General features: G+C 41.5%; 2 protein-coding genes across 4 annotated transcripts; one reads left to right on the top strand and one right to left on the bottom strand.

Moving 5' to 3' along the window:
• Positions 1-10,368: 10,368 nt before the first annotated feature.
• Positions 10,369-32,964, top strand: IL7R (interleukin 7 receptor; the record flags this gene model as incomplete). Of its 2 annotated transcripts, none has more annotated exons than XM_084233335.1 (8): positions 10,369-10,450; positions 14,909-15,047; positions 24,488-24,645; positions 26,929-27,086; positions 30,033-30,198; positions 31,030-31,123; positions 31,995-32,070; positions 32,461-32,964. In XM_084233335.1, 8 exons carry the CDS (start codon positions 10,369-10,371, stop codon positions 32,962-32,964), a joined length of 1,377 nt encoding a protein of 458 aa, XP_084089461.1. The 2 variants fall into 2 exon arrangements, with proteins under 2 accessions (XP_084089461.1, XP_084089462.1); XM_084233336.1 differs by having other exon boundaries at positions 31,033-31,123.
• A 24,881-nt stretch (positions 32,965-57,845) lies between these two features.
• On the bottom strand, positions 57,846-65,290 carry CAPSL (calcyphosine like; the record flags this gene model as incomplete). Of its 2 annotated transcripts, XM_084233337.1 has the most annotated exons (4): positions 57,846-57,947; positions 62,812-63,021; positions 63,316-63,493; positions 65,131-65,290. In XM_084233337.1, the coding sequence occupies 4 exons, from the start codon at positions 65,265-65,267 to the stop codon at positions 57,846-57,848; spliced, it is 627 nt and encodes a 208-aa protein (XP_084089463.1). The 2 variants fall into 2 exon arrangements, with proteins under 2 accessions (XP_084089463.1, XP_084089464.1); XM_084233338.1 differs by lacking the exon at positions 62,812-63,021 and having other exon boundaries at positions 65,131-65,267.
• Between the last annotated feature and the right edge of the window lie 6,799 nt (positions 65,291-72,089).

A 72,089-nucleotide genomic window follows, 5' to 3' on the forward strand; every position in this document is an offset into this window, starting at 1 on the left:
TGGAGCTATCTGCAGCCACTGCAGCACAAGTTCAATCCCCGGCTGGGGAGCTACCCACATGGTGCAGCAGACCTCTCCTGTCTCACCCGCTGCTCCCCTCAGCAGTGTATTTCAGTAAATTTGCCTGTTCTGCTCCCCACTCTGTCTCTGGTGAATCCTCTCACTCTGCATACCTCTGGCCTGTACTTTAGTGCTTGCATGCATAAATAAATAAATCTTTAAAAAAAAAAGTTGGATAAATCAACTTTGTTTTTCAAATAATTCAAATATTTCTTCACAGAAATAATGATTTTTATATTATATTGAGGGTTCATCAATCCATTTAGTGCTTAACTATCCTCTGTAATTACAACAAGTATACCGGGCATAAATAAATTTACAGATAAATGCAATTTACTCCACTGGTCAGAGCAGTGTGCCTTGGGTGGTCAGTGTTCCTTAGCCACTTGGTCTATACTTACAGGGGAAACAGAGACCATTGGTTAATCTGAAGGGTTAGTTATGGTAAGATCAGATAAGAGAGTTTCTATTATATAAGGTTGTTATCATTGTCTGTTCTCTCTCTTATCATGCAGCCTAGGTTGGGATATGTTAAATGCCATGGTCAAAAGAAGAGACGACAGCTGAATTTTGACCTCTAATATCAATTAAATAAATAACTGATACTTCTGTACCTGCTGAGCTTCACTTGGAATTGTTGCTGACCTAACTGAGTTGTATTGCTCATACTCATAAGACCAGACTCTGAACCACAAGACTGTTTCCACAAAGGAAGTGTTTCATTAATGGGTACCACCACATCAGGAAGACAGAAGAGTTGGTTCTTAGAAAAGGTTCTTTTCAAGGGCCCAGTGCTAGAAGAATATTTTGGAGAGAAGGAAATCTGGAAACATGCAGGAAAAGGGCAGAGTTTCTTCATTCTCAGGTCGATGGGGCCACAGGCAGTCTATGAATAATTGATCACAAGAAAATTGGTAATAATTCTGGAGTAGTTTTTCCCTTCTGTGTTAAAAAAAAAAAACCCTCAGGTGTCATCAGGTGCTGATGTTATCAGCATCCTCAGAAGGAGCAGAAATATTTTAAGCTTAGGCAACCCATCATTGTGGACCTGAAGAATATAGTACAGCGACTTCTAAGGCAGGGATTGTATTTCCAGTTCAGGTCTGACCACAGTATGACAAGAGAAAATGGGAAGTAAGGCACTTAGACCATAAAGGCAGTGCCAAAAATCTGTTAAGCAGAGCAGAAAGTTTAAAGAATTAAACAAGCAAGATAAATTAGTTGCAGGAATAGACTGCGTCTCTTTAAATTGTCACTCTGGAGTTTTTACTGCCCCCATCTGTTTTTTCCCTTGCCTGTTGCTAATATCAAGATTGCTAGAAAATTCAAAAGATGAGAGATATCTTTTGGTTTCTTTCTTTACTCATTTATTCTGCAACTCCACATAGATGATGTTGGAGATCATCTGTTTCCACAGTTTTCATTCAAAAGCTCCTAAGAATGAAATTTTAATAAAAATTTTTAAATAAAATTTTATTGATTTACCATTAATTTACAATTCTGCATAAGTTTTGGAGTAGAGTTGCACACCTCAATGTGTGTCAACACCACACCACACCCACCACCACCATAGTTCTAGTGCCATTTTGACTATCTAAGTGGCCCCCTCTACCCATTTTCTCTCCCCTCCCCCTTTTATTCTGATATCCACTATATTTTTGTCTAAGAGTTATTGCTTTTGTGTTTTAAAAAGAGTAGCAATATATTTAAAAATTAACAAGAGACCTTGCTAATTATAGGGGTGACAGGTGGAGATATTGTCACCCTCACCCTGTATCCTTTGAGTATCTCTGCAGAAGCCTAAAGATCCATAAAAACCACCAAATACTTTTAACAACCTTGTGCCTGCCATATAGCCAGTGTAAAACTAGGCTCATTAGACTTGACTGAGTAAAGCACAGATAAATAGTAGAAATTTTGGTGTGTTTCTTGGGAATTTGGTATGGCGTCCCACAACACAGTCTAACACTCTCAATTTGTTCAAAGGCTAATTGTCATATGTCAATTGTCATATCATGTAGTATCTCTCTCCTTGGTCCTTCACTCTTTCTTTTCTTTGGCTTTCAGAGTCCTGCCTCCAAACCTATATGTGTGCCACATACATACATCGGTCATTTATTTTCTTACAGCAGAGTCAACTGTTCACTAACATTAAGAGCTGTTTTTTTTTTAACCAATTGTGACCACTCATGCTTCTCACCATGCTTTTGGAAAGACAGCCACCGTTCATTCAACCACATACTAATCTTATCCAATTTCTCAGACCCAAAAGAACACATCGGCGACCTATTAGTCACATATGCTTCCCACCACACTTGTAGCTATAGGGATAGAGAGTGTATATGCCCCTGTTCCTCTGAGCTCTTCTTGACTGGCCAAGCAATTACCTTAACATCAGACAGATCAGTAGGAGGGAAAAAAAACAAAGTTAACTATATATGAAGAATCTACGTGGATATAGATTCTAAAATAGATGGGGCAAAATGAGTGTATATATATTGAGCTAAGGAATAGAATAGGGGCATGAGGCTTCAAGAAAAGATGGAGGGAAATTCACATGACCAGAAGAGGGTGACTTGTATGGCAAGAACCAGATGGTCTAGAATTAGATACATACCCTGCCTTATAGATAGGTTCCCTCCATAGAAAGGTTATTTCTGGTAAAAAAAAAAATCTTAATTTTCAATATTGCCTCCAATTTTCATTCTTCTAGGTAATTAACCATGGCAAAGGAGTAGGGGTGCATTGGTTGAGGGAAAACTATGGAGACCACACTTGAGTGGAAAAATCCTATACTGTAAAAAAACCAAAGTTGTAAAATGATGATACATCATAATTTTTTTTTAAAAAGTTTCTCTTGAATCTGTAGGGCCTTGATTAACCCTAACTCAATCCAAATGACAAAGTGACACATCTTGGGGAGGCCTGTCGGAACATCTTGGGGAAGTCTATCCTTTAGAGCTATCATGAAATCAAAGACAGTTTCAGAGAAGAGAGATTGACATCCTTTGTGCATATTTACATGCTCGTCATTTAATGAAATGGGAGATTTTTGATCAGTCTCACTGGAGTCCCATGAACAACACAAAATTCTTTAAATCACATCATTTTAACTGATGACTCATCTCTTCCTGTAATTGTGCTGTGATTCTAGTTAAATCATACTTGAATACTAAAGTATGACTTTTTTTATTAGTAATACTTTCCCCAATCAGATATCAGAATGGGACTTTGCTTTAAGGGGTATTCTCAGCAGTACTCAACAATGTATTGCCCTCTGTTCTTCTCTTCATGGTTTGCCTAAAACTTCATACCTATGCTGAATTAGGAAGATATTTGAAAAATCAACAAAATTCACAAAAAACTTTAAGAAACTGATTAAGGGAAAGAGAAAATGCAAATTACTATAATCAGGAATGAAAGAGGCAATATCACTACTGATCTTATCATAATAAAAATGATGATAAGGGAATACTATAAATAACTGTACAAAGATAAATTAGCCTATATGATAGACAAATTCCCAGAAATACACAAACTACCAAAAACAACTGTAGAAGAAATTAAAAATTGAGATAATCTTAATAAGTAAGGAAGGAGATGAGACTATACCATTCCTTTTACTTCTGATGGTAACTTTTGAAATTCAAAAGCCAGGGTAAATTTTTCTCTTCAGTGTTTACAATGGGCACTTTTATTCCCTGAGTTAAGACTTCAGAAAACCTGGCTCTTGTGTGGAGTGTGGAATGGGAAGAGCAAAACAGAGAAGTAAAACTCTTGGGCAGTAGTAAGGAGGAGGCAATGATTAATATTTCCAAAACATCACCATGCCGTAGCTGAGCCTTCCTCCACTTCCCTTCTGCATCATCTGGTGGCCCCTGAGGCCTTTATGAAGGACCTTCTGCCCAACAGGATCTGAGATTTTACTTAAGGTAGGATTTTGTCTTTGTGGGAGACATTGTAAGATGACCAGAGCAGGCAAAATCTAGATTTGCATAGTGAACTGAAAACACTAAAATTCCTTTCAGAAAAATAAGTGCAGGATGTACACAGGTATAAAGTCTAGAGTTCTCTGCCCGCCTTTGCCACCTTAAAAAAGCATTTAGCAGAAGTAAATCTCCTCCTTTGCCTTTCCATAGAAAAGAGAATTTAGCTAAGAAAGCACACAATATAGGCAAAGTAAGGGAATAGGCTGTGCTGTTTGTAGAGAGGAAGAAAGTTGCTTTGGAAAAAGGCATTAGTAGTGCTTTAGAAAGAAGAAAATGATGAGAGACCTCCCCAGTGGAAGGCCTGGCTTCTCCAGTCACTGAGGACAAAATAAGAAAGGACCACCTTCTCCTGTCTGCTCCTCACTCTGGAGGATAGAAACCCACACAGTAGCCATAGCTTGAGGGCCTTACTCCCCTCAACTTCTATTATTGGGGTGAGAGAACTGGCCCAGATCCACAGTATCTCAAAACACAGAATTCAGATCAAGATAATAGATACAACCACTAGGGTGTCTCATGGTCCATGGTGCCCATGACGACAATTCATCTACATATTGTCACCACTGGGTTAATGTGTCGGGATTTAAAATTTTGAGAGTCTAGTTAAAGAAAAAGACTTTACCCCCATATATTTCTAAGAGTTTCAGAAAAATCATAGAGTACCTAGATTTAGAGCCTTGCTTTTAGAGTTTGAATGCTCTTCAAAGCCTTTTAGGATCAAAGGTCTGGGATCAGAGAATATGGTCCTAGCATAAATATTGTCTTATTTTCCCATCAGCCAAGTGCAAGTTTTGCCTGGTTCAGATCTTGGTTCACTCTTTCAGATCCTGATAAGTTATTTCACAGCCTTTAATCCCAAGATCAATGGCCACTCTCTCCTCCTACAGGTGAAAATAGCTACTACTCCTGATGGTCCTCGTGACACACATTTTTGCGTAACTATGAGTGTACAATAATTGCAGACGCTACTAGTTCTCCCCCACATTCCTTCTGCCCTTCTTCCTTTGACTAGTGGGGTTTCTTCCTTAACAGCTCCTCCTGTTCCGAATACATTTCCCTTTCTCCTTTGCAGTAATTGTGACAATAGAGAGTAATTTCTGATCACTAGGACATGAATAGAAGTGATATATACAACTTTTAGATCATGTCCTTAAAAAAAGGAAACGATTTTTTCCTCACTTTCTCCTTGTGTTTGATACACAAGGGCTGGAATGAGAGAAAGGCACTGTTATGCTAGCCTCTAACACACAGAAAAACAGAACATTCTAAGAAATGGGGCAGCCTGGGATCCTAATGGAGTGAACTCATGAAACTGCTTGCTGTCATGGCTCATCTAGTACGAGTGAGCAATCAATATGCATCTATTGTTATTATCGTTGTTCCATATGTGTCTTGGGCTCCTTGTTTGAGCAGCAGAGTCTATCTAATACAGGCAGCAACCATGAAAAAAAATTCTGTACTAAATTCCAAAGTCTTCTGAAATTAATGATAAAGGACAATCATAAAGGTTAACAGTGGGAGAGCAAAAGTAGGCACTATCCCTGTTTTCTTGAAAAGAATCCTGAAGTAATAGCTGCATCTTAAAAACCCAGCCCAGGGATTTATAGTCTGTTTCTTCAGTGTTAGGACCACTCACAGTTTCTCTGTGGAAATTTCATGAACAAAGGTACACCCAGGATCACTTTTAATGTTGTTTTTGCCTATTTAGCTTGGGAAATTACAAATGACTAAAGCTTTTCTTGGAGATTCAAGTCACACAAAGGTGCTGTGTTCTTAGGAGGCAAGGGAAATATTTGTAGTAGAATTGAAATTCATAACAATTTTCCCAATTGTCTGAGTATGAACACTGGTGTGAGTGTCAGCACTTTAGTCCCTTAGAAAGTGTTCTGTGGGGCCTCCCTGGTGGCGCAGGCAGTTGAGCGCAGCGCTGTGAAGCTGTCTGCAGTCTCCGCAGCATGGGTTCAATTCTGGGCAGGCCAGGGAGAAACCCACATGGCGTGGCAGACCTCTCCTGTCTCACCCGCTGCTCCCCTCAGCAGTGTCTTCGGTCCATCTGCCTGTTCTGTTCCTAGCTCTGTCTCTGGTGAATTCTCTCACCCTCCAGTGTATCTGGCCTGTACCCTGGTTCTTGTATAAATAAAATAAATATTTAAAAAAAAAATGTTCTGTGGGAGAATAGGAACTCACTCTAAGACAAAGGATTACACAAGAAGATAGAGCAGAGCCAGATAATCTAGATTTTTCTCAAAAGTTCCCATATCTGACACTAGAGTTGTGAGCAGGAGCCTGTCATGAATTACCTGCTGGAAGGGCCCAAAAGGAAAGCTTTGAGCTGTTGACAGACCCACCACCAGCACCAGCTGCCTGTGGAAATGCCATGATCTGCAGCCATTGCCAGTAGGTTTACCTCCTTCCCCAAGGAGCTGCATGCCCGTTAGATGTCTCTATCAAAATGTCCTGACACTGAGATACTCAATATCTGGCAGAAATATCTTTAGCAAAAAGAAATAAGCTGACACATGTAGAGACTAAAACCTTATGAAGGCAAACAGCTATGGCATTTCAAAATCTGCTCAGAAAGAACACAAACAACAGCAAGATATAGGGCTAAAAACGTGGGGGAGGGGGAGGAAAGGGAAATGAACAAGAGCCACAACAAGGAAAATATTATGCTCTTGGAAATGAAACTTATGAAGCTGGGACTCCCCCTCAGTATGCTAGGGTCTGACTCAGCACATGTTGATAAATGCTAAGCACAATTCACTCAGGCCTAGAGCAAGATGAAGTTTCTCTATAGTCATCTTACCTCACGTGACACCATTGGTGTTTTTATCTTTCTTTTCTTTTAGATCTTGGGAATTCCCAAGAGCTAAGCTGGCCTGGATTTGTTTTTCCCCACCAAAGGACAAGTGTCCAAAATTATTTTCATCTGATTATTTTCATCTGAAAATTTATCCATTTTCATGGATAATTTCTGTAATTTAAGGAAGGTAAGTAAAGTGGGGAAGGGAGCAGTTAATACAGATTTTATAGAATGTATTTGGAACTTGTTGAGTATTTTTCCAACATGAGATTTTGTCCAGGATATCACCATAGCAACAATACCGCCTATAGTTATTGTTGTTATTGTTGTTCCATTGTTATTACTCTGCAGTATTCAATCACAGGTGAGTAACTTTTAAATCTTCTCATTTAGGATAAATTACTAAATGGTTAAGGACTATTTTATCAACTGCATCTGAAAACTGAGTCACAGAAATACTTTTTGCTCTTAAAACAGTTTTTCTCCCAAGGGTGCTGCAGGAGATGGTGCACTCGTATTTACCCACGAAATTTATACTTTCTGTAAAAATGGAAATGAGCTTTTGGTTCATAAGAGATAAATCCAGTGGAGATCAATATTAAGTTTACCCCGAATTTGCCTAGAAAATATTCATTCTTACTGGTTGAGAAACTAGAGAAAACATGGAGGTTCCCAGGTGAACTCTGACCAAGTAAACAAACAACAAACATCAACCAAGAGTGGAACCCTCTCCCACCTCTATCACTGCAGAATTTCAAATATAGCTAAAAGCTCAGTTTTCTTAATCTGTGGGGCTCTACCAGTTCTATGGAAAGGGCACATAATGTATTGCAGTGTAAAATAAAAGAAAACCTTTTTTCTGTGCTTTGTCTACTTGACAAATGGTCTGAACAATCACAACAAAAAGAAGGAGCAACATGACCACTGGTACTGGAGTCTTCCTAGGTCACTGTTCTACTTATCTATGAGGCAGAAAAAAAAATGCCTCTCCTCTTATGACTCACCACATCATAGGAACTCATGAGCGACAGCAAGATGACATATAAAGAGGAAAGACAGTGCTGAAAGGAGTTGATGAGAAACAAAAAGGAGAAGATGTCGCCCAGTCAAGTTGTCTTGTCAAAGAACTTGCTTCGCCCACAGTCCGATGCTTAGATTCTGACTTCACAGAGGGCACACAGCTGCCCCAGTGTCTTTCCTCATGCATTTTTCTTATTTCTCTACTTCTGCAGTGGATAGTAACAACAAGGCACAGTGTAAATGCCTCTCAGTGGAGACCAGGTGGGCAAGTGGTTCTTCCTCAGCTTTCCTAAGTTCCCAAAGGACCAGCAAGACCTGGGTGAAGAAGGTAGAGAAGGTATCATCTTCCACCATAATCTCTAGAAGGACTAGTGAGGCTTCTTATTTCTTTAAACTCCCCGCATTTTATCTAGGTTTCTCTCAAGTCCTTTGGCATCTCTCCTACCCCACCCAAAGAGAGTAAATACACCAGTGGAAATCCCCTGAGCAAACTAGCACATGCTGTACCAAAATATTGTGTCTTGGCTTTGTTCTTCTTACATCTTCACAACTAAAGGAAAGAGATACAATCAAAATGATAGTCCACTTAAATGATAAACAAGAGAATTTAAAGAGACATGACCCAATTATTCCCCGATGGAGCGAAGCCTGGGCGATGTATGACATCTGTGTTGATAGATGAATTTGTGGTTTCTCCTTGAACATTAGTTTATGGAAATCTGTAGTTATAGCTTTCTTGAAAGTCCATTTAAATCAATAGACAAAACATGCCAATTTTGTGAATCAGAATTAGGATTTTCTAACTAAGCTTTCAAAGCAAGGTTAGAAATAAGAACACAAATGATTATCACAAAATAGTCACCCTTGGATATGCTAGGTGAAGGAGCTAAAATTTGCCCCCAATCAGTTGGCTTCTGGCTCTGAAATATCCCTCCCTTTTGTTTGGCTCCCAGAACGTGGCATTATAAGAGGGCACCCAACTCTGTGACCGGATTTGCCTTCCCACTGAAGGGGGCCTCCAGAGACTCGTACACCTCCTCTTTTCTCATTCTGTAAGCTTGGCACAGTGACTATTAGCAGGAGACAAGCAAACCCATACAACTTTGAAAGATTGTGTTTTACACAATAGGAAATGTTCATCGCTGTGAATATAGCCAATTGTACAGCAGACCCAGAGAACCGATTCTACCCAATAATAGTGAATCAAATAGAAGTTCATAACTCACTGCCCACTCAGTATCCCATCACATAGCAATTGCAGTCTTGTGGCTTTTTTCCCAAAGAGAGCCACCATGAATCAGAGAGTGGTGTTTTATGGCCTGAATCTAGGTTATACATCTCACTCAAAGCCATACACAACAGGATGTCCTTCAGGGAACATCGTCTGACTGCTGTCAACTGTGCCTTCCAACACCGATAATGGCTTAACGAAAAAATCCAACTATTGCCAAGAAGTCAGTTGTGCTTGACAAACACCATGACTTTAACCATAAGGCCATATTGAGGACAATTTTGATTGACAGATACATCGAGGGAAAATCCGAAGTCTCTCTGCCACTGTCTCAGGCTTGTGCTGCTACCTGTGTGGTTTATGTGTGGCCTGTGTTCCTGAATTGTGCACAGATTTCCAAGGTAAATCATATTTAAGCACACTAAGTAAATACTTTATCCATTAAACATGATGTCAGCAGACTTTTTCTAAAAATCATCAGATCATAAAGATTTTACACTTAGTGCATCATACAGTTTCTGTCACAGTCACTCAAATCTGATGGTCAAGCACACAAGCAACTGTGCTTCAATAAAGCTTTATTAACAAAAACAGGTGGCCGGCCACATTTAACCCCTTAACCACAGGGGCTGGAATGCCTACCATGCCTACTATATTGAGTAAGAAAATACAAAGAATACGCAGCAGACAAACTGCTGACTTTGTGAAGCTCTCTAATGCATATGTTCAGAGACTGGGTGTGAAATTTTTTAAATAAGCCTGCAACAAATTACATCATAAAGTGCAGAATTTTTCCTCTAAAGCAAAACTCACAAGTTGATTACCTTGTAAGTTCAGATTTTTGTCTTGTGAGTCTTTCAACTTGGCTCCTATTCACACTCTGAGCTGAGCTGGCTTGAATCTAGCTTTGAATCCACCGCCTTGCTCTGGAATAAGAGCGATACACCAGGAATACTCCTTCATTTCCTCCACCTCTGCTTAGAGCTGCACTACTTGTAATCAGACTTCCTGTTTCTAGATGCCTTCTTCTTTTCTGTATTTATACTTCCCCCGTCTGTGGTTAGATAAGTATAAACACTTAAAACTGTAGATTTAAGTCTCTCTTGCACTCCCTCTTGCTTTGTCTTTTTCTTTCTCCATTCATTCGACACACAGGCTCACACGCCGGCCCTTGCCTCTCTCTCTCTCTCTCTCTCTCTCTCTCTCTCTCTCTCTCTCTCTTTCCTTGTCTCTCTCTCTCCCTCTCTCTCTCTCTGTCTCTCAGAATGACAATTCTAGGTATTGCTTTTGGTATGGTTTTCTATTTACTTCAAGCCGTTTCTGGAGAAAGTGGATATGCACAGAATGGTGAGTCATTTCTATCTTTCCTTTAGGATTTTGGATAACCTCTAGCATTTGCTCCAGCTTGTTCTGATGCCTAGCAGACCTGAGCTTGGCTCTGGGTTGGAATGCAGTTTCAGGACTTACCGTGTATTCAGTCATTTTGTGTGTTCTAAACACCAAAGGGGTTTGCACATCCTGCAAGGTACAAAATCCCCTGGTTCTTAGAACATACAAAATGGGGACTTGGAACAATACTCTGGGTGATTTAGAAAGTCTTAGAATTGCCAACAAGGAATGCCTCTGACTCTCCAAAAAAAATGGATCTTAGGTATCACCCTGCACTCTTACATAATTTACTCTGGACAATATCCAAGGTAATTTACCTGGTCAGGAAATCAAGCTAGATCTGTTTTGTTTAGCTTTTTATGAGGGTCCAAAAGCATACAAATTTTCTTGACAAAATCATGTTCAAAATGATAGGTTTGTCTGCCATTGACCATTGCTAACCCCCAGCAGAGTGGAAATTCAATCAATATTTGAAAATTTCTTCAAAATACTTTAGTTTTCATAGATATAGGTGGGATTCTTAATGGAGAATTCTTTTTTTTTTTTTAGAAGATTTATTTATTTATTTATACAAGCACTGGTAGTCAGAAGTGCGGGAGGGTGAGAGAACTCACCAGAGCCAGAGCCAGGAACAGAACAGGCAGACTGATGAAATACACTGCTGAGGGGAGCAGCGAGTGGCAGGAGAGGTCAGCGCACCATGTGGGACCTCGCCCAGTGGCCAGGGATCGAACTGGCGCAGAACCTGTGGGCAGCTTCGCAACCCAGCGCTCAACCGCTGTGCCACCAGGGGAGGCCCTTAAAGGAGAATTCTTAATGGGATTCAGAATGGAGTAAGATCTAAGATTTAAGCCTCATTGAAATATATTTAATTGCTTCCTTAGCAGCAAACTTACCATCATATAATAATTCTTCTCCTTCGGGTCCTTAAAATTCTTAGTATTGGATGCAGACACGGCTACTTAGTAAATCCACTGTAATTCCAATAAAACCACAGACAAAGATGAAGCAGCAGCACAAGTGACCTGAGAACTCAGGCCATCAAAGTCTTCCTGAGAATTAAACCATTTTACTTTAAGAGCTAAGAAGTATTTGCTTATCAAAGATTTCAAGACAAACAGTCTAATGACTCAGTTTAGATATTTTAAGTCATGCAATTACTAAGGATGGAAATCCCTAGAATATTTCATTAAAGGAATTGTCAGAGGGTTGACATTTTTCTGTGTGACTATGTATGAATCATCTTGTGGGGGATGTATTCATTGTTTCAAGGCAAATGTTGCCTTGTGTTTGCATAGATAGATGGGGAGCAAGAAACACACAATTGTGCTCTTTGGAGTGTAAGTTCCCTCAGTTTCTTCTCAGTGGCCATACTATTTTTAAATGAAATACAATTCTAATTGAAAGCTGAGTTTTCACTTCAACTCTTCAAATTTCAAAAACATTTTTAGGAGATCTGTCACCACCAATTCCCCTGATTATATGGAAATCCTTCCCAGTTTGAGGATAAGGAATAAACAAAATAATCTGTGGCTATTTTGTTAAAAGTTATTAGTCTCTTAATTGCAAGGGTGATCCAGAGAAGAAGAGGATCCTTAACAAAAACCCAAACCGCATATACTTTTAACCAATTTCTTACAATAGGAGAAAACTTCTAAACCACATCGCTTGCCTCTAATGCATATTCAAAAAATAGTTTTGTGTGGAAAAATATGCTTAGCCAGTGAGTATTTAAAGAATAATCACCTAACTCATTGTTCAAAAACTCTCAAAGTTATCGCAATAGCAACTTTAGTTGACGTAGAAATCTTTCTCAAAGAGGCCCCCAAGTTTTCATGTCTATTCTTAGAATTCCAATTCTTTTATTTTTTTTTTAGATTTATTTATTTATTTATTTATACAAGCACGGGTTACAGTCAGAAGCGCGGGAGGGTGAGAGAGTTCACCAGAGCCAGAGCGGGGAACAGAACACGCAGATCGACGAAGTACACTGCTGAGGGGAGCAGTGGGCAGCAGGAGAGGTCTGTGCGCCATGTGGGACCCTCGCCCAGTGGCCGGGGATCGAACTGGCGCAGAACCTGTGGGCAGCTTCGCAACCCAGCGCTCAACCTCTGCGCCACCGGGGAGGCCCAGAATTCCAATTCTTATTTTACCTTTTCATTACTTATTTCTCAAAAAATATTATTAGTCATAGTCACCCTTTATTAAGCGCTCATTTTATTCTCCCCCCTTGGATATATTCATTTAGGGCTACCTCATACTTACCATGAACTGACACCCCAGAACACTGAGGCTTGGAGGGTTGAATATCCTGATGAGGGGTCCCAGTGACATAAGAGACTAGTTAAGATTCAAACTCACATCGCTCCACAGGTCCTGACTATGTGCATATTACTCTTTTTTTTTTTTTAATTTTTTTTATTTTATTTTATTTTTTTTTATAGAGGCATGTTATTTATTTATTTGTTTGTTTGTTTGTTTGTTTTGTTTTGTTTTTATACATGCACTGGGTACAGTCAGAGGCACGGGAGGGTGAGAGAATTCACCAGAGCCAGAGCGGGGAGCAGAGCAGGCAGAAGGACCGAAGTACACTGCTGAGGGGAGCAGCGGGCGGCAGGAGAGGTCTGCGCGCCATGTGGGACCCTCCTTTGGTGGCCGGGGAGCAGCCGGGGATCGAACTGGCATGGCAGAGGCCGCGGGCAGCTTCGCAACCCAGCGCTCAACCGCTGTGCCACCGGGGAGGCCCGTGCATATTACTCTTAACTAAGAATTGCTCAGCTTACATCAGTGATAACATGCTCTCTGTACAACGTTATGTGATTTGTTAAGTGGGGAGGAGATTTTTCTTTGTTACAAAACAATCATGCCTGGTAACATCTGTTAAAGAGTCAAATGAGTTGCTTCTTAAAATATAGCCACGTTGAGTGCAGGAAAAACTGTGACCAGTTCTTCGTATATTATATGAGCTTATCCAGCAAACTCACACCAATTTTACTAACTTTCTCACAGATGTACTGGGTTATTATGTAATGAGAATGCTATTTGGACACCCTTGGCCTTCAGGACATTGAAGTTCAATTTTAATGTATTCTATATTCTGTTTAAAACCCTAGAAACATCTAATTTCTAGTATCATTGGACCAAAATACTTGGAAGTGGGCACAGATTTATACTGTCCACTCTGAGAATAATGTTAGTTGTTCTCAAATCCCAGTTAGAGTATATTTACTGATAGATTTTTCAGCCTCAGTATTCTATTTCTTTTGTGAAATATGCATGCAAAATTTCTACATGGTCTTAGAATCTCAACCCAGTTTAAAAACTCAGATAATATCCGTGATCGATTGTATTTTTTTGAAAGTGGCTACAAAAAAATGTGGCGCTTCCAGAATTGTGCTAAGTATCTACTAGATATATGACCTGTAGAAAGGTTTATAAGAACTGAAATAGTATCATGACTCTTGCTGACATCTACCAGAGCTGAGTCATGTCAGATCTCATTATGTCTAATCACACATATCTCAGTTAGTCATTTAAATTACCTAAATAAATATTCATGCAATGGAGAACATCATTGGTACTTTGAGCTGGGATGCCTAGTTAAACAAAAGAAAACTACCTCTTACAAAGAAGTGAACTTCTGAATGTAAGGCAGTAAACATTTTCTTTCATTAAAAAAAACTTGGGAATAGGATCTCCAAAAGGAAGTTGCAAGGACCTAAGGATGGAGTTAAGCAGCCATTTTCTCTGTTTGTAAATAAAACCATGTTAGTGGGGTTGGGCACACCTGGCTCCTGCTCTTGGCCAGGCTGGTTTGGTCTCGGCGGGTCATTTGTGATTCCAGGTCGGCAGAACAGGTAGGACGCATTTAAGAATTTATCTCCCTCTTTTCTCCCTGAATTGTACATTTTCTCATTCCCCTTCCCTTGTAAATAAACCTTTTGTTAACCTTTAAAAAAAAAAAAGATGTAAAAAATAAAAAATTAATAATAAAAAATAAATAAAATAAAAATAAAAACTTGGGAAGGAATAAATTAAGATTAGTAACCTTAAGGTTAGATTAGATCACATACAAATAATGGAGATAAAATATCTCTTTGAAATGTACAACCCAACTGAAAAAATCCCATGAAAAGAGTGTGTTTAGTGTTTCATTCTAGGCATCTAATGCATTTACCCAGTGCAGAGCTATTTGGATGTTATTTATTAATTGTGGTAATCTTTTGTCTACTGGAAAACTCTGCTCATTAAAGTTTGATTTTTGGTCTTTTGAAAACCTGTTTCTTGTCTTCACCCTTAGGTTTTCCATCTTTAGATTAACAATAATCACCTGCTCATGTGCCACAAAAGGCTGTCATTTCCTTAACGTGCCTCCAGACTTGTCTCTTTAACAGTCACAGGTTTGTTTCCCCCCAGGAGACTTTGAAGACGCAGAACTGGAAGACTATCCCTTCTCCTGCTATAGTCAGTTGGAAGCCAATGGATCTCAGCACTTTCTGACCTGTGCTTTGGATGACCCAGACGTCAACACCACCAATCTGGGATTCGAAATATGGTGAGGAATGATGGTTTCAAGGGCTGATTAGAAATCCTCTGTCTCTGTTTCCATGTGTTGGGTCATCCCCACTGCATAATGGTGCAAAGGAAGGAGTGTGGGATCTAATGGTCAAATATTTAAAGCAAATGAATTTCAAAAGCTTCCCCCAAATTCCTAGTCTCTCCCCAACAGACTCAAGCAAGAAAATCTTCACTGGTTCTTTCAGGTCCTGCAGCACAGCCAAATGATAGCATGGACCTTGGGGGCCCCATTTCAGAGCAGAATTAAATCCTGGTTCTCCAAGGACACGCCTCCCAAAAACTCTACTTGCCTGCCATGAGACTCCCTAGTATCTTCAAGTTACACTCAAGTGTAGTTGCCTGGCTTCTAACTCCAAATAAGCACTGCTAGCTTTTTTTTGGTTGTTGTTTTTGTTTTTTGTGGGACCCTCACCAGCGGCCGGGGAATGAACCGGTGCTGCAGAGGCTGTGGGCAGCCTCGCAGCCCAGCGCTCAACCGCTGCACCACCAGGGGAGGCCCAGCACTGCTAGCTTTTTAACGCAGAGGTTATGTGACATACCAATGCTTCAGTCTCTTCATCTGTTAAGTGAGATAGACTACCTCATAGGGAAGTTGTGATGGCTAAATAAATTGACACATGTACATCACTTAGAAGAAATGTCCAATCGCAATAAACAACGAACAAGAGGCATTTAATTTAACAGACCTCACTTCTACCCATGTGACACAGTTTGCCTTCACATGATGCTCTTGATAGCAATTTTCCAAAAATCCACTGGAATAAGTTGACTCTTGGTGTCACAGGCCTCAGAAAAAAGGGGCAAAGAAAAAATGAAAGTCTCTGCCTGCTTTCAAAGTTTGGTAAAGAACATTATCTTCTCCTTCCTGCACAAATCAGGGTTCCTATCTCCACTGACCTGAAAATATACTCTAATGTAAAATTATGTCTTGTTATAAATCCTCCGCATTCATGTCAATAACCTCATTTTGGTTTCCGTGTAAGAAAAGTAACAAGACCCACCTGAAGTCAAAGAGGGCTTCTCAAACACCACAGACACTCAGTGGGACCCTCACAGTATGTAGTCTAGATGAGCCCTGAATTCCACAGTTTATGTTAATTTGCAGGAGCTCTGCAATGGTTCATGTAGTGCTTTCTGCTGCTGGCACTGGATCACTGTGGTCTTGGACTTGATTTCCACAGTTTACTTCTATAACACACTTTCCAGGGATAAAATATGTGAAAGAACAGAAATCTACAATGTCCAAAACCTATGCTGCCACTAGATAACACTAGAACAGCCCAGCAGCTCTCTCACATGATGTGTTCATCTTTTGGGCAACAGAGATTTGGCTTTGGCTTCACAGCCAGCTGTCTGGCGGACAGCCATTTCACTGTGGTTTCTCTTGGGGACACCGAGGATGACCATTCTGTCCACTTTCACTCACACAGTAGGTGACCACATCCTTGCCCACTTGAACAAACCTGCCTGCTTGCTTTAACAAGTCTCTTGCATTTTCCTGTCATATCTTATTCTTTCCATAGCGGCCATTGGGCTTTTTCCATTGGATTCAGATACTGCAATTGGAAAGGAATGCTCTTAAGACACATTCTTTCAGTGTGAAACTATAAGCACCAACGGGCAGATTAAGGTGCCTCTGAAGAACAATCATTTTCATCAAGATGTCTGTATGTTGAGGGGGAATTGGTGCAACTTCTTTGGTTCAGAACAGGCATTGCATCTCATATTAAGCTAATTTGAACAGAGAGCCCACTTTGTGGCTTAGATTTTGGTCTTTTCCACTGGGAAACGAGTTTTATTGGTGCTTATTTCTGTTTACCTAAATTTATAAAGAAGAAACTAAAAATTATGCATTCTGTTGAAATTCTGGCACAAGTGAAATTGTTAATAGCAACCAGATGTTTCTGCAGTACCTGGAACTTTCAGGCTTTAAAATGGAGTTACTGAGTGTTCGATGAGCAGATCCATCTTCCAAGAATAGACTTAGATTAGCCAGACTGAGAGTGCCAGTTGACTACTTCAATTTACAGACAAAAATTATTACTTAAGACTGAAACTCATACTGGATTTGGGACTTACAGGAGTCAGCGTTTGGAGGAAGATGGACAGAGGGAAGCAGTAGGTTGCATTTCAATATAAATCCTCCTTAACTGCTGGTGCTGAAATTGTTTTGATTTATCAGAACACTGACTAGTTCTCAGGAGCCTCGAGTTACAAGACAGATACCTGTCTTGGAACCCCCAAATAGCATTAAGAAACTCTGAGGCCCACGGATTATTTAAACCCTCTGATTTATTGACAGCCTCACATGGGTATAGAAGGATTAGCACCAGGCAGCATGGTCAGTGCCTATAAATGATACTTAATTTGTTCAGTGTATAGTCCAGTTTTCATTAAACATGTAACCAAAAGTCAATTCAGTAGCTATAGAAGCAAAATAAAGGAAACATGTTGTTAATTTTAAGCCATTTGGTTCAGATCTCAAGTGGTTAATTTTTTAATTAGTTGTTATCACTTAAAAATTTAAGTATTTCATTTAAAAATTAGATTCAATAATACCAAACCCATAGAGCAAAACAGTAGCCAAAAAAGAGTTCTGGCTTCTTCTGTCAGTGGGGAATTAAACACCAGTTCTGAAGTTTGGCCCACTTTTCTCATTTATATACCTGTGTAGACACCAGAATACTTAAGTTTGGGATCCTGCTTTTGAGGTGTTTGCATCCTTTTCATAGTCACCTCTCAGAAGGCAATCATATCTCCTTTACTTCCATATTCTTTGGGACAAAGCAGTCATCCCCATCCATCATCTACAAATACCACTTCAAATATGTCGTTTTCCATTGTCAATTGCTATCAGCATCACAAGCTGCACCTGCCAAATGTACATGCTATTCCTGGCTTAACTAGCATTATCTGTCACATGGTGTTAATTTAGCCTTCTAGATAAACCAAGTAACTTTCAAAGTTATCCAATAGTTTTGAACTAGATTCTGTCTTTTAGAGCTCACTGAGAAATAAAAGCTATAGTTTTGGCTTTTTAATATTTCCATGTAAAGACTTGTGTGAATTGCAATTCCATTGCAAGAGAAATGTATTTACCATACTAACCCATTCAAGACTGGAAGAGATTTAGGAGGGAGGTGGTGAGGAGAAAGGATCGAGTATACATCTCTGGAAGTCTCCCCTATTCTCAGAAAAGGGGATTTGTGGAATGTGCCCCCTAAAATGTCCTACAGAGCCAAATTAGCTAGCTCATAGTACTACTTGGAAACTTCAAATACTATTTTCTTCCCCCCCAGAATACCCTAGAATAATTTTGTCCCACCAAAATCCATGTGACCCATAAATGTATGAGTCACATATTTATTTTAAGTTTTCTATTAACCACATTGGGGGAAAAAGCCATGAAATTGACTTTAATATTTTATTGAACCTAACATATCTGAAATATTATTTCAACATCTCATTAATACAAATAAAAATATGAATGAAATATTTTACAATTTTTGCATACTATTTCTTTAAAATCTGTTATTTCGTATTTAAAATCTGTTATTTCGTATTTAAAATCTGTTATTTCGTATTTAGAGCATATCTCAATTTGAACTAGTTATATTTCAAGTGTTTAATAACCACATGTGGGAGAACAATGCCACATGTGGGAGAACAATGCTTCTTGTGGCCATTGTGTTGTGGCTATTGTGTTGGACAGGGTAGATTTAGAACATTCCTTACCCTAGCAATACAAGGTAGAAACCAAGAAGATTGTTTTAATTAAGTGAACTGGGAAGAATTATATTGAATTGAGTTGAACTACTCATGAGGGGCAAGAGGTGCCGAAGTTTCCCTGGAATCCAATGTCAGTGACACGAAGCTAGACTGTCATTTATCTAGGATACCATCTCCTGGCATGGTTTCCTGCCACTCAAGGCAACTCCAGGAGTTCAGTCCTCCTAAAAGGAGGGCCAGATTCACAAGACAACCATAGGGTGAACTCTTACTGACCATTGATCATTAATCTCCATTCTCCAGAAAATGGGAAACAACCAAAAATATTACTTTAGATCTTAAACTTCCAATACCCCGTACTTATACATATGAAGGGTCTATAGTTGAATACTTCTCACATGCTTTACCTACAAATATGTTTTACACTAAATGAATGAGGTAAAAGCCATCATCCTGCTCATTTCCCTGTATCACACATTCACCTCAAACTCAGAAGTGTGAGTCCCTGCCCAGTTTTCCCATCTAGCCTTATTCATCTTATCCTAACAATGTTGCTATTTTCAGATCTTTCCATCTGATACTCCTCACAAATTTGTTCTCTGGTATTCTTCTAGCTTATCTTAAAATCTACAAATCTGCTTTTGATTTTTACTCAATACCAAGTGGGAAAAGCTACCTAGCCCAACACAAAGGACACAAGTCTGTAGAAACTCCAAAACACACTCCATGCACACATGCATATGTATACACACACACACACAAAACCAGAACAACTGCAAACCCTAAAAGATAGCAGTTATGGAAAAAGCTGTATTTAGTTTAGGGGAGACGATTTTAAGAAATGTTTCACAAATGAATGTACTTAACAAAACAACTGATAAGTTTGACATGTCTTCACCAATCTCTAGTTTCTCATGACTACAGGAATGTAACCAGTCACTCAAGGACCATAGCAGCTCAAAGCTGAGAGTCTCTGCCTAGACCTGAGGTGTTCTCCTCAGACTTCAGCCCCATGCCCACCTCACACCAAACCACACAGACATGTGGACACATGTGCCGAGTCCAGGACAATCTTAGAAAGTGCTCACTTGAGCACTTGCAGAGAAAAGTGTACACACATCCAATTCACCAAAGAAAACCAACACACATGTCAGTATAGAGCACATGTCCTATGATTGTTTTCTTAATCTGGTTAATGAGAAATCTTTTCATGTAAGCAAACATGTAGAGGTATTGTTTTCTGCCAAGACCCGTATTCCCAACTTGACCCAGCTATATTGTTTTTTAGTGCTATTTGGCTGGGTTTAAAGAACACATAGGAGAATTAAAAGGAGGGTTAAAGAAGGAAGGGGAATGAGTCATTTTACTTTTTCTTTATTTTGTTGAATGAGTTTTTACAATGAGACTCTATACTTTGCATTACTTTAACTTTACATGATGTGTCGATTTAATTTTATGTATTTTTTATGACCATTCATTTTGAGAGGAAAATTTGCCTATGATAAAGTCGAAGCTTTTAAGCATGTTATGAGAAATAGATCTGAAAGGTAACCATCACGTCCATCAAGCAATAGGACATTTGTTTCACTCCAGTAGGATGCCCCATGCCTCCAGCCCCACAAGCAATCACAGTTCTGAATCCCTTCACTCTTTGATTTTGACAGTGTCTGAGTAGTTCTTATAAATGGAGTCACAGACTTCTTACTCTTTTGTGACTAACGTGTCTCACTCAGCAAAATGTTTTTGAGATTTGTCTGTGCAGATTCATATCTCTTAGCTCATCTCTTCAACTGCTGAATTTTATTTCCATTATGTGAACATACCACAAACTTTCAATCCTTTCTGTTCCTGATGGACATTTGGGTTTTTTCAATTTTGAGACCATTTTTTTTTTATGTTTTTGTTAACATTCTTGTACAAACCATTTTGGAAATATAAATTTCATTTCTCTGGGATAAAAACCTCAGAGTGGAATTGCTTGATCACAATAACATAGGCATGTAGTTAACCTTGCAAGAAACTACCCAACCATTTTCCAAAGTGGTTATACCATTCTAGTCTCTGACCAGCAATGTAGGAGAGCTACACATCATTTGCAACAGTTGACTTTGACATAGCGTCTTGTGATTTTTATTTATATTTCTCAAATAACAATGTTATAACCATTTGATGTACATTTTCATGTATTTTTTGGTCATTTAGATTTGCATTATAGATTTAGTATATAAAGGCTAAAATTATAAAATATCTAGCTATGTATATATATAGAGAGAGAGATAGATAGATAGATAGATATAGATCTTTTGGCAAGTATCTGTTAAAGTCTTTTGTCTATTTTTTGATTGAGTTATTTGCCTTTTGTTAATGTTGATGAGTGCAAGTTCTTTATATGATCTGGATACAATTCCTTTGTCATATTGTCATATGTATATATAAAACAAGTATTTTTTTGCTAGTCTATAGCTTGCCATTTCACTTCTTAATAATTATTTTAAAAATAGGAAGATTTTTTATTTTGATGAAATTCAACTATCTTTACCTACATCAAAGTCAGGAAGATATTTTCCTGTGTTTTTTTCTAAGTATTTTATAACTTCAGTCTTTACATTTAAGTACATAATGTAAATCTAGTTAAGACTGAAACTCATATTTCTCATACATTATGCACAGTTGTTCCGAGTCAACTTGCTCTAAATGTTTTCTAATTCCCATTGAATTCACTGGATACTTGATTTGTAAAATCAATTAATCTGATGTGAACTCTATACTTTGTTTTGAACAATCTATCTTTGTACCAGTGCTAAACTTTACTGATTATTATAATTTTATGGAAAGTTTGAGATAAGTGCTCTGAATCCTTCATATTTGTTCTATTTTTTCAATGTAGTTTTGGCTGAGTTCTTTGCATACAAAAAATTTTAGAATCAAATTGTCAATTTCTCCTAAATCCTAATAATATTTTGATTATATAGATAAGTTTGAGAAGATTTCCATATTTTCACTGAATTTGTTAATCCATGAATGTAGCTTTCCACTTATGTAACGCTTCATAGTAGCTCCCAGGAATGTTTTATAATTTCTAATGGAAAGTCAATGAACATACTTTATTACTAACCCATTTTTTATTATCATTATAATTGGAACTGCTATTTTTAAAATTCCATTCTCAATTGTTTGGTACTAGCCTGTAGAAATATATTCATATACTGACCTGGGTGAATTCACCTTTTCGGTTCTATAATTGTGTGGGAGAGTCTTTATAATTTTCCATGTGAAAAAACATTTGTTTGCAATTTAAAAAAATCTTGTTTTCTTCCTTTCTAATATTTATTTCTTTTATTTGTTTCTTTTGCCTTATGGGCTGACTAGAGCCTCCATTATACTGTTCACTAGAAATGATGAAAGTGGATATTACTGTCTTGTCCCTATCATATGAGAGAAATGTTCCAAGTTCACCAGTAAATATGAAATTCATTATACACATTTTGTAAATTTTTTTCAGGTTGAGGAAATGTCCCTCTATAATTATCTGCCAGAGACTCATTTCGCCAATAACCCAACCCACATCTCTGTTAATCACCAATCTGTTCTCTATGTCTATGAACACGGTTTTGTTTTTTAGGTTCCATATACATGTGAGATCATTTGGTGTTTGTCTTGTTCTCTTCTATAGCTCCATTTCTGCACTAATATTACACATCTGTTCAATAACTATGACCATAGTCTTTGTTTAGTCCTTAACCATTATTTAGAAGTGCTGCTTTAAAGTCCCTTTCCACTAATTCCAAATTCTGAGCCAACTTGAAGTCAGGTTCCATTGACTGTTTTTTGTCTTGACTGTGAGTCACATTTTTCTTTTTCTGGTTATCTGTAGTACCTTTTGAAAGTAGGTAGGACACTAGAACCATGTGTCAATTACATTTTCAAAAACAAAAGACTGCGTATGTGGGGGTTGTCCCATAGGCTGTACCGTGTAGTCTGGGTGTATAATAGGCCAGACTGTCTGGGTTTGGTTAATTATTCTCTATGAAACTCACACAATGACATCACCTAGGAACACTCTTCTCAGAATGTGTTCTTGTCATTAAGCAACTCATAGCTGTATTGATACTAGGTTTTGTGAAACTTTGCATTCTGATAAGTTCCTCTAAAGAGTGTTAATAGTAGTTCTGTTAGCTGTGTAACTTAGTTGGATTAATCTCCAAATCTTCTCAACATTACAGAGTAATACCTAAAATCTCTGTTTAGTACTTTATAGATCGTTCTAGCTATTGCCAGCCCACCAATTCCTTAGAGCATACCCCATACCTCTACAATTAATGGTCATTTAATGATATGAGCAGAGTTTATATATAAATTTGTTGTCTCCCAGTAGTTTCCAAATTTCTAGGTTTTTCCCCTTTGAAAATACTGTGATGCTGGCAATCCAAAATTCTCCTCTCTAACTTCTCAAGACAACAAAACTATGACTTTTTGTTAGGTTCTAAATGCCTATCTCAGTGTTACCTGAGGCTTGCCATCAGACCAGAAAAAGAAATTAATAGAAACTAGGATCCCATCCACCTTTTTTCAAATGATACTATTCCCTCTAGTTTCTGCCTCCTGCATCTACTAATCAGACGTAAATGAGATTTTCAAAATATCTTGTCCACAGTTCATATTTATATATTAGAAGGCTAGGGTAAGATAATTTATTTTGCTATTACTAAAACATAGAATTTTTTTTTAATTTATTCAAGAACTGGGGTACAGGCCAGAGTCTCAGGAGGGTGAGAAGATTCACCAGAGACAGAGCAGGGAGCCAAACAGGCAGACGAACCGAAGGCACTGCTGAGGGGAGCAGTGGGCGAGACAGGAGAGGTCTGCTGCACCATGTGGGATTCTCCCTGGCCGGCTGGGAATAGAACCTGCACCGCAGAGGCCGAGGACAGCTTCACATCGCAGTGCTCAACCCGCTGCACCACCCGGGAGGCCCAACATATATTTTATTTTTCAGGGAATTACTTTAAAGAGTACAGTTCGGAGCATAGGATAGTAATTGCTCAGTAGACAACATATTTTTCCCTTTCAGTTTTGTGAAAGCCTGATCTTAATTGGGAAGAGGAGATTGCAGAAATGACAATTTAACTCCGAGAGCATTACTATTGCATGTTAAGCTAGGAATCATGGGGAAAAGGCTTGATTTTTAGGTCTGTTGATGAGGCAAAAGTGGCGCACAGTCAAAATTATCTATGAAAATCCCTTTGTCACTCATTAATGATTATATGTACAGAATCCTTTAGACTATTTTATCATTTCCTTTAATTCTCTGTTGGTCAATGTTTCTTTATAGAATTTATATATTTAATTCATTCCTGCAGGACATAAAAAAAAAAAACTACTTATACACTTAAGTAAAGTACTTGCTTTTTAATGATCAATTGTTTAAAAAAATAGGTAATTGTAATTATTTTCATGAATATAATTTAACTCAGATCTGATTGGATGTAATACCTGAATGAATCATCACTGAGTGTATTGAAGGCAAGAAGCTACTTTATTTTAATTCTTTCTCAAATATACACCTACCCACTCACATGCCTATGAACAGAGTTGAAGTCACAAAGCCAAAACACCCATGTGATGCTATGATATTTTACATAGAAACTCCTGCTTGAATTAAGACAGATTTCCTTTTTGTTTCTACAGTGGGGCCCTTCTGAATGTAGATTGCTTGAAATTTAATAAAGTGAAAGAGATGTATTTCATAAAGACAAAGAAATTTTTACTGATTGGAGACAGCACAATATGTGTGAAGATTGGAAAAGAGAATATAACTTGCAGAAAAATAAACATAGTGAAAATAGGTAAGAAATTGGTTATGGTTGTCACATTTTAGTGTGCTGAATGTGCTGATTTCATGTGTCTGAACTTTCTGTATTTTAAGAGATAAACCCTGAAAACAATTGCACTGGAGAATAGCAAATTCTCTAGTGTAAATTTTTTTTAAGAAATAAAAGTTTTGAGACTTATACTACTTCTTACGCTGAGAGTAGATTGGCGGGTCTACATACTCAGCTATGAAAGAGAGTGACTGGCATCTACAGATTACAGGAAGAGTTAATCTCCATGAAGCATCTAACTAGAGCTGGGCCTCCTGTTACCCACCCACATGTGCTCTTTCCTTTCTCACTTAACCTTCTCCTACATTCTTTCAATGGCCTCCCTATATGCCCACCATTTTTTGAGTATCTTTAGCTAAAGGATAAAGTTCTTTTATGTCATCTGCATTATTTGAGTTCTCCAGAAGAAACAGAACCATTGTAAGATATACATAAGCGGGTGTGTGCATGAAAAAGATTTATTTTAAGAAATTGGCTCATGATACATGATTTCACACATGAAATCTGTATGGCAAACCAGAGTGTGGAATTCAGGCAGATGTGGATGTGGCAGTCTTGAGTGCAAATTCCTCAGGACAGGTCAAACACCCTGGAAATGCCAACTGGGTTTCTATGCAACTGGGTTTCTACATTCTTGAGACAGAAATGCTCTCAGGAGACCCTCCGTCTTTGCTTTTAAGATCTTCATCTGATTGGGTGAGGTCTACCACATTATGAAGAAAAACCTGTTTTGTTCAAAATCTATGCATTTAAATGTTAGTCATGTCTTTAAAAGTATCTCTTTAGACTAGTCTTTGACCAAACTAATGGGCACTGGAATCTGGTCAGATTTAAAACATAAAATTATCATCCCATCTTCCTAAGAGATTTGTTATTGAGAAGCGATGCCAAGGGACAGGGCAAGGAATTCAGTGTCAGCAGTTTTGTTGAGATTATAAATCTTAATTATTTCCTTGAATGAGGGGTAGGAAGTGGCTTGGTAAGATAAAAGTGTTGACTGTAATCTCTATTGGTCTGTTCTCTGCGTCCACCCCCTTTCCTCTTGCTTCCATCTAGGGTAACTTCCCTTTTTATAATGCATCTAAGGGCAAAGAAAGGATAAACTTCCCCTTTTACGAGGTATCCCAGGGTAATGAAGGAGCATCTTCTTCCTTTTCACTACCTCTAGGGCAATGCAAGGGAGGCAAGCAGTCACTATTAGGAGTAAGTGACTAATTCTACCATAAAATTCTTTGTACTAAGTCAACAGGTAAGTCTGAAAGCCCAGCTTACATAACCTAGAACACGGCTCATTCTGTTGAGTAGAAGTTTGATGACTGCACACTCTCTCATAACAATCGGTTTGGGTTAGATTTGAACCCCCACTTTTGTTTGACATAAGCCAGACAATAAAGGTGACTGACCCTTCCTTCAATGACTAACTTCTGAGGCTTGGGTGCAAGAGGAGCTAAGAGGCCAAGACAGGGTAACAACTGGTTTCTGGTGTAGAGGTGATGTGATACATGTAGGCTGCCCGAATTAGTACCTATCTCCCTCCAACAGCATTTCACACATGGTGCATATGATCCTAACAACCAATTTGGAGGCAGGTGAAAAAAAAGGGCTGAGGATGAGTTCAGAACGAATGCAAATGGGAGTAAAGACGTGGTAACCCAAGGTTAAGCAAGGGCCACAGTAGTGATCCTCAGCTTCTGTGCAGCCAAGAGAAGCCAGCTTGTAACCTGATTCTACTGGAATAATGAAGATCAGATTTGACATACTCCTCCTTTGGGGCTAATTGGTAGTATTTGCTAGTATTTTCGTATAAAAGTAGCACTAGCTGCTATCATAAATAAGCCCTAAAACATGCTTCTTAAACACCATTAGTTTATTTCCTGCTTAGCTAAGAACCAAAATGGGTGTTTCTAACCTCCAGGCAATATTTGTGATTGCTCATCCAGGCAATATTTGTGATTCCTTCATTATATGGGTCCACTGTCTTTAACATATAAGTTTAAGTGATGGCAGGGAAGCAGGCATGGGATTACACAAGTGTAGTTTCTGGTCCAGGATGGGCCACACCCAGCTGCAAGACAGGCTGAGAAATGCAGTCTGGCCTTGATACAGGGTGAAGAAGAAATGGTTTCCTGACCCATAGCCAGTTCCTAATTCAGTAAGGAAGTGTGATTTTCAGAAGAAATTAATTTTAATTACAATTATTTCCTTGACTGCCCTGTAGATTCACCTCATTTCTTTTTTCCTCTCCAGTTAAACCTGAGGCTCCTTTTGACATAAGAGTCACCTATCGTGAAGAAGCAAATGACTTTGTGGTGACATTTAACACGTCACACTTGCGAAAGAAGTATGTGAGAGAATTAAAGCATGAGGTAGCCTACCACCAGGAAAAAAATGAAAATGATTGGATGGTATGTAGGACAACTACATTTATTCATTATGAAATATGTAAAGATATGTAGATGCACTTAAATAAATTATATATAAATTAAAATACATAAATGTATAAAACTATAAAAATAAGCACTTTTTTCCAAAGCCTTAGTTCTCTTTTATTTTTTTTAATAATAAATTTTATTTTTATATTCCCCATACAATTGCAACCCCCCCATTCTGACCCCAATCCCTCCCCTCCCACCCCCCACCCCCCAAAGAGTATATCTGGTTCATAGTTTTTTGTTGATTTTGATTTTCACTTTCTTATAGTTATTCATTTTCCTGGTCCCTTATTTAAGTTTTCTAGATTCCTGCTATGAGTGAGACCATCCGGTATTTTTCTTTTTCTTTCTGGCTTAAAATAAGCACTTTTTAATGTGACATATTTTATCATCCTAGAGGTTATTAACCCAGGAAGGGCCACTAGCAATTTTATGCTCAAAATCTACCTTTTATTGATAAAAGTCCTCAAAAGTATAGAAGTTTTGGGCCCCATAAAATCTGGATCTTCCCTGACCCATTCATGTTCTGGTTCTGATTTATTTTCATTCTCTATATTTTGTCTTTACTGTTTCTAAATTAGGTTGTTGAACTAACAAAAAAGTTGTAGCCAAATCAACCCTCTTTATTTTAGGCCCTCAAAAAATATCACATTTAGCACAACTTTCACAGGCAACTCAGGAAAAAAAACACATCACGAAGCCACAATGTGGTTTCTGGGCAGTGAGAGAACAGTGAGAACAGTGAAGAGAGGAGGTGGAATGTTCTTCTTTTTTTGTGAAACCTACACTCTTAGTTGTTGAAGAAACAACTTTCATCCTTCATCACCTGGGGGATTATTTGCACTTTTCGTGATTTACTACAGTTGCCCTGGCCTTTGGGGAGGAGGTGGGAGAAAAAGAGAGTGTCTGAGGTTCTCCGGTTCCTCTGACTCTGCTGCTGACTTCGGTCCTTTTTGCACCACACAGACATAAAGCAGATGATTATTCATTTCACTCAAGGTAAAAAGAGTGTGTACTTTTTCATACTGTTTGTTTACTCAGTCCAGGATCAGCCCTGTCCATTTGTCCATATGCTCCTTCAACTACTTAAAAAGTGTCATACCCGCCCCAAACCACCTTCTCCCTTCTACCCCCAACCATCAAACTCACACACACACACACACACACACGCACAAGCATGCACGCAGGCATGAGCAACCACTGCTACCAGAGTTCCCATACCTTCCATTGTTATTTGAAAAGTGCGCCAATAAGAGAGCAAGATTTTGAATATTTAGTGCAGAACAATCAGTTTACAGGGGGAAAAATTAATGCCCAACTCATGCCATGTTACACCAACAAAGAACGATTATATAAGGAAATATATAAAACTGAAATTCTAAGCAAGCTGGAAAAAATATATGTAAATGTTTACATATCTTGAGATGAAGATGAATATTCTTAAGCATAAAAGAAGTAAGGTGGGATACATAAAAATAAAGGTTTATAAATGTCAACACATTTGATAATCAAAATTATAACGCAAGTTAGAAGTTTGGATTAAATTGCTACTCAGAGTAGGCAGTTAATATTATTAACTTATGCCATATATATTAATGTTATTAATGTAAATTTATATTATAAATATTCTTGTTATAAATATGTGACTATTCTTAATATGTAAAGAAGCCTTATAAATTCATTAAGAAAAAGCCAAAGGGCCTCCCTGGTGGTGCAGCGGGTTGAGTGCTGTGCTGTGAAGCTGTCTGCAGCCTCTGCAGCATGGGTTCAATTCCTGGCCAGCCAGGGAGATACCCACATGGAGCGGTAGACATCTCCTGTCTCGCCCACTGCTCCCCTCAGCAGTGTCTTTGGTCCTTCTGCCTGTTCTGCTTCCCGCTCTGTCTCTGGTGAATTCTCTCACCCTCCTGCATCTCTGGCCTGTACCCTAGCTCTCATATAATTAAATAAATCTTTTTTAAAGAAAAGACAAATATAGGGCCTCCCTGGTGGCGCAGCGGTTGAGCGCTGGGTTGCGAAGCTGCCCGCAGCCTCTGCAGCGCCAGTTCGATCCCCGGCTACTCCCCGGCCTCAGGAGGAGGGTCCCACATGGCGCACAGACCTCTCCTGCCGCCCGCTGCTCCCCTCAGCAGTGTGCTTCGGTCCTTCTGCCTGCTCTGCTCCCCGCTCTGGCTCTGGTGAATTCTCTCACCCTCCCGTGCTTCTGACTGTACCCAGTGCTTGTATAAATAAATAAATAAAATCTTAAAAAAAAAAAAGAAAAGAAAAGACAAATATAACAATGGGAAAATTAGTAAAAAACTTGCAAATGTCTCACAAAATAAGAAAAACAAATTCAACAAATATATGGTATCTTTATATATCCTTAATATAGTATAAAGTAATCAATAATTAAATATAAATATAAATAACAATGGAATATCCCTTTTTACCCCCTACATGGAGAGAGTGCTTTTTCCTAAGGATAATAATGATGGAAAGACTAGCTTCTATATTGCTGTTCACGAGGTAAAATGGTATCTTTCTGGAGGGAAGAGATTCTTGCTCACTGACTTTGTCATTCCTTTTCATCTCCCCTGGGGAGATAAAAGACAAGAGAAAGAAAATGATGAGATTAAAGTATGGAAAGGCAAGTGGATGCCTCCCTGAATGGGTGAGCCCAACTCACCCCCCCCCCAAAAAAAAAGACCCATGGTTCCCCATCTTCCTTGCCACTTGAAGCATCACCTAGGCGCTCACAGCCTCTGCCCCAAAATCTGCAGATGACCCCTCCAGATGACAGAGCACCTTCTAACAAATGCAAGAAAATCTCCTTTGAGAATGTCCATGTGACTAAAGGTACTCACCCTGAAATGATGTGGGAGATCCGGGATCTCTTGTTCCATCCTAAAGCTATAGTGGTGTTTTTTTACTCTTTAGTACGTGAATTTATCCAACACAAAGCTGACGCTCCTACAGAGAAAGCTACAACCGGATGCAATGTATGAGATTAAAGTTCGATCCATTCCTCATTCTGAGTATTTTGAAGGCTTCTGGAGTGAATGGAGTCCCAGTTACCACTTCAGAACTCCCGAGGCCAACGCAGGTGAGACGTGACCATAGAGTCTCTGTTACTCCGGATGTGTGAGCAAGAGTGAAAGCGGGAGATGAAACAAACTGACAGGTTTGGCCTCTGCTGAGGGCGTTCTTACACAGTCTTTGGAGAATGACCTCCCCTCCTGGGTCTTTTTGTGAAGAACAAGGAAGAAGTGGGAGCAGAGTCCTTAGTCTCTGATCAGCTGTCAGGACACAACTATTGTGTAGTCCTGAGAGCTGCTAACAACTCTGAGCAAAATCCTTCCCCATCCATCTCCTCCAGTTGACCCCTTTAACTGGGATCCCAGAGGCTCATCTGTCTAAGGCCCCTCTAGGATGCTCTTATGGGCAGGCTGGTGGGACTCTCACTAGTCTCTTTTCCAAAATAAACAAGAAAAATCCTGGGAGTCTAAGGCAATGCGGTCAGCAGAGCCAAAAAACATGGCTCAGGAAGGTCACTGGGGATCTGAAGGGACATACACCTTCCCTCTGGGACATCAAGGAAACTGTCCAGCCATACCAGTCTTCCATCCTCACCCTAGGAAATTCTGAGCCTGCAGGGAAGAGCATCTCTCATCTTCCTGCTTTGGTGGGAGTAGCTGCTTCAATGCTAGGTCAATTTTGCATGACAAATGTTTGGGAACCGAGTCACCCTAGTCAGCGCCACTTACTAAGATTAAACTCACTCATTAAGCTTACACATCATCCTGTTCACGGAGAGCACCTTTTAAGAAATAACAAATGGGCCTGAGTGACTAAATAAATTCAAAGCATCCTGAACATCCGTCTCTCCCACTGCACACTTAATGCATGCTAACCAAGATCTGCCCTTGCGTTTCAGGAGAGATGAATACTGTCATACTAACTATCAGCATTCTGAGTTTTTTCTCTGTGGTTTTGATGGTCATCTTGGCTGGTGTATTATGGAAAAAAAGGTGAATTTCTGTATTAATCAGGGGGTGATGATGGGGGATCCCAGTGATCAGAACCCTAAAAAATCAGAAGCTACAAAGAGGAATAGGGTATTTCAGGAATTAGAGTACCCAGCATTCGTCCTCATTCTCAGGTACTAGTGAATTTCCAGTTAATTTCAGAGGAAGTGAAAATACATAAACTGGATATAAGGCAAAATGTCCGCCCCAACTTTTCCTCCAAAATAGACACTGTGCCTCCAGAATGCCTGGGCAATAAAGACACCATGGTGAAGCCAGAGTGTGTTTGAAGTCTTGACCTTCAGTTCACAAATCCATGGGACACTGCATCCACCCCATGAGAGAGCTGTGTGCGTTCATCATAAAAACGATGCTTTAGGCACACACCAGTCAGGTTATTCATGTTTGGAGGAGATGCTATCAGGACAGGGCTACGCAGCCTCAGGATATTTCAGTTTTAAGCACACTTTATAACAATTTTTCCAAATAACTTAGAAAATATTTCTCAATTCCACAACAGGGGAGTTGCTGCCAGGAAAGAAAAGGATAAGACAAAAAATGCCTGTGTTGAGAGTAAATGAGCTAATAATAAATGGTTCATTGCCAAGCTTCGTTGTTCCCTTTCTCCAGGGCTCTTTCCCAGAGGTGTAGCATTGTTATGTCTTGTTCACGGAGTAGGTCAGTGACTATGGTCTCTGGTCCAAGCCCTGGGCAGACTGCTAGGACACAAAGGTCAAAGGAAAACAAGTCACTTGTGCAAGGTCACCCATCTAGCTGTGACGGAGTCAAGACTAGAAATCCACTCTTCTGGTTCTTGGCTCACAATAAGTGGGACGACCTATCTTCCCTGCTTTTTTTTTTTTTTTTTTTTCAGAATTAAGCCCATTGTATGGCCCAGTCTCCCCGATCATAAGAAGACGCTGGAACAACTTTGCAAGAAACCGAAAAAGGTGAGAGCTTCTGATGTTTCTATGGCTATGGTGGAGGCATGCCGGTAGCCAAGAATGATATTGTAAGAAGAACAAACAGTGAAACACCAAGGTTTGGTCATTTGTGCACACCATGAGTAGGGTCCTTTCCAAGATCCTAGATGCAGCTCCCCAGAAGTAGGAAACAAAAGTGAGATGCAAGTCTCAGAATTTCCCAGGCCTCTGTAGGGCTGGTGGCGCAGCCAGGGGTTATCTCAGACTTGAGGTCCTACAACTCTTTCAGAGGGAGAAGTGTCCACTGTCCCATGTGGGTAATTCTCTGATGTTCCCTGATAAGCCCCTGTCTTTTTGACTAGACATCGACATGTCTGTTTGTGGCGGTCTTAATGTCATCTCTCTGTTTTGGTGCAGAATTTGATTGCAAGTTTCAATCCTGAAAGTTTCCTGGACTGCCAGATTCATAAGGTGGATGACATTCAAGCTAGAGACGAAGCAGAAGGTTTCCTGAAAGACACTTTTTCTTCACAAATAAAGGAGTCTGAAAAGCAGAGGCTTGAAGTGGGCATGCAAGAGCCCAACTGGCTGTCCCAGAATGTAGTCATCACCCCAAAAACTTCCAAAGGAGATTCACACTTCCTGTGCCTGGCTGGGAATGTCAGCATGTGTGATGTCCCTGTGCTCCCCACTTCCAGGCCCCTAGACTGCAGGGAAGGGGGCAAGAATGGGCCTCATGTATACCAGGGGCTGCTGAATAATCCTGAAGCTACACACAGCACTGTGCCCCCTCCATTTCCTTTCCAAGTGGGAATTTTGACCTTGAATCCTGCTCCTCAGGGACAGCTCCTCCTTACTTCCTTGGGATCAAGCCAGGAGGAAGCCTATGTCACCATGTCCAGCTTCTACCAAAACCAATGAGCTGGAAGAAAGTCAGGACGAGAACCATTGTGACAAAGATGACTGTGCTTCTACCCACCCTCAAAACACAAGCCATACGTAATTAATTTTGCAACCCTTCTACATGAGTAACCAGATTCTGAGACATTGCTTTGACCACACCTACCTGCTTCAGTGACATGCAATGTGAGGCAGAGGCCACCAGCTTCCGGCAACCCAGATGATTCAACAATCTCAAAAAGAAAAAAAATACAGAAAAGGGAAGAATGAACGTGTGGAGAAAGCAATGGAGGGGTAAGGACAGCAAGCAAGGATAAGAGGAGAAAGAAGGAAAGGAGGGCAAGAGTGGCAGGTGCCATTGTTAGGACTGGCCCTACACCCAGAGCTGTGCAAAGAGCTCTGCACCCCCAGTCTCACGCAGCCTCACAATCATCCTGGGAGGTGGGTGCAATTATATTCTCTTTGTTATAGGTGATGAAACTGATCTAGATGAGGCTTAAAAGGGTTTAGTAACTTGTCCAAGATGCCCACTCAAGAAGGGATGGACCAAGTTTGATGCCTAGGAATCTGACTGCAGTCTCCCCAAGCTTGCCACTAAAAAAAGGGGTCAACCCATTCCCAAAGGCCGCACCTCACTGATACCAGGTAACTGTATAATTCATGGTCTAAACTGGGTCACTTTTGAAAGAAAAAGGGAAAGGTATAAGTAATCACTCCAGCACACTGATCATGAACTGTGAGTCGCCTAGACATAGGCACCTGAATTTAAAAGGCTATAAAGAAAAAAAAAAAGTAGTGGAGAAATGGTCTCACAAGTTGTGAAGTACCAGGACCCGTCATGTCTACAACAGGCAAAGAAGGCAAGAAAAGGCTACAAGTCCAGTTCTTTCTATTTTTTTTTTTAAAGTGTTGGGAGGGAATGAACTCAAAGCCCAGAATCTATAGTTAAATCTCAAGAGTATGATCCTCTTGCTACCAACACCCACCTGCATCCATGAATGATAAAAGACCTGTGGTGACCCCAAGACACTGATGCATTTGAGGAATGAGACGGGGAATAGCCCGTCCATGTACAAAGACTGCCCACCCCAAATCCATCCACAAACTGCTGGGTTCTACACCCTGGGTGTTGCCACGAATGTCTGGGAGAAGGGAATTATAAACACCTGCAACAAGTGAACCAACTATAGCCATGCTCTTGAACGTCTAGAAAAGAGACATACTTCCAACACTTGACATGCATTTCTTTTTTTTGCATTTCTCAGTCTAGGGTGCATTTCTCAGTCTAGGGTAAATTCCTAGTGACTATCTCAAGCCAAGTCAAGGCAGCTGAGCAGCGTCAGCTCAGGGGACACCTCTCCTGCAGACTCCAGACCCTCGGTATACACAGAAGCACGCAAGGCAGCCGTGGCTGGTGGAAGTAAATAAGGACATGGGTTCAGATTTTTGTTTGGGGTTTGTTGTCATTGTTTCGCATTTTTTACTTTGTTCTGTGTACAGTTTGTTAGGAGAGAGCAAAGGAAACTTGTCTGTTGGTCTAGAGGCCTCTTAAGAATCAGACCATCTGATTTTTCAGTTGGATATTTTACTTTCCAGAGTCCCTTCTCTGAACCAATCATAATGGATATAACCCATCATGCCTCAGATGTTTTTAGTGCTTTTGTAACTCTGAAAGCATTTCCATAAACATATTTCTTTCATTTCCTTGACAATAATTTATGGAAATTCTGCAACGTGCCAACCATTGTGTCAGGCGTAGACGATCTACCACAAATAAGCTGGGACTCTGCCCTATAACGTGAAAAATCTAATGAAATGTGAACAAGTGAAATGTAAACAACTGTATTAACAACCGTTAATACAAACTGTTGTCATGGAGTCATGTTCAAAGTGCCTTGTTGGAGGCAGTCAGGGAAAACCCCATGAAAGTGACATATACCTGCATGGAAGACAAGTAGCACCTGCTGGTGTACGTGAGGAGACCTTGTCCACCAGATGGACATGTGTTCTTTCCTCTTGTGGAAGTGGGAGCCAAGTCTTAAAGAGGAGCTCATCACATCTTAGCTCTCTTAGCTCTCTGGTAGCTTATTTACAGAAGTCCTAGCAAGTATTTATTATTATTATCATCATCCTTGACTTATGGGAAATTGGCACACAAGGCACACAAGTGAGTTACTCAGCTTACATGTTAAGTTGAGACTGCAAGTTGTAGGTGTGTATCCCTGACATAAATTAAAAATCTCTGAAAGAAATGAGATACATCTAGAGGAAATTCTAGGTCCCTTTCCCTCTCAAGTCCTCTGTTTCAGTGTTGTCTAGCATAGGTTATCTTTTGAAATTGGTGTGTGAATGTCTGTTACTGGAGACATTTAAAATCCATGTATTATACTCTTATCATCATAACTGCTGCTAATGCTTGATGATATATTCAGAGAAAATATATAACGTACAATGTAAGATTATAATTTGTTTGCATAACGCCCCTTTAGGATGTCAGTATGAAAGAACTGCTGGTCAGAGACAATATATAAATCATAGAAGGAAACTGTTAAATCTCTAGAACATGAAATGAAAACAGAAAATTGAAAAATAGGCAGCTATTTTGGTCAATTAAACAACCATGACTGGATCTAAGGAAGCCTGGCTTGTTCAGCTGGTTTTCTACTAGATTTTGACTCTCTGGTCATTCTAATTTACATTTGCATCAGAAAAGCCTAGTACGGGAGGTTTCAGATGTGCACACTTCCAGAGTGTTTTCATAGCACTTCGGAGAGATGTGAGCGAGAGCTGGCCAGGAAGACGGCAGGAATACGTGATAGGGAAACTGCAACTAAAAATGATGCCGATCAGAGGACATTTCTGTCAACTCAGTGGTTTTCTCTGGGGTTATTCATTAAAATATCCATTGTGCACTACACTGAGAGCCGCTGATTTCACTGTACTTTCCACATGCATTACAAACATTTTGCAGAGCTGCTAAATACATAACTCTCCATCATGTGTAGCCATCATGTATTTAATTAAATGCTATGGAACAATCCGTGACTGTACTTGTCTTCTTTAAGAAAGGTGAAGAGAGATACCCAGACCACGAGCTGCCGTTCTTCTTACTCACGAGGAACATTCTGGTGTCTTTTGCTGTCATTTTATAATTTGGGATTTCCAGAGGACCTTTTTTTAATCAACGAATTTGCAAATTGATGAATCAATAGCATTTTGTTGAGGACCTGTTTTGTATTATTTTGCATTGTACTGGGCCTTCAGGTTATAGAAACCAGATGGGGTGTTGCCAGCTGACTTATACAGAGACAAGGCAGTAAGAAGCAGTCACAATGCCATTGCATTGCCTGAAGGCAAAGCGTCAGTCAGGATTCTTAGCTTTAAACAACAGAAACCAGGAAAGGAATTTATGAAAGGCTATCAGAGGGCTATCTGATATCTGAAAGGTTTCAAAGAACTGAATGAAGGCCACGGGTATATCTCTACCACTGGCACATCCAGAGACTGGAAACAGCCACTACCCCTGGCCCCTGAGTCGGCCCCAGAGCCAACTCAGCAGTGGGGTCAGGCAGCTTCGTCTCACGGGGTGCTGGATGAAAAGCAGAGCTGGAGACTGTGTTGTTGGCAACTGATCCTAGTGACATGCCTGGACTCTAACAATGGAAAGTGGAGAAGAGAGGAGTTGGCATTTTCATCTTCTACAGTCTCTGCCTTGTAGAGTGGTGTGTTCCCCAAATACAGGAAGGAGGTACCACTGCTGGGTGAGGACAAAAAAGAATAAGAAGAAAACATTAGGAAAGAAGAGCTAGGAACGGGGGATGGGGAATGAGCCACATGGCTGCAGGGTGGAGCGCTGTGCAGAGAGGTCCTTTCCTGGCAGAGGAAGCAGCAGTTTCAAAGTCATGGAGCTGAGAGAGAGGAGGGAGCTGTGGGAGAGTTACCAATGTAGTTGGCATGTGCTCTTAGCCGTCTCCACTGAGAACAGTACAGTTTGGTGGTTATTCCTGAAAGTCAGACATAGGGCAATTTAATAAGAAATAATATGCATCTGCCTGGAACATTTTATTTTAATTTAAAGCATGTAGGCTACGTACCCATTCACCACTCTTGGTATGACACCAAGACTGTTCTTTTGGGGCTATTGATTTATTTCCCTTGTCTTTCTTAGGTAACGCCCACCTACATAAACCATCATCTACTCTTTCTAGTTTTGCTTTCTTTGAAATGAAAAAGGACTTGCCAATATTATCAAAGAAATCTAAGTGTAGATGCCTCCTTTTGTAAAGATATTCTTCTACCCCAATCACTTACCCATTTTTCCAACCCAATTTGCTGTAAGAATTTTTTCAGCATGTCTTTATCAAGTCTTTGCAAAACACTGAAGGTAGTCCTCCTGGATTTCTTTGCAGTTTCTTTGCATGCTCATAGTTCAACAACTTGCAAAATATAATTACCAAAAGTTAACTGGTCTAAATAAGTTTGGGAGCACACATGACTGACTTTGGTGAGTTTCTCTCACTTGATGGGCACAGGGTGCCAGCCGCCAAGTAGGTGTCAGTGTCGATGAGAGAGAAGAGAGAGAGAAAATAAGAGAGAGAGAGAGAGAGAGAGAGAGAGAGAGAGAGAGAGAGAGAGAGAGAGAGAGAGAGAACCAGTTCATTCAGCAGGTAGTAGAAGCCTTCTGGGGTCATCCGCAAAGCAGCCCAGAGTCAGCCAAGCTGTGATTGACATGACTCAGCAAAACTGGTGGGTGCCAATAACTGAGGATTTGATGTGGCAGTAGAAGAAATTTGTTCTCAGTTTTCAGAGGATGGAGGGAGTTGGTTGGATTGTAACCTGTGCTAGGGCACAGGTTAAATTCCATGTGTATGTCAGGATTTATGAAGGAAACTTGACTCAGCGGGATAGAAATTAAAAACAATTTTGGCATTTCTCCAAATACTCTTCTGAAAGGCCCTCTTCTGAATCTTGTTTTCTGAGAAAAGCTCCTGTCATCAGCAGTAACCAAATCTTAATTCAATCCTGCCTTAAAATGCAATCTCATATTTGAATCAAATCACTTACATCCTCACCACAGGTGAAGTCGTGTCAAGAGGGACTTAGAAAGGAAGAAAGGTAATGACTTCGGTTTTTCATTGTTTTCTTCTACACAACTTAAAACACTAACCATTTCTTATATCCACAGTCTCTGTGGATCAGTAGTCAAAGCATGGTTTATTTTTTTTCTTGTCTTAACTTTTTTTTATTTTATATAATTCTTACCTCACAGCCTCTGAGGATCAGAAGTCAAAGCATGGTTTAAATGAGATCTCAACAAGACTGTAATAAACAGACAATACACAGCACATGGCCCATCAATCAGCAAAATATTAACTGCTCGGAAGTACTGACATTTTCACTCTACTAACTGCTAACATTAAAATAATGTTTAAAGAAAGAGCTCATGGACTTTGATGTATGTCAAAACACCCCATTCTTGGAATATTTCATGGTTTCCCAACCATGAAGCCCTTACACTTGCTTTTCTCTATACCTGACACATGACTGCTCTGAATCTTGTATGGCGGACTCCTTCTTATTCCCCAGACCTAGCTTCAAAACCCCTTCCTCACAAAAGTGGTCACCATGTCAAAAACAAGCCCCCTCTGATTATTTTATTCTCTATATCCCTTGTTTTTTCTGCAAAACTTTTTTCACAATGCCAGCTACCTTATTTACTTCCATTGGTTGTTTATCACTGACCCTCCCCAATGCTATCATGCAAGTTTTATTCAAATTCCAGCATCTAATTTTATTCTTGGAATTAAAAAAAAATGAGTATTTAGTAAATTCTAGCAAATGAAAGAGAGAAAGAAAAGAAGGAAGAGCTTTTCCGGCAAATAGAGAAATTTGGTGCAACATCTACTTCACCTTTGCCTCAGGCTTCCCCTGGACCAGGATGTAGCATCGCATAAGTGGACAGAGAGACCACAAAAGTTCGTCTGCCCCTGCCCTCGTCTGGTTATCATTTGACCATCTTTTACCTACCAGGGTGAGGCATTTGAAAAAGAAAATCAAGTCACTCTGACATGAAAATTCCTCAGTGATTTCTCAGCATGACCTACAAGGTTCTTGACTGATCTAGCGCATCAGTCTCTCAAGGTTGCTGTAACAAATTGTCACATACTTAGTGGCTTAAAACAACACAGATTTTTTTCTTACAGTCCTGGCAATCAGAACTCCAAAATGAGTCTTAGGAGACCAAAATTCTCATGTTGGCAAGGCTGTGTTCCTTCTGGAAGTTCTGGGGAAGAATCCTCTTCCTTGCCATGTCCAGCCTCTAGAGCTCACCTGAAATCCTTAGTGTATAGTCCTTTCCTCCAAGATCAATGTGGATTATTCTTAGGTCCTCTATTTCTGTCATCACAATGCCTTCTCTCATGCTGACCCTCTAGCCTCACTCTTATAAGAACCCCTATAATTTCATTGGGTCCTCCCAAATAATCCTAGGTAATCTCTCCATCTCAAAATCCTTAACATAAAAACTGCAAAGTCTCTTTGGCCAGATAAAGTAATAGACTCAGTTTCCCAGGTGTAGGGTGAGGTAAAAGGATCAGGCTTTTCTGCCCTCCCGCCATTAGGGTAGATGAGGGAACCCTGTGGTCCTGAATGCCTGCCTGATGGCGGGCACCTGGAGTGGGCACACCTGGGCTGAGAGACTGAGGTTATAAGGGCGGCGTCACGGGGACGCCAGCAGAAGCCAAGAACAAACAGTAGCTGAGAGAAGAAGAGAAGCAGAGAGAACACAAGAGAGCCAGATAGAGTGAGGATTTGCTGGGGCCTGGGAGGCCTGCCAGCCCCCCGGCCCCCCAGCACCCCTGCCTGCCGTGTGCCTGGTAAATCTAAAAAAAAAAGACTGGCCAAAGCTACTGAGGACTCTGACTCCTCCTTGACCCGGTCTGCTGGAGCATAGAAAACCTGCTCTGTGTCCTTCCTGCCCTTACAATTGGCGTAAGTCGGCAAGATGATCCATGCAGTCGGGAATGGAGCCCTCCGAAGACCTGGAGGGACTAAGGAGTAGCAGACTGTGTGAGCCTGTGACGGCACTGGAGGCGCCATGGTGGCACAGGAGGTGGACAAGGTCCGGGAGCTGCGGGGCGAGACCTCACGTGGAGGAGACGTCTGAGAGGACCAGCCGAAGACCGCCGAGGCAGCAAGAGTCGTCGGGGAAGAGAAGACCACGATTCGGAGCTCGCCAGTGCTGAGCAGGGAGAGGCCTGATGGACTTGGACTGACAATCCCACCAGAAGGCGGAGGAACTTTGGCAAGTTAAGTTTTTGGGACCCTGGGGGAGGATGCTGCTGTTTGTACACCCCAGGAGATGGGAATCTGGGGGTGGCCAGAGGGCCTTGATGGCCAAAAGCAGCCTGGTATGCCCAGCAGCCAGGCAGAGGAGAAAAGGCAACTGAGAAGGCAAAAGCTGGTGCTGGTGCTGCAAGTGGGAAGCCCTGAGCGGCTGCTAAGCACTAAGTAAGCTGAGGAAGGCCAGTGAGTCTCGTAAAATCACCTGTGGGCGATGCCCTGCTCATTCTTGAGTGAGGGTGAGGAGCTGAGGAACCCGTCCTTGGGGGACGGGTGGGGAACGTGGCTTGGGGTGGAGCCCAAGCTGCATGTAGAGTTTGGATCCCCGACCCATGTGCTTGTGCAGTGGGTTGGCTTGAGTGCAGGGGTCTGCGAGTCGCATGGGTGGCCATGAAGGCCGAGTGTTGGAGCGACCGCAGACAGAAACCCTGAGGGTTGGCGATCACCCCCAACAGAATAGAATCGCCAATCCCAGAGCTAGTGCATCCTGGGAGTGGATGCTGTGTGTGCCTTGTGGCCGAGACTACAGCCAGAGAAGGCCAGGAAGCCCGACAGCTCCTGGTGTGTTATAGTAGATGCCGTGAGTGGTTCCCCTCCCTCGGATGAGCAGTGCCTTTGGCAGAAGTGGTGGCTCATCTGCTGGGGCCAATAATTATCTTTTGCCACTAGGTTGGTGCCCTGCCTGCAATTATTTGTGTTCTGTTGTGGTTTATGTATTCTGTTGTTCTATTGTGATGTATGTTATTTGTTTTTTTGTGGGCCATGGCTGCAGTGTTCTATTGCCAAGAGAAATGTATGTGACTTGTGTAGATTGTATGGCAGAAAACCCTGAGGGGGTGGACTGTAGGGTAAGGTAAAAGAATCAGGCTTTTCTGCCCTCCTGCCATTAGGGTAGATGAGGGAACCCTGTGGTCCTGAATGCAGGCCTGATGGCGGGCACCTGGAGTGGGGACACCTGGGCTGAGAGACTGAGGTTATAAGGGCGGCGTCACGGGGACGCCAGCAGAAGCCAAGAATGAACCGAAGCCAAGAGAAGAAGAGAAGCAGCGAGAACGCCAGAGAGAGCCCAGATGGGGTGAGGATTTGCTGGGGGGTGGGAGAACAGCCAGCCTCCCGGCCCCCCAGCACCCCTGCCTGCCATATGCCTGGTAAATCTAAAAAAAAGACCTGCAAAAGCCACTGAGGACTCTGACTCCTCCATTACCCAGTCTGCTGGAGCATAGAAAACCTGTACTTTGTCCTTCCTGTCCTTACACCAGGTTTAGGATGTGACATCTTGGGGAGAAAGGGGACGTTATGTAGCCTACCATCTCCAACTCCTGCCTCCCTCTCTTTTTTTCACCTCGTGTTATGTTTGCTATCAACCCTAGGTCTTTTCAAATCATGGGCCTTCACAATTGCTACTCCCATTGCCTGGATAATTCATACTAGTTCCTGGAGGTCAGCCTCAGGCATTACCCTCTTCCAGGAAAGCTTCCTCTTTCCTGTCCAGGATATGGTTTACCTGTGCACTCTGATGACTCCTATGTTTACCCTTACTATTACCTAATATGTCAAGTTCCTTTATGGGTTTCCAAACAAGACTTACTGGGAATTCTGTCTCTATTACGTGGATTGCTGTTCAACACAGTATCTAAAATCTAGACAATACTAATCATAAATGTGAGATGAATGAATTAATAGACTAGTGAATGATGTGTTAGTCAACCTGTTTCCTCATTACCATTTAGTACGGAAGGACGCCAGGCTTGGATGCACAGACAGAGGCAGATACCGCATCCCTGAGAGAATAGCACATCTGGGCAGCCACATGTAAGGAGTCAGTTGCCTTCCCCATCCACACAGTTACCACCCCAGCTGCACACTTAACCACTGTAACCACAGAAATGGGGAAATGACAGCGTGAGGTGGAGGTGGGGAGAGAATTTTCCAAAGTTTCATTTCTCTGATGACTATCTGTATTTAATTTTGTTTGTCCATGTATTTCATTTCCTTTAGAGCTGTATTGAAGTCTAATCTAACCTCTAAATTGTAAAGGCTTGTGGTAATTTTGTATAGCTTGAATGAGGGAGCTGTTCAGACACCAAAAGTTTAAAAAAGTCTGCTGGACTTCTTGAGAATATTCATTGAGACTCCTCAAGACACTGGCAAACACCAAATGAGAAGCAAAGTGCGAAGTCCCTGAGGTTGGAAAAATAAAGTTTCAATGCTGAGTTCTGCTAATACACTTGAGTTAATCTGGTAGATCCCTCATCAACTGCAAATTATAAGGGTCAATTTCTTTCCATTCTGGATAAAATTTCTCACCAAGAAAAAGAGAACTTGAAGAGATAGAGAAGGACCTATTTTTTAAATGACAAATTAGTTGTTGCAAAATGTTAATTGCACTAGTCATTAGACACAAATGCCAAATAATCAGAAGTATGTTAATGTTAAGCTAAAGACACTAGAATCTACTAATTACAGTGAACTATATATTATTTTCAGAGTCTAAGGAATAATTACCTTAAATAAGTAGTTCAATAAATAGGGCCTCCCTGGTGGTGCAGGTGGTTGAGCACTGTGAAGCTGTCCACAGCCTCTGCAGCACAGGTTCTATCCCAACCGGCCAGCAAGAATCCCACATGGCGTGGCAGATCTCTCCTGTCTCGCCTGCTGCCTCCCTCAGCAGTGTATTTCATTAGTCTGCCTGTTCTGTTCTCTGCTCTGTCTCTGGTGAATCCTCTCACCCTTCCACACACCTGGTCTGTACCAGGGTTCTTGCATAAATAAATAAATAATCTTTAAAAAAAAGTTCAATAAATATTGTAGCATGAGATTAAGAAATATGCTGTGAAATCCCATTTTTATATATTATAAATTTCATAAATAGAATAGATTTAAGTAATGTTTAGGATTTATTTTTTAAATCAGTGAAATAAACATGGACTATCAGTCAGGAACATATTCAATGGTGAAATATTAAAAGTACTCTAAAGTTGAATGATAAGAAAACTAAGTTTCACCCTCACCACATGTTGTAGGTATGCTAGATGTAATTAGACAAGAAAACAAAAGAAGCAAGAATATTAAACAGGAGGAACCAAATGATCATCATTGGCAGATGAAATGCGTACCAGAAAAGCACAAAGGTATTAAGCAATAAAAAAAACTAAGACACAGAGACTTCAGTAAGATCTTTGATAACAGTATTTCCATCTATTGAGTTATTTTTTTAAATCTACATTACTAAGCTAACAGTTGCTTGTTCCCCCAAATCCACAAAACACTGATATGTGTGATGTAACAAGTAAAGACCTCATTCCCTAATGCCACTTCTCACAAGTAATCATATTTAATAAGTGATGTCCATCTTTCATATCATATATATCATATAATGTATTGTAAATATGATGTTGAAAAGTATATGTTCAAGAAAAGCCTGCACAATGCTGCAGAAGAGACTAAATACATGAGGGGTTTTTTTAATTTTATTCATTTTCTAATGGCAATCTAAATCAATTTCATTATACATTTAGAAATGACAAAATGACAGTAATTATCAACACAAAAAACTAAAAATTTTGCATATATATAACCGCTATCCCTGGCTATGTTTTATTTTTTGACACAATATTCAGTGGAATGTCATTGAGAAACTATATGTCTAAATCCATGTACTTCCAAAAACATCCACTATTTTTAATCAGCAGAGAAAAAATGGATTATTTAACAAATGAGATTGGAGCAATACATTAACCATTTGTAGATAAAGAGTAAGGCACTGATTTCTTATTTCAAAAATAAAGCCTACAAAAATCAATGATATAAACAGGTTTTAAATGAAAATAAATAAGCCAGAAGACACAAGTCAATCTTTTCATACATGTTGGATATGGAGAACATTTCTAAATAGGATTTAAAATCTAGATTTTAAAAAAGAAAAAGATTGAGAGGTTTAATTATATAAAATTCGTGTTGCTAATTTATTTGTATAAAAATCCACAGCAAATAAGAAAAGATAAAATAAACTGCAAAAATGAAGTGATGATATGACAGGTAAAGTGTTTATGTTCTTAACATCCACAGAGTGTTACAAGTCAATAAGTAAAATATAGACAAAGCACATTAGCAGAGGTTTGTGGAAAAAAATGGAAATGACTTTGAAAAATATGAAAATATGTTCTGTCTCAATCAGAATCAAAAATTCAGTTAAATGTAAGGAAAGCAAATGTTCATATATAAAATTATAAAATTCAAAAGGCTGCTAAACCTCAATAGTAGGAGGGGGTGGGAAAATAGGTTCTCTCAAGCACTGTTGGAGGCATAAAGCAAAAAAAGAGTATCTGATTTCTTTGGTTAGTTCACTGGGGCTATGTTAAGATATGCTCCCAATAGCATGGAAATAAATAGCCCCTCAGAGAAACATTACAATTATTCTGATATATATATGATATATATATTATATTCTGATATATATATAAATATATATGTATATATATGCACTCAGTGAATTACACAGAGATCCATAAAAGTACCCTGAAGTCATACCATCACCCCAGGCAGGAAAGGCAGGGCACATCCTGAATACATTCACTGACAAGTCTAATCAACATCCCCAAAATGAGTAGCGTGTCCCTCCTATGGTTGTTTGTCAGCTACGAAACAGAAAATGAGAGCACATCTTTATTAGGCCCCTCCAAGGACTATAGGGAAACTCACAAGAGGAATGAAATAAATTGTCAGTTCAATTTCATTAAATAGGCTAATCTTCATGCCCTTTATTCCAATTACTAAATAACCTTATCATTTTAATTAGGTTTCTAATGAGATATGCCTCTAGAGCAAAATTTTCTCATTTACCAACCTGAATAACTTGGTTCCAGGACATCCCTACAGAAAACCCCTGCATAGACATTGGTGGGAAATCCCTAGGTCCTGTAGCAAAGCATCAAATAAAAAATGAGTTGCCCCAGTGCTGTGATAGCACACATTTCAGCATCTGGAGTAAGCCATGAGACCCAAGTCACAGGACTTACTAGTGAAAGAACGATTACGTATGTGATTATAGAAATTGGTTTTTTTGGTAGCTAAGGATGAAGAGACCTCAGCTGTACATTCCTCCAAACTGCCAAATGTCTCCCCATATGGGTGACCAAAACCACCCACCACACCTCCATAAGAAAAGGAAAGACAAGGCGGGGTGATCTTTTGAGTAGCAGAAGGCATAGCTATCCACTAAAAGGTATACTCTCTGCCCATCAGTTAGCTTCTTGTGGGCAAGAGTTCCTGCCTGAGACTGTGTTCCCCAGTCTCCCTTGCATTCAGACATAATGTAAAGAGTTGTCATCAAATCGAAAGCAAGCAGAAGTAACAGACATCTGTCACTTCTAGACCAAACCTTTTCAGAAAGCTCTTCAGCACCCCTCCGCCCTCTTCCCCTTCAGACAAAGCCCTCGAAAACAGCAGAACCACAAAACGAAGGAATCCTGTGACCCAGAATTATTTCACAGAGGAACACTGTTCATTGACCACGAAAAGCTGATACAGAATACTGACTAATGAGTGAAAAACATGTATTATATATTTGAGGGCATATTTGTTAGTAGACTAGCATTGTCCCAACATGCTATGTAGATCTCCTCTGCGCTGCTTAGAAGCCTCTGAGAATAAAGAGCTAAAAGCAAACTTGAACAGAGAAGTAAACTGTCATTCTTTCACATTTGCAAACCTAGGCAAGGTCTCTGATCTGGTTTCAGCAAACATGCATTCTCAACGTTCGATGAATTCTTTGGCATTCTAGTTTGAGCGCCTTTCTCTATGAGCTTGCTCAATGTAGGTCTCAGAAGAGATGGACCTACACGCACTCGGCGGGCCGACACAGTCAGATCTTTGAGGCTGGAAGATACAAGCGTCAGTCCTGGACGATAAGATCTGAATTACGATGCCCCCAACCGGGCCTCTTAGAAGTGCTATTTCTCTTCTACACATGCCTGTAAGTCACATACTTTTTTTCTAATACTTACTTCATAATTCCATGACTTTAAAAAATGGACTCAGAGGCAGAAATCTTAAGTTAAGATGGTCAACCAAAGGTAGGCAGATAATAGCCAAATGCACTGGAAATATAAAAGCTAGTATCCCTTTAGCCCTTCTTTCCAGACATGTTATCTGCATAGTAAGGGTATCGGCATCTGGGGAAAGTTGCTCAGAGGGGCTCATGTCCAGTCCCCACTCCAGAATTCTGAGTCAGAATTGGACCAAAACAGGGGAGGAAAGAGCACGGGGGACTATGGTGATGGTGCATGGGTGAATTGGTGGTGGGGATTTCACGGGGACTATGCCTGAGATGATCAAGCATGCATTGTATAAAATGAAGAATGATGTGAAAAATATACAAAAGAAAAGAAAAAGAAAAAAAAGAATTATCTTAAGAGTATCCAAGTGATTTGTTTGCTGATTAATGTTTGAGAAGCATAGAGTTAGCCTTCCATGTCCTGTCCCAGCCTGATTTCTATGCGTTTTCAAAAATGAAGGGCCTGTCAGTATGTGGCCAGTCAACCCTCAGTCATTTTTGCTACCTGAGAAGAAGTTATTAGAGAAAGACAAATGTGTTGGGAAACCCAACATCAGCCTCCTGGTGAAGGAGCCTATAAGTGGGTTCAAGAAGATGACTCCCCAAAAACAGCTTCAAAGTCCTCCCCCATTCACACATATCTCCCCATGGCCTCCCTAGTTCTAGTAGGCACTTCCTTTCCCGCCTCCCACTTCCAACCTGGCCGTCTGATGCCATGAGCGGGCCCACACCATGAATCTGTCTCCACCCAACAGCACCTGTGAGCCCACCGGCCTGGTCACCAGAGGCATTTACGTGCTCCGTTCGTGCAAGTGTATCCACACGTGCTGAGTTTAAATCCCTGCATTAAAGTATGAAAATAGCAACAACAAAATTTACGTTTCAGAATAAAATAAATTTTATTTGGAAAGTAGCAAGAAAGACATTGATATAAGTAAGTCCAGGAAGTTTTACAGTCAGATGTTCCTGCTGTTCTTGATTATCACCTCCAGCTACAGACTCCAAAGAGGTAAACAGAGTGGAAGCTGCATTTACAACCCTAAGAAGAAGGCCTCTCACCAGCAGAGTCTCACGCAGGCACTGCTTCCCAGCCTCACTTTCACATTTCCTTTCATCCTGTCTTCTGCTCTTTCTTTCTTCCCTTTATTTCAGAGTTAAAAATATTTCCTCAGGCATTTATGGAAATGAACATGTTCTAGGTAAAATGACCAACGATCTATCACTTTTAATGTTCAGGTCTTTCAGGGACTGGAGCTGACACCTTATCAACATCTATAACATTGTATTTCTTTCAAACTCATTCTGCTCTGGGAGTCCCTGATTTTCAAAAGAATTCATAGACTAAAGTCATAAACTCCAGGATTTTGTCATCATTAAAATGAAATAAGCATCGGTGTCAATAGACGCACTAACACCAGCATAGTAGTTCAGAAAGTCTTCTTTTGAAACCTGGAGATAAAAAGTAAGGGGAAGAGAAGGAATAATGTTAAAATATGTCAATTATAGTAGAGCATTTTATGTTCTCCCTGAAATATTTTCTATGGAGTTTGTTTGACCAGGCAAACAGGGTCAGGTAGTCCAGTGGGCCACCTCCTCCTTCCCTTCGAGGGGGTTCTCTGCTGCAGGACATTTTCCAGGGCTGCCAGAAATGCCCTGGCCAGCTACCACTCTCCCAGATGATCTTTTTTTTTTTCCCATTAAAATGAGATCTCTAGAGCTGGACTATTCAACATAGTAGCCACTAGCCACATGTGGCTTTTTAAACTTAAATTTAGGGCCTCCCCAGTGGCATAGCAGGTTGAGCGCAGTGCTGTGACTGTCCACAGCCTCTGCAGCAGGGGTTCGATTCTTGGCTGGCGCTAGATTCCCACATGGCACGTCAGGCCTCTCCTGTCTCGCCCGCTGCTCCCCTCAGCAGTGTATTTCAGTTGTCTGCCTATTCTGTTCCCTGCTCTGTCTCTGGTGAATCCTCTCACCCTCCGGCAACTCTGGCCTATACCCCAGCTCTTGTATAAAAAATAAATAAATCTTAAAAAAAAAAAAAAAATTTCTTGAAAGAGAATAAACTGAAAACTCACTCACTCCTTGCACTAGCCACACTTCAATGACTCGACAGCCATAGGTGGCTTAGTGGCCGCCTCACGGGAGGACAGACATACAGAACTTTTCGACATCACAGGAAGTCCTGTGAGGCAGTGCTGCCCTAGGGTGTTCTAGGCATGATTTTGCGATTATTTTTATTTAGGGTAGAGAAATTGATAACATAAGTGAACAGACAAAAAGCCTTTAGGGGAGTGCAGCCCTAACATGCAGAGAGGGACAGAACTAGAGACAGGGGCAGCCAGGAGTGCTGGGTGTGCGGGTGTGCAGGCTCCAAGAGCAGGCTGCAGGGACTCGCCAGCCAGGTAGGGAGGGCTGCAAGCAAGCCTGCAGCTTCTCGACTTGGCCAGGACACGAGTTGGCGTTTCATGGCTGCCTCTGGGCTTCCTTAAGTGGGCAATGAAATTAAGGACAAAGATAAACAGAGTCGGCCCCACCCCTTGCGGTGGCACAAGGGGTTAAGACACAACCTGTGAAGCTCACTGCAGCCACTACAGCACGAGTTCGATCCCTGGTCAGGGAAGTGACCCTCATGGTGCAGCAGACCTCTCCTGGCTCGCCAGCTGCTCCCCGCAGCAGTGTGTCTGTTTCAGTCGATCTGCCTGATCCGTTCCCTTGTTCTGTTCCCCACTCTGCCTCTGGTGAATCCTCTCACCCCCCAAAACTCTGGCCTGTACCCCGGTTCTTGAATAAATAAATCCTTAAAAAAGATACTCGGGACCGGGGGCCTGTGCCGGGGCGCCCCTGTCGCCCCTCGGGTTCGCCTTTGCAATGGTCCCCGGGGGCCTTCATGCGGGTCCTGTGGGCGTCGGGCCCTGGGGTCCAGCCCACGCCCCGGAGGCCCCGCCCACCGCCCACGCGAGGCCGCTGGGGCGGGCGCCCAGAGCAAATCAACCAAAAGTGTTTTCGGGTAAAAAGAGAAATATCATATTGTATCCTTAAATCGTGTCCACCTTCGTCTCCAGGCCCTGCCACAGAAGGAAGACCGTCCGGGCGTTCCTGGCTGCGCACCGAGTCTGCACCCCCAGACACGAGCCGCGGTGCGTATTAGCACCTGCTGGCAGCGGCTACGGCCACGTTGACTGTCGACTTGAGGCCCCCCCTTGAGTGCAGGCTCCCAGGGAGCAGACGCCACACGGCGTTGTTGACCCCTCACCGCCCTCCCAGGACAGGGGCTACACCTGCCGATGCCGAGTTTAGGAGGCGTTTACATCACCTCACCATTGCCGCCGCAGACGCGCGCCCTCCAGAAGCACTGGGAAGTACTAGGAGCCTGAAAGCCAGGTAGTGAGCAGGGCCTCCCCCGCGCCCTAAGCGGGTTAAGGCTCAGTGCTCCGACTCAGCGCTGCTGCGATGGCCTGAGTTCGATACCCGGCCCAGGGAGCCGACCCACCCGCAGGTGCAGAGGGCCTCTCCTCTTGCCCACTGCGCCCCTTAGTGGTGTCTTTCAGTAATGTTCTCTGGGGGGGGGGTGTCTCCCCACCCCAGTCATCTCTCTCCCTACCAACAACATGAACTAAGAGGCCAAGTCTAATGGAACATAGCATCAGTTAGTCGAAAGAACTGAAAGCTAAGGGGAAGCCCGTCAACGTGGAAGCAAGAACTCACAGCTAAAGTGGAGACGGAGCAAGTGTTTCATCAAACCAATGTTTTCAGCTGACTGATACACACTGCAACCTATACTATCTTTCTTCATTCTTTGATACACTTTAATTCTCATTTAAGTGCCCTCTTTAGCCAGAATCGAATGTACTAGCTTCATTTAATTTAGATGTATTCCACATATTGGAGCTGATAAAAAGGAATATAGCAGCTTCCATATGGTGGGAACTACCAAGGACGTTCCCTTACTTATCCTTTGTGTAGGGGATGGCATTAGATAGTTTTAGGCAGAATTTGAAAGCTAACCCCTGGTCTGTTTCCACCAGTGTGTAGTCTCCTTATCTGCCTGGCAGAGAGAGTCAAGAAAAAAACCCCACCACTCTCAATGTCATATATTGCATTTCTGTACTTTTTGGCTCACATAATAAATGTTGGGATGTGTATATAAAAAAAATAAAGCAAGAATCATCCCCTAATTTCCATTTTCCTCCCTTTAGCCTCCCTGTTCCTAGTACCAGCACAGAATACTACTATTCCCCACAGTTCCAAAAACTGTTATAAATGTTTTGTGGGCAATTGCAATTTGTTCTTGTAAAAGAACATGGTGGCACAGTGGGTTGAGCTCAGTGCTGCGAAGCTGTCCACAGCTTCTGCAGCACAGGTTCAATTCCCGGCTGGCCAGGGAGATACCCACATGGCGCAGCAGACCTCTCCTGTCTCACCCACTGCTCCCCTCAGCAGTGTCTCTGGTCCGTCTGCCTTGTAAATCCTCTCACCCTCCCGCACCTCTGGCCTCTACCTCGGTTCTTGTATGCATGAATCTTTAAGAAAATAAATTAATTGGGCCTCCCCTGGTGGTGCAGTGGTTGAGTGCGGGTTGCAAGGCTGCCCGCAACCTCTGCAGCACCAGTTCGATCCCGGGCCACCGGCGAGGGTCCCACAAAAAAAAAAAAAAAAGAAAGAAAATTAATTAATTAAATAAAAACATGGAAGAGTACAATTTGAACAGGGTCTTATCATTTCAAAGAAGAAATTTCATCACTTGTAACTGCACCATCACAAAGGTAACATTTTCAAATGTTCCAAAAGCATCACAGAGGAGAGGTAAACAGTTAAAGAAGCAAGATGTGTAACATAACTAATAAGAAGAAATACATGTTGGAAACACATTAAAACTGCAATAGAAAAGCTAAATTAACTCTTCTACAAGAGAACCTAATGTTTCAAACCTTACAATGAAGAAATTCTGTGAAATTAGAACTACGGAAATGACAAGGTACAGTCTGATAATGTGACAAAATGACAAGGTCAGTGTTATAAATTAAACTATAATATTGTAGCTCACATACACCTCAATCTGCTTCCTAGAAGTTATATCTTAACTGTCATCACTAAGACAAGCCCTTGCATTTTAATGCACATGTACCTTACCACTAGGAGTAAGTATAATTCTCAATGAAATATTTTAAAATTTATATCACAGACTACTTAAAATTTGGCTTTATAAAACATTGTTTTGGAGCATCAATTTCTATTCAATTTCTATTTTAAAAGACTTAAGATATACATAAAGAAACCTCACTCTCTAGAAAATAGTTTGTGTTACAGTTATGCAAATAAAGTATTGTCAGCTCACGATTGACCTAGAATTATTTGAAAAGATATGTGGTAATTTTTTTGACTACCATACTAATTTATATGTGTTGGGGCACAGGGGAAAATTTCCCCCACCCCTTCTGGGTTCTTCTAATGGACAAATTAACATCAGATGCATTAGTAGGAGGAAAAACTAAAATTTAATAACATGTGTATGAGAATTTACACCTGTAAATTCTAGACAATAATGGAGCAGACTAGGGATATTTATTCTACATTTAGGGACTAGAAGTGTCAAGAAAAGAGAAGGGGAGACTTCATATGACAGACAAGAAGGAGGTTACCTCATCTTTAAGAGCAAAGATGATATTCTCAAACAGGACGGACATGTTCACTGATAAACTTACAACTGGCAATGAAACCCTCCAAAACTATATTCTTCTAGGTCATGAAAGGGTGGGGGGGGGCAAGCAATAGCTTCTTAGATTAAGGAAGGGCAAGACTCAGGCAAGAAAAGAAGCTTTTCCTCAGCCCCCACGGTCCTTACTGCTCTCAACTCAAAATAATCTGCAGTCTTTAAGTAGTGGTAAGAGACCTCCCAAAGCACACAGGGTCTTTGCTCACCTGGAGTTTCAGCATAAAGGTAACAGGAGGCCTACCCTGGTAACTGATAACAATGAAAAAAACAAACCTACCTGTCCTTTTCAGGACCACACACATCTCCAAATATCCTTAAAACAAATGATACATATATAAATACAGGTAGGCACAGCCCTTATAATCTTCTTTACATAGTGACTTGCTTAACCACCTTTTTTTTTTTTTAGTATATGCAAAACAAAAGTAAATTTTCACTCAAACCTTTCTAAATGAGTTCATTGAATGGAGCTTGAATTAATGTTGATTCACCAGCTACACTTCGCAACTTCAAAGATAATCTTAAGTAAATGGATGTTGAATGCTATTACCAAATGAGATTTTAGGCATGACTAAGTATAAAAGTTATGGAAAGGTATTTTATTTCCTGGTTTCCTTGGAAACCAAAAGAATGATCTGGGTTTCCTAAGGTAATCCTGACATTTGATAATACTCTGCATTTGTGCAGCATTTTATCCCATCAAGATGGAAGCCGCTGACACTCCCAGTCACCTGGAGCAGTATGCACTCTGCCATCTGTCATTTCCTTTCAATTGCAGGTCCCTTTCTGTTCTAAGCTCTCCCAGAGCACTGACAGTCATCTGTTCCACATGTGACCCGAATGTTTCTAGGAGAAAAGCAACTCAAACCTTTCAAGCTTAAGATCAAGATGTTTCTAGAATAAAACTCAGTCTCTGAATGCCAAGTGTTAGGTCAGGAAAGAAAAGGTTGCTCAAGTCTTCAATAACAGAATTACAAGCTATGTACTCAGACCTTGCTTCAAATTTCAGGAGTTTGAGCTCTGAGGCTCAGGGTTTCTTGTAAATGTATGACGAAGTCTAGAGCAGAAGGAAATTGGAGATGAGCGATATTTCAATCGCCACTGTAATATAAAAGTGGATGTGACCCTCTGCACATTTGAGCTGCTGACCACAATCCCAGTGATGGAAGCAAGAATATAGACAAGACAACCATGTTCCCCACAGAAGTTTGGTGAAATAGACGTTGCATCGATGGTGTTATGAAGGCACAAAGGAAATTATCCAGTACCCCTCTGGGTTTTTGTAGGCTGGCAAACAGTCAGACAGATTAATAAGAGAAAAAGCCGAAAGGACATTTAATAATAACCTGTATGCCTCCTGTCTACACGGCAGAGACTCAGCAGGACTGAGTAACTCGTTCACACGGCTTCAGACGTCATCTTAAATAGCTTAGCTAAGGTAGAACTTTGGAGGGAAGAATGGAAAGTTAGTTAGGGAGGTCACCAAGGAAGACGCAGTAGACAATACATGCGGATTAAATTCTGCCTTCTCCACTGCAAAGAGATAGATTAGGTCTTCCTGGTACCTGGCCTTAAGAGGATTGCTTATAAATATCTTTCAAAAACAATCTTCATCCAGTTTTCAGAGCTCCTCCCATGCAATTAACCCTTTGTCAAAAAAGACATATTTTGGGGTCACAGACTTTTGCTTCCCCCCACAGTTTTCAATGGCAGCTGGAACATTTGCAATACTCCCCAGACATAATAAATACTTTCCCATTAATGAAGACGGAGAGGAATCTAGAATGAAAGAAATTAGGTCATTGCATTTCAAGATGGTCTTTTTATGATGCAATATACCCTCCTGGTAGTTGCTCAGTCCACTTTGAAAACCACAGCTACTCATATTTTCAGTGAGATTCACTCCTAAAGAACATCATCCACTATATTTTGCTGAGGGAAAATACTGCTCTGGCGAAGCAGGTGTGAGAATAAGACAAGAAGGTCATGCTATTCTCAGAGAGGAAGAGCTGTTTCACCACAACCTCTCACCACACCAACTGAGATGGCAAAAAGAATTCTTCTCACACAGCACTATTCTCAGAATCCCCATCAATCATTTGTTTATATTTCTTTCAACAGATTTCACCCAGCATCTGTTTTAAAACAAGTCATTTTAGGAAATTAAGGTGGTGGTGGGGAGGGGGTTAAGTTATTATTATAATGAAAGAACCAGCTGCCTCTATCAAGATTATATATTTTGTCCTATTAACAACTTGGAGAAGTAAAACTGTGTTAATAACATTAGCTTTAAAAATTATCAATTACATGAAAATAATTTTATGTGACAATCAAACACCCGTGGCGTCTTTGTTTTTCCTTGAGTAATAAGCAGTTCTAAAATTCAAAACTTTGCGGCTTTATTCCACAAGATTTAATTTTAAAGAACAGCCTGTGATTTCCAGGAAAATCAATCTGTTGATTAATCTGGAAAATTGGAAGTTGTGAGGTATTCAATTCCATGCCCAAAACACATGTGCAAAAAGTATACTACTCAGAGGGTGGTATTAGGATTTTGTGAAGAATGAGTAGATAGGCACCACACACCAACCAAGAATGCATTTGGCTAATTTAAGTACTCCACTTGATTAAACATCAGCAGAACGGATTGCATCTGTGAGTAGTCTGATGAGGGTTGAATCATTACCTACTTGTACTCTCATGACTCAATGAAGTAATCCACGTTGGCCAAGGGAAATGAAGGTCCAAAGATATGCCTCCTAGATAGAGGGAGATTTTCTTGAATTGTCTTGATAAACTGCCTACATTTATAAAATTTACTTCACCATTCCCCAGTCAGCAGACACATGAAGGACCCAAACTGTCCTTGACTTCCGAAGCTGAATGAAACACAGAAAGGGGAGATTCATTCAGTGCTCACCCTCCTCGTCAACCTGCTTTCTGATTTCTTAACAACAGTAGGCTGAAAATTTGGTTGAAAGCCACTGGTTTGGCTTGCATGTTTTCTAGTCCATCATGCTAACACCACCGCCTAGAATGGCTCATGGCATATAGAGATGGCTCAGTAATTAATTATTGATGGCATGGATTTTCACTATAAAGCAATCATATCAAAGGAGCAAAGCCAATCTGCAGCCTACTTGGAAGGGACCCAGCTCTGCCTTAAAATCTGCCATGATGGTATGAATCATGACTCCAGGCTTGTCACTAAGCCACAAAGAACGAGTGCTGTCCTCCAGAGCACCATCTGGGCCTGGGAAGAAATCCTATCAAGGTCTGATTAACTGCGAAAATCAGCCCCACAGGCTGGCTGAATGAATTCTGCCTCAGCCAAGAATTTAAAATGTGCATCTTAGGTTTCATAGTTGTGCTCCACAGGGCATCCAGGAAGGATGGTCACCAATTCTGAACAGCAGCTAAGACAAGGTCTCCTCCCTAAGTTTACCTTTTGGGGGGGTTAGAACCCCAAATTCTGTGTGGTTATTGATGACTCATTCTAACCAATCCTGATTCCCAGAATCAGGATTTTGATCTACATTTTTCCTGTTTCCTAGAAAGTTGCAAATTTCTTCCTCTTTTCCTTGACAACTTTAATTGCCTATCTGGAGGTCTAGAGGCAACAGACAAATCACTCCCAAGGGTTGTTTTGGAGACCTTTTATTGGATGTGATCTCCTGCTCTAAGTGTTTAATTTCTAAAATGCAAGTGGAGTAATGTTTAAAGTGTATAAATTACAAAATTAGAAACTATATGCAGAAAATATTAGAAAAATGATTTCTTTAATGACTTTCTTTGTTCTTCCTTCTGGTGCTAGAGTGAATAGATCTAAACAATGAGCAATTTCTGACTAGGTCAGATAAAACTCAGAGTAGGAATGGAGTGAGCTTTAACCATCAGGTCATTAGATTTTGTTTAAAGAATCTGAGAAGGCTTCAGTGGTATCCTCACATAAGCCCAGAATCTAATCTTCTAGAAAAAGATAACTTAACGTGAGCAAAGACACTGTGATGCCCAGATTATCTGAAATCTGATAGCTGTGCCCCAATTAGACAGGAAGCAAAGGGTAACTGGGGAAGGCAAAGCTAATATCTATAGCCTAGTCCTCGTTCAAAATCACATGCTAACTCTATGGCCCCAATTAAGCAATGACATGAATCATACCCAGAATCAAAACCCAAATCTATCTAGTGCAGTGGGCTTGAACCTTACCAGGTCCAGGAAACTGGGGACCTTTCCCCAGTTTCTTCATATTGTATTCTGTCATTCTATATCATTTCTACATAGTTTTTCTTCATAATATTTGGCAACTTTTGACCTGCCAATCTCTATATAAGTCTAGGTAGTAGATCAGTGGAAAACAAAATTTCTATATTTCATTTCTGAAAATTTAAATTTCCATAATATAGGGGTGCTCCCATCTTCAAGAAAAAGCATCCTTTTCAGTCCATCACCAGGGTGAGAGTTTAGCTCCTGAACAATAAACAAACTGTCCTTTTTAATGACTGCTATGATTCCTCTCTGGAAACACTTGTTTTCACAAATTTTAATCAATATATTCTAATCTCAACTTCCAGGACTGCGGGGAAAAAAACTAACAGAGTTGCTACAAAATGTGGCCGGTGTGTTCTGACCTGAAATCCAGAGTTGCCTAAATACATATCCTAAAGAGAACCATGATACCGTTTGAAGCCCATAAACCTCAGGGCCAGGGCAGCCAAGGACAGAGGTAACAAAAAGGACAGTAAAAGGGCAGATTGGCCATTACCTCAGCACCACAACCCGAGGGTTAGTGGTTGCATTTTCATCTCTAGCCCCAGACAAAGAACACACAGAGCTGTAGTTTCAAAATCTGTGTTCCAGACGCTGAGGCTGCCTTTGCTTAGAAGGCTTTCCTGGGGAGATTCTCACACATCAATAATATGCAGCCAAAACTCAGAACTGGGAAGAGAACATTTTGAGGCATGAAATGTCAAAATGAAAGATCTGCTTTGAAGTATATTTGTGACCCTAGTCCATGTCACCCCCAACCTCCTTGCATTGCTGGGAACTTCAACATGATTGACCAATGACAGGGAGAGGAGCCATAAATAACCAGGCAAAGGCTTGCCAGTATGGTCTGCCCACTCCCAGGGCAAAATGTCCCCCATAAAAATCTTGAGAACAGCACAGCCTCAAACTTTAACCACAGAAACAATTTGAATGGTCGTGGTTCTACAGCTCAAAGAAATGACCTTCAGATTCACTTAAAATGACCCCCCAAAAAAGTCATTTTAAATGTCTTTGACAAACCATGGGTTCCTAAACCATGGGGAGAAAACTCAAAATCAAGTTATGGAAACTGAAACTAACATGTAGTCTTTTTCTAGTTCCCAAATGGGAACTGAAGCACTTAAAGATGAGCAATTGGTCATAAAAATGGACAACACAGCCTCCCATCTGGAGGTGGGCCATCTTACTGGAGGTAGAGAAACACTAGGTGCATGGGTGGGGAGCCTACTTAAAATATTCAAAGTTTCATTAATAATAACCAGGGAAACATTTACTATATCAACCTGGCTCTAGGAGTTTTACAGTTCTCATTTTAATTCCAACTTTATAGCTAAGGAAACAACCTCAAAGAAGTTGTCATAATGAACTTAGCTTCTGTATTTCTCAGTAAATGCAATGAATGCTGACGTGGGACAGACATTGGGATGAGCAGGAAAGCAATACAATCCTAGTTTTGAGCTGATGTTTAATCATGTGGAGCCACGTGATTGTGCCCAAGTCCCTGGACCCCAGGTCATACATTTAGAGTTTCCAGGCGGTTCTCATCATGACGATGAAATACACATCGGTGTCGATGGATGCGCTCACCCCTGCATAGTAGTTCATAAACTCCTCCGGGGTCACCTGCAGTGGAAAAGTCAGAAACAAAAGCGAAACTTTGCTTTTCAACATTTCAGTCGAGGCTCATCTCCAGTACTGGGAAATGGAAAGGAAATTTCAATCAAGGAGACTTTTTAATGACCACAGCTGAAGAACAAGTCTAAAACAGGAGAGTTGTAAGTGCAGGATTCTGGTAAGGAATGGCACAGGGGAGAAGAGGTAGAAAGTCTTGGAAATTTTCAAATCAACCTACACAGGAAGTGAGATACTGGTTCTCCTCTTTCTTTAAGAGCACACCTATCTGTTCAGATAAGTGAGAGAAACTCAGAATTAGAAACAAGTGTTCTTTGATTGTCGTTCATACTGTCTTTCTGTGACACATGCGGAAAAAAACATCTTGTGTCCTTCCTTCTATCAGGAGAATTAATGTTTTACTTTTCAAAGAAATGGAGCTCTGTCCTGTGGGTAAGAAACAGATTTCTGATTAAACGTTCTTTGGCTTTATGCCTTTTAAAGACACAGTAAGTAAAAGATGGCAACCCCTATTGCAAGCCCCCCTTTCCTCCTACCTGAGTTGTCTCCCCCAGTTCATACTTGTAACTTCTCTTCGGATTATCGACTAATGTGCTTGCCTATGCTAGGTTTTACATGACATTACTTTTTGATGGAAAGAGAAATAGTTATCTGCCTTATGTTTTCACAGGTGTAGGTGATATGGACACAACAACCCACCATTTTGGCAGTTGAATCAGAAAGCAAATGGTTTCTTGTCTGACTGCTCTCTCTCTAACCAGTCAATTTAGCCAAAAGCATAGCCCTGCTTATATGTGAGGACACAGATACCATAATGACAACTGTTTTGGAAATTTATTGTTTTCTTGTTAGCTCTCAATTTTCAGAATCATGAGTAATTTTAAAAATCACAAAGTACAATCTATAAATAATTCAAAACCTCTTTCTAGCCCTTAATAGCAAACTCCTCTCCCACCGAGTACCTACCTGCTCCCTAAGAATCACATGAGTTGATTGATACACTTGCCTTTTTTGCTAAAATTACAAATGAATCCACCGTTCTCTCCTGTACCTGCCTCTCCTCTCCCTCTACCCCAAATCGTGAAAAGCAGTAGGATGAAAGTCATTGGACTGAGTTAACAGTTGAGCTATATTTATTCAGTGACTTGGAAGTAGAAATAAATAATATGTGCATAGTTGTTGCTAAAATCGGAATAGCATTAATGCTCTTTTTTATTTATTTTTGTCCTCCTTTGGATTTCCCAATCAGCATTAAACCCGATCTGCTGCGTCTCCCTGGTGGTGCAGGCAGTTGAGTGTAGCACTGTGAAGATGTCCGTAGCCTCTGCAGTGCCAGTTCGATCCCTGCCATCAGAGCAACCCACATGGTGCAGCAGACCTCTCCTGTTTTGCCCGCTGCTCCCCTCAGCAGTATATTTCGTTAGTCTGCCTGTTCTGCTTCCCACTCTGTCTCTGGTGAATCCTCTCACCCTCCCGTGCATCTGGCCTGTACCCCGGTTCTTGTGTAAATAAAATAATAAATCTAAATAAATAAATAAACCCAATCTGGAAGTCAGACTACGTAAAACTAGATGTCATAGCTAATATATTTATTTGGCCATTTCAGGAAAGGCCATCAGTTATTCTTGGAGAAGTATCAGCTTATTTCCTGACACTCAACTGGCTTGAATCACAAATTCTATGCTTCCCCCCATAGCTTTGCCCTCATCATGGTAAATCACTCTTTCAATATTATTATTCAATTATTCAATATCATCATTTTATTTGACTTTAGAAAACATGAGAGAATGAACCCCCTTTCTTTTGGCAGGACTCTTGACTGTGCTACCTTTAATTGACTAAGTATATGTGTGAGAAGAGGGATAATGAAGAGCTCTGAGTCATGATACAGAATACAGTCCCTTTTTCTCAACTCCAGACTGATATGAAAATCATAAAATAAGTTTAGGTTATCTATATATATTCAGTAGAATACCTAAAATATTTTTAATTATTTAAAATTGTCTGCAGGGGCCTCCCTGGTAGCACAGGGGTTAAAGTCTCCGTGCTATCAAGCTATCGCCAGCCACTGTGACCTGAGTTCAATCCCCGGCCAGGGAGCTGACCCACATGGCGCAGCAGACCTCTCTTGTCTCACTCGCTACTCCCCTCAGCAGTGTATTTCAGTAGATCTACCTGTTCAGCATCCCACTCTGTCTCTGGTGAATCCTCTCACAACCTCCCATCCCCGCACCTCTGGCCTATACCCCAGTTCTTGTATGCATAAATAAATAAAAATAAATCTTTTTTTAAATTAAAAAATAAAATTGTCTACATGAAATAGAACTAATATCCCCTCAAAGACTCATATATCCTAAAATACTTATTTTAAAATTTTGTCGTTTTAAAATGATATAAATATATGAAAACTTCAGAACCTAGATTTGAAAAAAAAATAAAAAGATGTGAAAGTGTCACTCAACTGGGGCAGGTAGGAGGCAGGGGGTTAGGGATAGGCCCAGAGGGAGAAAAGGTACTTCACACATTCTTTGACCACTCTCATACTGCCATCTGATAATTTCTGAACTGAGGGGAGCGTGTGGAGGACAGGGCTTATCACCTCCAGTTCCATGGCTGCTGTAAACCCCAGTAACTTTATGACTACTTGAGAGATCAGTTTGGTTATCAGAAGTTCATAAATTTGAACATCATCCTTGGCTAAGAAATAGGCGGACTTTCTTGGCTTATTCTAAATCTTATCTTATTTGAATGTCAACTGTATTTTTTAGCCATTTAAAGCCTTAGGCTTTAAGAGTAGCTGTACTTCACCGTGAGACATTTTAATGTATAAAACAAGGTTATTTGAAAAAGATAAAGTGGGGGTTAATTACTCCTTTTTAGAAAGAGAGATTCTTTCCATCCATCATTCCTTGTGCATTTAAAGTATTTAATGTACAAAAGTTGACTAGCACATCACTTTATCACTTTTCAGAAATATTTTCGCTATGTCTAATAAATGAGATATTCCTATAAAGCCTTTAGCATGTGCCCAGAATCATCAGTATTCAATACATATTGCCCAGATTCATAATTATGCTAAATGAGTTTCATGTGCATATTTAATAATTAAAAACAGGCACTTCTGAATCTTTCAGAGACAAGGATCTCAATCAAGTATGAATGTGATTAAGAGTCATCTGGGACACTTATTAAAATTGTAAATCTGGAATAATCTGTAAAACTGTAAATCCACCCCCCAAAGTTGTATTTTGTAGTGCTGCTGTGTAGGCAGCAACCAGCATTATCACTACATCCCCAGGACAGTGACCACACACAGTGAGAGTTGATATTAACACGGGGTTAGTGATATTCGAGTGACATCAGATGCTGTAACTGCTAAAAACCCCAAGAACCTTTATGAGTATTTGGAACTTAATGTGGCCTGTTAAAATAAATGTCAAAAAGAATAGGGGGGTGAGAACCTTAAATCAGCTGAATCACAACAACTGGCTACTTTGACTGGGGTTAGAGAAAAGGACAGCTGAGGTTTCCCCTGGCAAGGAGGAGGAACCACCTGCAGAAAGGAGGCAAATGTACCCTGAGATCCCTTGTAGAGCTGGGCTAATTTGGGGAAATGGCAGTTGACTATTTTTCCACCACCATCTCAGAAATCAAAGGCCAACAAGGTTGGAAGAAAACATACTTTCTGTTATTTCTGTCCCTAAACATTTGGCTGGTCTACAGAATCAAGTACTTCCTTCCCTGACGCACACTCATTTTAATCTACCTCTGCAACCCCCTCAGGCTGAAATGAAGGGTATTTCTCTGTCCCTGGCAGGAAAATGTCAGCAGAAAGTAAACAAAGATTCCCTTTTCCCATTCCCCTGGCCCCTTGTTACTAGGTCTTTCATGAAATTTCATGGAAAAAAAAATTGAGGGAAATTTCCTTTAAAAGGGGGAGCCTTGTATACTCTTCCTATCACCATCATGTCTTCCTCTGCTTCCTGGCCTATTAATCTTTCCTGAGTGACTAAGGCCTAGGAGTAATACTGCCCCAGGTTCTGCTGCTGTTGAAGGAGGAAACGCCCTTCCCCATCATCATTGCCTGCAGGTCACCTGGTTCTGGGTTAAAGGTCACCTGGTTCTGGGTTAATAGCAGATCTGGTTCTGGGTTAAAGGTTCATTTATGCTTACAGATAAAGAGAGGAGACATTTCATCTCAGCCTAGATCACACAGTTATGGAGGTATACCTTCTCATCTACCAACTACATTTACAATTTGAAGACCCAGTTAATGGCGACAGGATGGTTCTTTTTGTTCTTAAGTTCGATGTGGTTTAGAAATGCAAGTTAATTTCAAAATCTATTGAATATTAAATCAGAGCAAATTCTGTTATCAGTCATTTCTTTTACCAGAACTTCACATAAATGACTGTTCTGCATAGCAACATGCTAATAAGTGATACTCCTAAATACAAAAGACATTGAAACATCCTGAAATGCCTTGTGATTATGCTCAAAGTATTGAATTATGGTCTCATTTTAAAATTAAATATGTGTTATGATAGTCTAACTCACTCTAGAGACTAGCTGTGTACAGTAAATATGGTTGCCATGGCATGCAATGTTTCATCAAGACATCATATTCTCCAGGTGATGGTATTTAGCTGTAAATGAATCACCTACCAACACTCGTGCACATGCACACACAGATTCTCTGGCTTTAGTTCTCAACTTTCTAAAGAGTCATTAAGGAAATATTTTACTTCTATCGTAATTAATATAGTATAAGTATCTTTTAAGGCTTTGGACTTATTTCCCATTTGTAATTACAAATAAGAAAAACATTTCATTTAGATTAAACTCTCTTACTTACCAAACCATCTTTGTCATAGGGTGAATCAAAGTTATCCAGAAATTTCCTGAATACTTGCTCCTCTGACCATTCTCCATTTTGGTACTTTGGGTGGTGTTTTGCATTATACACCTCCCGGAGGTCTTCAATTGTTATAACGCCATCTCCAGTCTTGTCTAACTTTCTAAAAGCTTGCATAATTACCTCTTTTCTGGCTCTGGACATTGGAGGCTGGGTAAATAAAAAAACACATACACAGACATGCAAGCAAATGAGCTTTGTGTGTGTCAAAGTGATGGCATAGTCCCCACAGCGCTGCAAAATGGTTGATGTGCCATTAGATAATCTAGAGTTGGATCGCTCCATAAAGCTCTGAAATCTGCTCTCAATCTCCTGCCCATCCCCTCCACAGTGCACTAACATCCTCTAAGAAAAAAAAACCCAAATAAACAAACCTCAAAATAGCCAACCCAAGCTAATTGAAAGCCAACCTTGGCAGATATACAGACTCATGGGGCCGCTTACTCTTAATGTGAGAAGAAATTCATTGAAGTCTATGGTTCCACTCCCATCCTTATCAAACCTCTGGAAAAGCTCTTCTGCCTCTTCCTTTTCCATGACCACAGCATAATCATTTAACCCTTTCACAAATTCCTTGAAATCAAGGGTTCGGTTGTTGTTGTCATCCATAATTCGAAATACTCTGAAGGAAATACGCACATGCAAGAAGAAAAAACCCACAGAGAACAAGGTGTAAGCATAAACATTCAAAAAGAAAACCACTTGCAAGTTTTTTCAAAGTATAATATAGAAGTTTAAGATTCTTCGCTCTATCCTCCTTCCAAAATTGGAGGGCCTCACCCAGCTGCTCATAAAAGTAAACCAAACTTTAAAAATGTACTGTATGATTCTAATTCTATGGCATATTGTAAAAAGCAAAACTACAGAGGTAGGTAAAATTTAAGGGGAAGGAGGGAGAGGCAAGGTGGAGCACAGGGGATTTTTAGGGCCATGAAACCGCCATGATATTATCATGGTAGAGACAGGACCTGCATTTGCTAAAGCCCATAGAACTTCACAGCCCAAAGAGTGAACCTTAAAGTATATACAAGTTTTAAAAAATACATATTTAGGAGGCCAGGGGACCCCAGGAAAGAATACAGACAATGGGAAATCTAATTTCACTACAAACTTTTGAATAATCTCACTGAAGAGAAGGTAGACAGTGTGAAAGTGCTGATCTAAGTAACTTTAGAAATAAATGGTGTGTAAGAGTTCTCTGAGGCCCCTTTTATAAGGACACCAACTCTATTCTTGAGGGCCCCATCCTCAGGACCTAATTACCACCGAGAGGGGATGAAGAATTTTGTTTTGTTTAATTTTGTTTAGGACAAGACCTCCCTAGAGATACTCACTGGGTAGCTGATTAGTTAGCTGGTTAGCTAGTGTCCTTCATGAAAAAAGAAAAGATGGTGGTGCAAGGGGGTTAAATCTCAGCACTACGATGCTCTCAGCAATCACTACAGCATGAGTTCGATCCTCAGCCAGGGAGCTAACACATGGCACAGCAGACCTCTCCTGTCTCACCCGCTGCTCCCCTCAGCAGTGTACTTTGGTCAATCTGCCTGTTCTGTTCCCCACTCTGTCTCTGGTGAATCCTCTCACCCCCCCGCACTCTTGCCTGTACCCCAGTTCTTCATGCATAAATAAATAAATCTTAAAAAAAGAAAAGATTTAAATAGCAGTAAAACATTTGGAGCTCAGGAGAAGACTTTATGACAAAGTCAGGAGTGGGCAAGATACTATCATCTCTTTTGCCCCTGGATTTTTCAATCTTCAAGGCTTCATGAGTCTTAAAGACAGTGAGTCTTGAAGGCTCACTATCAGGACAGGACTTAGCTAGCGGCTGAAGCAATCCCAGGGGGTAGGCAACTATTTACTGTGCAACAGGCACTTCCAGTGCCCCAGGCCATGAGGGACACATGACTGCCTGAGAGAGAACTCCAGGTTCTGCAATCATGTCTAAGTCACTGTTCCTTCCTTTCTCTCCAGAAGTCATAGCCTCAGGGAGTGTCTCTCTCATCCTGCCAGAAATCTCTAGAATCTGGGCATATTGCTCTCTTCACCTCAACTCATCCCAGAAACTACACTCTCTTCTAGCAGACATGGGCCTTGCTGAAACTGACAACAAAAATTGTCACACAGGACCAGAAATTCATTCCTCCAAGACTCTGCATTTTGCAAATAAGGAATGACAATCAGAAGGAAGTGATTTGCTCAAGTCTCACCTGGGCACACAGTCTCACCTGAGCACACGCGACCTGTCTCCCACGGTCCTACCTGCCAAGTCCTTTGATGCCCGCGGAGCCCCTGGCCAGGCACTGCAGTCGGAGCCTCTCAATGGGGTCGGTAGCCTTGGAGAGCTTTTTCTTGGCCTGGATCGCCATCTCTCGGTCATGGCGTGCTGTCCCTGCCATCTGAAGGTGAACCCACAGCACATTAGCAGAGCTCAGCCCTCCCGGCCTACCTCTGGTTGGGCAGGGTGACAGCAGCCATGTGGAGAAGGAACTTTACAGCACATTCTATCCTTCATTTTCCAAGAAAGGTCTCAAACCTCCCAGAATTCCAATTGTTAGCAATGCCACTTGTGTGCCTGGCCTATTTATTCCTCGCCTAGCCATCCTGAGCACATCTGATCTCACCAACCTGGACAACAGCTTTGAATACACAGCCCTTCCCAATATGCGCTGGCCATTCCCAAACCCTCTACCCCCATAAAAATGAGGTCCCATTTCCCTAATGACCTCTTTTTGAGCCTTTTCATGCTGTATTTTTTCCTTTGGAATTTCCCATAATGCCTTTCAATACACATTAAATATGCTCCTTTTTAATGAAAGGGATAATTTTTGTGGCCTCTCTCTTGTCTGAGATTCTCAACCCTTGGGCCTTAATGGTTCTTGCCAGTAACTAGTATGTTTTCCTTAATTAATAGGTTCCTGTCCATTAACACCTAATTAGGTTCTCAAGACAAAAAAAAAAAGTAATAGACACACTCTCTCTCTCTCGATAAATATATATATATATATATATATCTTTCTCTACAGTTTGGTTCTGTATCTTAAATAATCAGATATGGGAGATAGGGTAGATGCACCTCTGAGAGGTCAGTGTGCAGCCAACTCCTGCAACAGTTTATATTCTGAGAACCCACACAAGAGAGGAAAGAGCACTGGACTGGAAGTCTGGAGACCCGCGTTCTAGTCTAACTCATGATCCCACTTGAGAGAATCTCGGGCCTCTGGTCCCTCTTCCTTTGTTAAATGGAAGGATTGGATTAGATGATCTTGCAGGTGCATCCTTGCTCCAAAAGGCACGAATTCCCATAGAGGCATTCTAGAAGCAACTTATTTATGTGAGTTGTGAATGAAAGGGACAAGAGGACTTGATGGGTGTGCAGAGAACAGCATTCAAGATGCAGGGGAAATGGTTAGGACGGATGGGTCTTGAATCAAGGGCTCCCCCACTGGTTAAATGCTGGCACTTCCATTGAGGGCCCAGTGGGGAAGGGATTTTTTAGCTGCTCCTCTCCTGTGCAAACACTAAAAAGCCTCCCCCACCCCCAATGCCGACACACACACACACACACACACACACACAGAGTTCTCATTTTTTAGCTTTAGAGAAAGGAACTCACATAGAAAACTGAGACCACAGGCGATAATTTAGGGGTGAACATGTTTAACTGACTCATGTCCTATAGAACTCCCAAGGATCAACTGTGGGTTTGTTTGGGGGAAAAGGCTGTCCTAAAGCTAATCCCATACAGGCTTCGTGGACTCCACCCCCACCCCAGGCCAAAGCCAAAGACACTGGGAACTTTCCAAATCCCATCCCCACCAAAGGGAAGGTGGCTGGGACCTGAGGGTGGGGTTAAGCAGCCAGGTGGATATAAAAGGCAGACACGTGGGCTTTGGGGGGTCCCCCATTTTGGCAGCTCTGAGAGTGACTTTGGGTTTCCAGGTCGTCGGATCGGGTAGGACGCATTAAAGACTTTATTTCCCTATTTTCTCCCTGAGTTGTACATTTTCCTTCTTTCCTTTTCCCTTATAAATAAACCTCTTATTAACCTTTTGTGTGTGCCTGCAGTGGAGTATTCATAAGTCCCTTGTAAGCGCGCAGGTAAGGACCCACAGCCAGGAACCCGTTCAATATCGGGGCTGCCCTATAGCAGCTTGGCGCCCAACGTGCTTTGGAGGCTTCACCCGTGGTTGACCAGCCCAAAGTAATTTTTCTTGCGTTGGTCACCATAAAGCACATTAGGTCAGGTTCACTTCCTCTTGCCCTTCCGATACCCACTATAGGGGGGGAAATGGGAGTAAATCTTCCTAGTTCTCTTGGCACTTGATTTCGGATTAGGAAGAATTTCTCTGCTAAAGCTATGTGAAGCCTTCCTTGCTTCCTCCAGCACTAGAAGCACAGACGCCCAGGAATCCACAGGGCCCCACACCAGGCTCTCACACACCTCCCTCTCCACCCCTGCCAGGAGGTGCAGAGAGCTCGTTCAAATTCTCAGCCGACAGGGACACCCAGAGACGACCAAGTGCCTTCCTGGCAGCACTAGCTTTCTGAAAACCTGCAATTCCTGTTGCTATTTTGTCACCTGATCACAAGCTGACAATTCCCAATGTCACCAGCTTCCAGTCTCAGCCACAATGGAATTCTGTGTTTATTTACAAGATCACCATTTCTCTCCCCCAGCCCGCTCTGTCCCCTGACTCCTTCTTGTCTGAGGCGCTTCCCGGCCTGACATTGTCAGCAGCAGAGGCAGCACCTCCACCCACCGTCCACCAAGGGAGCCGGAACTGGCAACATTGAGGGTCCTCCTCATTCTCCAGATAAGCCCCAGGGTCTGCGCCCCAAGGGGACCCCACTGCTTTCCTGTCTCTTCCCCTCAGTCAGAGCTACTTGCCCAATGCTTGCTGACAGCTGCTCACCTCTCTGTCCTCTTTTCCACCCTACTCGACCTGTTCAGGTTTCCGCACCAGCTACTGCAGCAGGAGGGGAATGGAGAGAGACAGAATAAAACCGACAGCAAGAAAAAAGGGAGAGCTGGCTCCCCACTCCGGCAGTGACACGAGAGAAAGAACCCTTGTGGGGCCCTTGCATACCCCTAAGATGAAGTTAGAGCCTCAGCTGCTGCCTTCATCGGCCCCCCAGAGTATGGTAAGCAAGACTCCAGTCCTCACAAAAACTCTGGGGGCTGATCTGAGAACAAGACACACACAAATCCAGGGGCACTCATACCCACTAGTCACATTAACCAGAGGGTACAAAAGACCCAAATGTCCATCCATAGACAATGGATTAACAGAACAGGATACACACAAAGTGGACTTTTATTCAGTCACCCGAAGGAATGACAAATTGATACATTCTCCACATGGATGATCCTCAAATACATGCTCAGCGAAAAAAGACAGACACAAACTGTGACATAGCCTACGATTCTATTTATATGGAATATTCAGAACAGGCACATTCAGAGACAGGACACAGATGGTCGTGGCCATCACCTGGTGGGAGGGCTTATTGGGAGGGGCTGCTTAAAAGATACGGGTTTCCTATGGGGTGATGGAAATGTGTGGGAACTTGGTGGCCACACATAGTGTGGAAATTCTACCCATTTTTAAATGGCTATTTTTTTTTAAGCATTCTTTTTTTTTTTTAAGATTTATTTATTTATTTATACAAGCACTGGGTACAGTCAGAAGCGCGGGAGGGTGAGAGAATTCACCAGAGCCAGAGCGGAGAGCAGAGCAGGCAGAAGGACCGAAGTACACTGCTGAGGGGAGCAGCGGGCGGCAGGAGAGGTCTGCGCGCCATGTGGGACCCTCACCTGGCGGCCGGGGATCGAACCGGCGTAACAGAGGCCGCAGGCAGCTTCGTAACCCAGCGCTCAACCGCTGTGCCACCGGGGAGGCCCTAAATGGCTATTTCAGATACATGAATTTCATCTCCTGGTGCTTAAACCCCACAAGTTAGTTCTGCTATGATTCCTATTTCACAGATAAAGAAATCGGGGCCCAAAGAAATCAGGGAACTTGCCCCAGTCACAGAGTCGGTGTGCTTCACAGCAATTCACACACAGTTAGGACTGTAGGACCCTCAAGACCCCCTAGGCCCCTCCTCCTGTCACCCCTTTGGAAGCTAAGATTTGTGTTGGTAACGAAATGCTCCCCAACGTCCTGGCCAACCCTGAATCATCAGACTCTCAAGCAGGTTGCTCTGTGCTCCTCCACCCTGGGAAATAATACAAAAAAATTTCAAAGCACAGTTTGATGGTGCCCACTCTTGGAAGAGCAGAGTAGTTCCGGGAAAACACCCCACCCAGACACGATGCTGGCAGTTACCTCAGGAGTCTAATTCTCTGTATTCAGAAAAAAATGTTATTTTCTGCTGCCAGCCAGTCCCCCGTGGCATTTGCTACCCACGTTAGCTACCCCTTTTGCTCAGGTAGTAACCCAGCAAAACAACAAATAGCTAATATTTATTGTGTGATCTCTTCAAGACACAAAGGCTGGCGTGGAAGGGCTAGTCCCAGAAGCCAGCTCTTACACAATTTACAATCTTACATTTGAGGACTGTAATCTCCTAGATAAGCAGAACAGGAAACATTATTTTGGGGCTTTGGGGGAAGGCATCATGGGTGGACACCAAAGGGGACAGGGTGGCAGACAACAGGTGGAGGTGGGCTGGTTGCTGGTGGATGGTGACTGGACCTTGGCGCTGGGCGTGGTGTGTTCTGTCCAGGTGCTGAGGTGAGAAACTGCAGCCCTGGAACCCACACAGTGCTGCAAACTAACGTTACCTCGATTTAAAAAAAAAAAAAAAAGGCGGCCCCGCGGGGTAAGGCCTTGGTTAAAGCACAGCAGTCAATCTCTGAGGCTTGCGTGGAGACCCCAGGGAAAAGGGCAAAGTCTATGTCTGGACAGGCAACGCCGACATCACATCTACACAAAATGTTCCTGACTCCAGAGGACCCCGCTGAGAATCCAGGACTCCATGAGGACAAGGGAGCCCAGGCAGCCAGGCCGGCCAACCTGGACGACGCTGCACATCCCCCCATTCGCGTGCCCGCAGCGCCCCCTCGTGTTGGCAGCGCGTCTCCACGGGTCCCCGTGCCCGGGCTAAGCTCGCTTCTGGTCCTTTCTCCAGCACATGTTTCCCAAGGGCTAATGCTGCTCTAGGATGGGGGGAGGGAGAAAGAGAGACAGCTGCTTACAGTTAGGGGTGAGTATCTGCGGATGGGGAGCGACCCCACGACTGAACCGCAACAATCACGAGATTGACTACCCCAATATTGCCCTGAGACTTTCTGAAGACCTCTCCACGGAGGAGGTGATGCCTAACCTGCAATCCCAAAGGGAAGTGGAAATTATTCAGGTTTGGGTCTTGAGAGAAGAAGGAAGGGCACTGGATAGTTCCCAAGTGCCAAGGTCAGTGTAAAAAAATAGTAGGATTAGAAAAATGTGTGTATTTTAGTATGGTGAAGCACAGTGGTGGGGGCCAAGTGAAATGAAGTGATATGGAAGTTGGGGAAGGGGTGACATGGGAAAGGGAAATTGGGAGAAAGATGAACTGGGCAGGTAAGCCAGCACCAGATCACAGGGATCCTGGGGCAACAAGATGGGGGGTTCGAATTCTGAGCTGAGTGCAGATAAGAGGGAGAGTTTGTGTTGTAAAAGACCCCTCTGGATGCAGTGTGCAAAAAATATAGGAACTTGCTGACCAATGGGGTAGGAGAAGAGAGGCCTTGCTTGTGACAATGAGGGGAGAGGTCCTATTGCCTGGAAGTGGGGGGGACAGAAAAAGCCCCGAGGGTGTGGGGAGATGCAAAGGATGCTCCCCAGAGCTCTTATTTGCAGTTCCCCAACCTCACCGAAGTAGCTGGTGGGAAGATACGTTCACAGATCAGCGAGATGCACGGGCCTGGAGATGTAGGGCACAGGCTGAGTGTAGTAGCCACAGCAGCAACATACAGCAGTGGTGCCAGGTCTGCTCACCAGGGACCCAGTTAAGGCTTCCTCATCCCACTGACAAGGCGCACAGCCGCCATTTCCAACACTCTCTTTCTGCCTAGATTTCAAGGGTCACTTTGGGACTGGATATGGTAAGCTGAAATGCTTGGAGACTGTCTCTTCATAATTCTCTGCAGGGTTCAAGGGAGTCTTTGCCAAGTTTAGGGACAGATTTATTTTTTAATTTATATGTATTTTACATCATTCTTCATTTTTGTACAATGTATGCTTTCTCCTTTCAGATGTAGTCCCCATAAAATTCCCACCACCAATTCACTGGTGCATCATTACCATAGTCTGAGGGACAGATTTTAGCTGAACCTGCAGAGGGAACCCTTCCAGCCCCAGCCTGCATTTCATTGCTTGTCTTTGGTGCCCTCTAGTGACAACAGGGTGAGTTACATATTCACATCCAAGTCTCAGATGCTCTATCTCTAATCTATCTCAATCTCTTTAATACTGGGTTGCACTTACAACCAACATTCTGCAATACAGACGTAGGCTGTAGAGTCAAAAAGGTCGCCCCAGGGATCATTTATTCAGACCCCCATAAGGAGAAATGCACCAAGGTCTTCCACACCCTCTTTAATGCAAAATTCAAAGGAAACTCCTCACTACACCCCCCTGATGAACCCTGCCCCAGGGCTCTTCTGACACTACACTAGTACATTTCCTTTCGTAGGAAAATGATAGTCTCTTGAAGAAGCTCAGGTTGCTGATGTGGCTTGTCACTTCAGATAAACTTTAGAGAAGGGGAAAGGCAATTTTAACTTGGTTGAATTTGAGTCACAACTGATTTTCCAGACATCACGAATTGACCTATTCAAAGGTCATTGCCACCCCCTCCCTCCCCTTTGCACTTGCAGAATAGGTTCTGGCCAAAGGGACTGAGGCAATGAAAGTGGGGGGAGCTCTGGGAGGGCTCCCTCATGTCTTTTCCCTCCTCCTGGCTAAAATGTGAAAGTGATGTCCTGGACAAAGGTAGTCTCATGAGGGAAGAACCCAGGGGATCACAGAGATCCCAACGCACAAGCCCTCACACCTCTGAGCTGCTGACCTGGTGTCAGCACCTGCCTGCCACCCGCGCCCCTGTCACGTGAGAAACACAGACCCCTAGTCCGATGGATTGCTACTCCATACATGGCCAGGTCCTCTGCAACTAGGACCCCAGAATTCCTAACTGACACAAATGACAAGATTTATGCTGCAGCTTTTGCAGGT

The sequence above is a fragment of the Talpa europaea genome (assembly GCF_964194135.1).
Source record: "Talpa europaea genome assembly, chromosome: 5".
Classification (NCBI taxonomy): domain Eukaryota; kingdom Metazoa; phylum Chordata; class Mammalia; order Eulipotyphla; family Talpidae; genus Talpa; species Talpa europaea.